This window comes from Pecten maximus, chromosome 3 (assembly GCF_902652985.1).
Source record: "Pecten maximus chromosome 3, xPecMax1.1, whole genome shotgun sequence".
In the NCBI taxonomy this organism is placed as follows: Eukaryota; Metazoa; Mollusca; class Bivalvia; order Pectinida; family Pectinidae; genus Pecten; species Pecten maximus.
Window position 1 is genome coordinate 7,341,741 of NC_047017.1, and position 72,089 is coordinate 7,413,829.

At 34.5% G+C, this 72,089-nt stretch overlaps 6 protein-coding genes across 7 annotated transcripts; all 6 read right to left on the reverse strand.

Annotated features, from left to right (window-relative positions):
- Window positions 1–6,048: 6,048 nt before the first annotated feature.
- Window positions 6,049–11,092, reverse strand: LOC117324664 (calmodulin-like). Its single transcript, XM_033880599.1, has 5 exons — window positions 10,926–11,092; window positions 10,577–10,607; window positions 8,050–8,193; window positions 7,244–7,486; window positions 6,049–6,282 (listed from the first exon to the last, which is right to left on the reverse strand). The coding sequence occupies exons 1-5, from the start codon at window positions 10,926–10,928 to the stop codon at window positions 6,254–6,256; spliced, it is 450 nt and encodes a 149-aa protein (XP_033736490.1). The 5' UTR covers window positions 10,929–11,092; the 3' UTR covers window positions 6,049–6,253.
- Window positions 11,093–16,230: 5,138 nt separating this feature from the next.
- Window positions 16,231–18,293, reverse strand: LOC117324674 (calmodulin-like). Its single transcript, XM_033880612.1, has 3 exons — window positions 18,149–18,293; window positions 17,496–17,741; window positions 16,231–16,813 (listed from the first exon to the last, which is right to left on the reverse strand). Exons 1-3 carry the CDS (start codon window positions 18,216–18,218, stop codon window positions 16,785–16,787), a joined length of 345 nt encoding a protein of 114 aa, XP_033736503.1. The 5' UTR covers window positions 18,219–18,293; the 3' UTR covers window positions 16,231–16,784.
- Window positions 18,294–22,398: 4,105 nt separating this feature from the next.
- LOC117324590 (calmodulin-like protein 12) lies at window positions 22,399–40,444 on the reverse strand. Its single transcript, XM_033880510.1, is given in 14 exon segments — window positions 22,399–23,467; window positions 23,805–23,989; window positions 23,991–24,045; window positions 24,381–24,524; window positions 25,002–25,032; window positions 28,158–28,171; window positions 28,332–28,574; window positions 29,520–29,663; window positions 31,116–31,215; window positions 31,408–31,487; window positions 34,374–34,616; window positions 35,003–35,146; window positions 35,762–35,792; window positions 37,102–40,444. Coding segments are annotated over 14 exon segments (1,446 nt in total). The 5' UTR covers window positions 37,105–40,444; the 3' UTR covers window positions 22,399–23,438.
- Window positions 40,445–41,409: 965 nt separating this feature from the next.
- On the reverse strand, window positions 41,410–59,160 carry LOC117324675 (calmodulin-alpha-like). The gene is made up of 7 exons (XM_033880613.1): window positions 59,104–59,160; window positions 56,757–56,787; window positions 55,662–55,805; window positions 54,771–55,013; window positions 43,246–43,389; window positions 42,344–42,586; window positions 41,410–41,637 (listed from the first exon to the last, which is right to left on the reverse strand). The coding sequence occupies exons 1-7, from the start codon at window positions 59,104–59,106 to the stop codon at window positions 41,609–41,611; spliced, it is 837 nt and encodes a 278-aa protein (XP_033736504.1). The 5' UTR covers window positions 59,107–59,160; the 3' UTR covers window positions 41,410–41,608.
- Window positions 47,004–54,056, reverse strand: LOC117324646 (calmodulin-like). 2 transcript variants are annotated; one of them, XM_033880574.1, is made up of 5 exons: window positions 52,620–54,056; window positions 50,808–50,838; window positions 49,994–50,137; window positions 48,632–48,887; window positions 47,004–48,137 (listed from the first exon to the last, which is right to left on the reverse strand). In XM_033880574.1, the coding sequence occupies exons 1-5, from the start codon at window positions 52,620–52,622 to the stop codon at window positions 48,035–48,037; spliced, it is 537 nt and encodes a 178-aa protein (XP_033736465.1). In that variant the 5' UTR covers window positions 52,623–54,056; the 3' UTR covers window positions 47,004–48,034. The 2 variants fall into 2 exon arrangements, with proteins under 2 accessions (XP_033736465.1, XP_033736466.1); XM_033880575.1 differs by having other exon boundaries at window positions 47,785–48,137; window positions 48,636–48,887; window positions 52,620–53,209.
- A 4,726-nt stretch (window positions 59,161–63,886) lies between the features above and the next one.
- On the reverse strand, window positions 63,887–64,831 carry LOC117324591 (nitrile-specifier protein 5-like). The gene has a single exon (XM_033880511.1). The coding sequence runs from the start codon at window positions 64,775–64,777 to the stop codon at window positions 63,887–63,889; it is 891 nt and encodes a 296-aa protein (XP_033736402.1). The 5' UTR covers window positions 64,778–64,831.
- Between the last annotated feature and the right edge of the window lie 7,258 nt (window positions 64,832–72,089).

The window sequence follows — 72,089 nt, forward strand, 5'->3', positions numbered from 1 at the left end:
TCTATATATATACCGTACGTGTATATATTTACACATATCAAAATTGGAATGACACAAGAGATTTGCAAGTTTAAGTTCACCATCAGTCATGGGAGGTTTAGGTAAAATGTTATATTTACCGCGGTAATTAGTAATTTTGAGAATATATTTATGAAGCTCTATTCTGTACTTTCTACCAGTGCTTATATTGGAGAATGGACACAATTATATGTTCTCCAATGTCAACATTAATCATATGTAAAATATTAGGGGTTTATTTGACCGAGACGTATTTAAAATTTTTGTAATCATTCGCCATTCGAGGCCTGATTGCCGTCATAGTTGAATTACCAAAATGGACCTGAAATCAATATTTTTAAAAGAGAATGATCTGTGACTTGAATATTTCATAAAAATAATTTAATACATTTGTTTATTAACTTCATTCAGATCTTCAGACGCCACATAATTTGTGAAGTCATATATAGAAATATATGAACCATTTTGTTATTGATTTATAGTTCACACAAGTAAGCACTAGATGTAAGCAGTAAGTATATGTACCGCTATCTACTGGCATGACCTTGAGTACAGTAGACTACACTCGCTTTGTGGATATTGACAGGATAACATATATTTACATACTAATTCAATTTTAGAATTGTAACTGAAATCTTGTAACAGCATGGCACAAATAGTCATCTGAACATTTGTTGTATATTGAAAAAATATTTAAGGTAAATATTAACTCATTTTCTTGACTTCAATTTTCAGTTTATCAATTCATTGATTACTCCGTGTTTGAAGTATGGTGTAGTGAGAATTTCAAGTCTTGATCATGACTTGATGAAAATTCTAAATTAACAAATTATTAAAATGAATTTGTTTGTAAAATAACACAAGTTCCACAGCAATATTATATAGAGTATCAATCACAATATATCAGAAGTTATAAAACTACAGATAACAATTAACGGCTGAATATCAAATTAAGTGAATATCACAAGTATTTTTGCATTTGTTTTTAGATAATCCGGATTTCCGTCTTTAAAAAAAATTACCTAGTAGACGTAGTGCATAGTAAACGTAGCCATGTAACAGCTGATCTTAACACCGTCTCAGTAGTTCGTCACAATCGAAAATTTGGTCGTGAATTCGGTATTTTGCAAATTATTTCAAAATACTTGCAGGTAAATGAAAAAAAAACTCTCGTAAAAATATCGATTTTGGGTCGACTATCGGCCATTTTGGTAATTCAACTCTAACGACAATCGGGCCGCGATTCGCAAATGCATAATTAATTTAAAATTCGGTCAAATAAACCTCTAATATTTTATATAGGATACAATTAGGCATTGAAGAACATATATTTTGGTCAATCCTCTGAAAATAATGCCAATTTATATTATAATTAAGCCCCATTTTTCTTCGTTTCGGTATTTCCAAGTCCGCTTCACTTATGGTCCGTTTCAGTAAATATTCTCATCTGTGCCGAAATAAAAACAAGCTATATAATTGTTCATTTTAAACATGACAACAACTGCCAACCACACATATCCAAAAATGTTATTGTTGATATCATCTGAATATTGCCGTAGTTATCTGTCACTTCGATTGTAAACCCCCTGCCAAAGTCATGGAAGAATCGACCAATCAAATTGGTTTAACTTTTGATTTCCGTAATCTTGCAATTACCTCCCTTACAACAGTAAATACGTTCCAAGTATCGCCTACAACAAGCAATCCCGTGCACATAACAAAATATTATCATTTGCATTTGATTTATTGGTCATTTTCGTCAAACGAAATTGGTATATGGAAATCGATGACAACGTTAACGCTATGACCAGTCACCCTGACCACAAATGCCACCTAAATGTAAGTCTATACATACACTTTGTATGTACAGTTCTTTCTCGCAAACACCGTTAACACGTACAGTAACCTACATGTATAGTATGATGGTATGATACAATGTATCGTCTCGTATGCCGTTATTGATATATTTCTTTCTCTAAATTATAGAAATACACACCTAGTTGATAATGATGTAACATTCTAGAATATACATATACATATTACACATTTAAGTAAATCGCGGACATATTTGCAGACCTATGCTATAATGTCAGCCGTTTTGGAATGAACACGGAAGAGCAAAACTTTCTAAACATCCGGAGACGAATGCGCCTGCGCAATAGTTGTTTACATAAATATATTGACCTGGAGTTATTCGCAAAGTTCAGGTTCATTTAGTCTTAACATTTCGCTAGCGTTATGCATTTCTCAAATCGTATGCATCTTGAAAACATCTACTGAATATATTTCAACATTTTCGGTAAAACTACTATATAAAACGAAGATGTTTTTGCAGGTAAATTATTTGAAGCGTAAGGCAATGGGGGCAGCCATACGAGTATTTCATTGAAACAGACAGTAGATGGCGTATTGGTGAATGTGGTTACCAAATATGGTCATATTTCTCAGTCCAGTTCTTGATTGCAATAACCGAACATTAATGTTCGTTTAAAAACTGGGGATACGTTTTGTGATGACAAAAAAGTATATCCGAATACTTAATGTTAGGATTGTGAATATACTAATATCAGGGGGTCTAACGTGTTAGGTATGATGAGCGCGTATTTTGGTATGAGAAGATCAATATGGCTGACAAACACCGCTTCAGACCCCACCGGTGAGTACAAAATCCTTGATATTTCGTTAACATAGAAAGGACAGATTAATTGAGATCGCGTTTCGGTGACAAAATGTTTGCAGTTTCCAATCATGTATGATATATTTGCTGACAGTATATGGTTTAGAAGTTATTGAGCAGTTAACGCGATATTTTGAGACAAAAATCAACACCTCGCACCTATTTTCCACTAGATTGATACTTTCAAGTCGAGTTGAATAGCATTGTAGCACATATAATCAACTACTATCACTATCGAACCATAATCAAGCCAAATTTGACTCGCTATAATGCCATATATTCCCATTACCGATCAGTTTAGTTTGGTGTACGCAATCATTGGTATGTGTCGCCATGTATACGACCAGATTTGGTATGATGCGTTTTTGTAGTTCGTCCATGCAATGATGCCCAAACTGGCTTGTTCAAAATGCTCCTTTTTATTTTCAGGTGATTAACAATGTAACAGGTTGTCTAGAATACCCCCATATGTCATAGCAACTTTACTCTCATACCATGGGATTTTAAGAGTCAGAATTATCCAAGCTTTATATATAGGATGATTATTATCATTGTACTCGTTGCTTTTCAACAGAAACAGTAGTATATAGCTAAACATCAAACTGATAGGTCTTATCATAATGTTAACATGAAATCATTGAAAAAAAAACAAAGACCTTAAAATCCAGGCCCTGAATTTGAAAATAATTTCACCTGTTTATTTCCTTTAAATAAAACAGTTAGTTACATGTACATTTATTTTTTAGGAACCACATCTTTGATGTGATTGGACAAAAGCCTGAGAAACAAGGGAAAATTGCGGGCTTGTATGATCTACCAAGAGGTGTGAGGCCTGTTCGTCATCACTACAGAATCGACGAATCAAGAACGCCTTGGATTGACTAATGAACAATTTCAAGAATGATTAGTGAAAATTACAATTGGATTATTTTCTATTGTTATTTTTAGATATACAATGTATATGTGTAAGGATAAAACACAACATAAAACATTTGTATGTAAAAACTTATGTTTATTACTCAAGGATTTTGTTTCTCATCCTAGCTTGTTTCAATGTAGTCTTGTCCTGTATTCATCAATTGATTGATTGATATAAGTACGGGTGAAATCATCTTGTAAAATAGAATAAAACGTACATGTTGTTTACAGCAGCTGATACATAGTGTAATGATGATATACATTAATATAAATGAAGACAATCAAAGAATGAAACATAGAATTCCAATACATACCCTATTAAAACGTATGTTAAAAATGTTAACACGCAAATAAAAACAATAGAAATACTTGTTCCTTATAATAATATTTCTATACTTTTATTGTTGTTAGTATACTCACTTCATAGTATCGAGATCGAAGTAAAAGAGAGAGCTCGGAAATATGAAATACTTGTTTATAACAATATTGCAACCAATTTATATACAGGTGTAAAGTGTACAAGATTTGTTCATTTCTTTAATATTCATTTTTCAATTGTGCCCATGACTCGGTCCAGGACGGGCGTACAGTTTTGGCTCAAACAATGCCGTTTTATTCCCCTTCACGTTAGTACATCGCAAATTAAAGTCTAAAAAATAGACACATATTCATAAACTGTACCATGTCCATTGCTATTACAATTCTGTTTTAATTAATGGAGCGATTTAAAATAACTAAATAAATAATTGATACTTGTTTCAGTTACCAGATATTTGACTTATCAACTACCCTATGACCTGTTACACATAGAGTGCGGAAAGCGACCGTATTACTGGACATGAGTATACGTTATAACAGGCCTAACGGGCAGCTGTAAATCGTGTTTACACTAGCTGTGCGGCATGAATATTTGCCTGTGAAATCAAAAGATGTTATTTTCAAAATGATGACGATTGATTTTTGTATCCCTTTCACGTGTAAAGACGATTTTTGAAAAAAACCCGCATCATACCAAATCTGGTCGTATACATGGCGACACATACCAATGATTGCGTACACCAAACTAAACTGATCGGTAATGGAAATATATGGCGTTATAGCGAGTCAAATTTGACTTGATTATGGTTCGATAGTGATAGTAGTTGATTATATGTGCTACAATGCTATTCAACTCGACTTGAAAGTATCAATCTAGTGGAAAATAGGTGCGAGGTGTTGATTTTTGTCTCAAAATATCGCGTTAACTGCTCAATAACTTCTAAACCATATACTGTCAGCAAATATATCATACATGATTGGAAACTGCAAACATTTTGTCACCGAAACGCAATCTCCATTAATCTGTCATATTCTATGTTAACGAAATATCAAGGATTTTGTACTCACCGGTGGGGTCTGAAGCGGTGTTTGTCAGCCATATTGATCTTCTCATACCAAAATACGCGCTCATCATACCAAACACGTTAGACCCCCTGAATATGGTATGGAACCGGTTTGTAAACAGGTCCAAGGGAAGGGTTCATTCCTTTATACCAGGGGGTGGATAGGAGGACAGCGTGACTTTAAATGGGTCATTCCTTTATACCAGGGGGTGGATGGGAGGACAGCGTGACTTTAAATGGGTCATTCCTTTATACCAGGGGGTGGATAGGAGGACAGCGCGACTTTAAATGGGTCATTCCTTTATACCAGGGGGTGGATGGGAGGACAGCGTGACTTTAAATGGGTCATTCCTTTATACCAGGGGGTGGATAGGACGACAGCGTGACTTTAAATGGACATTCCGTCGTTGAAATGAGTTTATGCTATAAAAGCAAAAGTAAACGGGAATCTTGTATTTATTCTCAACTAGTAAAAACTATAAACTTCACAGTAATGCAACACCCAAAGCCCGAAGATAACCCAAATTCTTAAAAATAAAAGTTTTTGAAAATGTCACTTCGACCCGAAGTGCGGAAATTAATCGCCGCCAACGACTAATAATACGAGCATGCGCAGACAAGTTAACGAACATAAACAAAAATGGCGTAGGCCCAGCATGGCTCCCGGAGTTAGCGATCCCTAGAGTGTACGAGATTTTATCCATCATAATTTTAATGACTTAATACATATCCTTTTTCGATTTTTTTTCTCCAAAAATGCTAAAGGAATTAGAACTTCAAATAAGGCCAATCATGTATAAATAAGATATTTCAGTTTAATTGATAATCTATTTCGAAGTAAAATAAACAGGATAACAAAAAAAAAGAAGAAGAAATAAATGAAATAAAAACTTGTTTTACGTACGTGAAACTGGAAACGAACTTCACACGTAATTGAGATTACCAAGAACCATATGTCTGGCATTCCAGCTAGGCCTCTTGATTCTTCATATTATTTCAGTAGTAACGAAAGATTTTAAATACAAAATTCATAAAAATAACCCATATTTCGGACCAATAAAAACAATTTAATATTAACAATAGTTTCTTTTTTTAAACATCAATTGCATTGTACCAACGGGAGGTAACTCCATTTTAAAGTCAAGGACCAATGAGCAATTCCTTGTCTCACTCAATACATGGCAAGCTGGGAAATTGGAATCAGCTTGAGGAGAGAATATGTCAGATAGCCGATCAGTTCATTTCCACGGGGTCAAGTCTATTTCGACATCATCATTTTCACGAACTCTGAAAAATAGATTATCATCAAGCATAAGGACTATTTCAAAGTTTAAACTCTACAGTTTAAACATATTTTATTGTATCATAAATATACAAAGGGATCGGGCACACGTTTTCCAACTTGTATAAAGCTCTTTCCCAAAAACAATATACAACACAAATATTTACGCAAGACGACATTAGAATCTACATCAAGTGATTTTATATTTTTAAAAATGCGAGTTTAAGAAGAGTAGAGATAGGATGATAATTAGGGGGAAATGAAGGGAGAGAAAGTCTTCTTCATTTACAATTTATTTTACAAGTTTTGAAGAATAATTAGAATCTTTTTGACAAGTGAGTTTTGAAGTATTATTTTTAGACACAGCTAGGGAGTGATCTTACTGAACTCAGCTGACATTTGTTAACATTGCGCGATAGAGATAACGTAACTGAGCTATATTAACAATAAACTGGAAATTCCAAATAAACTGAAGATTAATGTAGAATTCATATTGGTAGATGATGTTCCTTAAACAGTTATGCAGCTACATATATCATTAATACGGAAGCCGAACAGGATCAATGAAAACAATAAACTTAGTTGGTATCATTAAAAAATAAATCAAAAAAATCTCGTATTATCTCGTATATACTAGAAAGAAACTCGTATATACTAGAAAGAAACTCGTATATACGAGAAAGAAACTCGTATATACGGGATTTTTTAATTATTTTTTAATAATACAAACTAAGTTTATTGTTTGTATTGGCTTTCCTCCACCTCCAAAACCTGGCACGTCCTTAAATGACCCTGGCTGTTAATAGGACGTTAAACAAAACAAACCAAACCATGTATTGGTCCTATTCGGCTTCCGTACATTCCTGACAGAAGGATTTATAAATACCTAATAATAACTTTACTATTATCGATATTGTTATAATTTATGATTATTCGTTTGATTGTCCACACTTAAAAAACACACACCTTCGTAGTTGACCTGTCCATCACCATCGACGTCAGCTTCTCGGATCATTTCATCTACTTCCTCGTCTGTTAGTTTTTCTCCTAAATTTGTCATTACGTGTCGTAATTCAGCTGCACTGATAAAGCCATTTCCATCTTTATCAAATACTTTAAAGGCTTCTTCCAATTCTTGTTCACTATCACCTTCTTTCATCTTTCGTGCCATCATTGTCAGGAATTCCGGAAAATCAATTGTACCGTTTCCTACAATAGTAGAGATTACAATGATAGTCCCTGCCAGTTCCTCGATTCAAGATTTCTATCCTTCGGACAAGCGGATTTTATATTAAATCATTTAAATCTTTGTTATATTAAAGGGAACTTATTTACAGGATCTAAAAGGATTTTTTATTTGATTTAATATGACATTTTATGAAACGAGAACTAAAACTATCACTTTTGTAAGTCTTGCCGAGCACACTTCGAGACAAGTTTTATAAAATCATATTATATTATTATATAAAATATGCAATTAAAACAAATAATAAACAGTTTATATCACACAACTTATAAAATCTTCATTTTGATCAGATATCAAGTCAAACTGGAAGGTTTAAACAAACGGGTACTATTAATGACGTCATAAAAAATTAAAAGATAGAAGATAGATGCATTGCTGCTGTCTATCGTCCGGCCTTTGCTGTGTCTTATTTTAAAAAAAAATGCTTTCTGCGTATTAACGCTCCATATTTGTTCCCATGGAAACATACAAAAAGTATATCTTGTCAAAGACCCATGAGAAAATTTGATCTGAAGAAATTACTTACCATCAGCGTCCACCTCGTTGATCATGTCCTGTAACTCAGCCTCCGTCGGGTTCTGACCTAGTGACCTCATCACTGTCCCCAACTCTTTGGTTGTTATGGTACCGTCGCCATCTTTGTCGAACAGACTGAATGCTTCTTTGAACTCTATAATGCACAATATGATACGTGTGAACAATATAAATGATAGCTTTATACTCAAACAAAGCAATTAACAGACATCTATTTAAGTCACATTTAAAAAAAAAATTGGGAATTTTTCACTCTTCTCAATTTGAAAATTATTTAATTTGAACAATTAATCTAATATCACATATATTAGCATTATACTTAAACACCTATCTTATAACCTGTCTCTGTCCTACATTTTTTCCTTCCTCTCTGAGATATGTTCTGCCACTATCTCCTCTTCCTAGATATATCCTACCACTACATCTCTCCTCCTAGATATGTCATACCACTTTACCTCTCCTCCTAGACATGTCCTACCACTACATATCTCCTCCTCCTAGATATATCCTACCACTACATCTCTCCTCCTCGTAGATATGTCCTACCACTACATCTCTCCTCCTCGTAGATATATCCTACCACTGCATCTCTCCTCCTCCTAGATATATCCTACCACTGCATCTCTCCTCCTCCTAGATATATCCTACCACTGCATCTCTCCTCCTCGTAGATATGTCCTACCACTACATCTCTCCTCCTCCTAGATATGTCCTACCACTACATCTCTCCTCCTCCTAGATATATCCTACCACTGCATCGCTCCTCCTAGATATGTCCTACCACTACATCTCTCCTCCTAGATATGTCCTACCACTACATCTCTCCTCCTCCTAGATATATCCTACCACTGCATCTCTCCTCCTCCTAGATATAACCTACCACTACATCTCTCCTCCTCCTAGATATAACCTACCACTACATCTCTCCTCCTCCTAGATATAACCTACCACTTAACCTCTCATCCTCCTAGATATGTCCTACCACTTTACCTCTCATCCTCCTAGATATGTCCTACCACTTTACCTCTCCCCCTCTTAGATATGTCCTACCACTTTACCTCTCCCCCTCTTAGATATGTCCTACCACTTTACCTCTCCCCCTCTTAGATATGTCCTACCACTTTACCTCTCATCCTCCTAGATATGTCCTACCACTTTACCTCTCATCCTCCTACATATGTCCTACCACTTTACCTCTCCCCCTCTTAGATATGTCCTACCACTACATCTCTACCCCTAGATATGTCCTACCACTTTACCTCTCATCCTCCTAGATATGTCCTACCACTACATATCTCCTCCTCCTAGATATATCCTACCACTACATCTCTCCTCCTAGATATGTCCTACCACTACATCTCTCCTCCTCCTAGATATGTCCTACCACTACATCTCTCCTCCTAGATATGTCCTACCACTACATCTCTCCTCCTCCTAGATATGTCCTACCACTACATCTCTCCTCCTAGATATATCCTACCACTACATCTCTCCGCCTCCTAGATATGTCCTACCACTACATTTCTCATCCTAGATATGTCCTACCACTACATCTCTCCTCCTAGATATGTCCTACCACTACATCTCTCCTCCTCATAAATATATCCTACCACTACATCTCTCCTCCACATAGATATGTCCTACCACTTTACCTCTCCTCCTAGATATGTCCTACCACACCACTTTTACTCCTCCTAGATATATCCTACCACTACATCTCTCCTCCTCCTAGATATGTCCTACCACTACATCTCTCCTCCTCCTAGATATATCCTACCACTACATCTCTCCTCCTCCTAGATATATCCTACCACTACATCTCTCCTCCACCTAGATATGTCCTACCAGTTTACCTCTCCTCCTCCTCCTGGATATGTCCTACCACTACATATCTCCTCCTAGATATATCCTACCACTACATCTCTCCTCCACCTAGATATGTCCTACCAGTTTACATCTCCTCCTCCTCCTGGATATGTCCTACCACTACATATCTCCTCCTAGATATATCCTACCACTATATCTCTCCGCCTCCTAGATATGTCCTACCACTAAATCTCTCCTCCTCCTAGATATGTCCTACCAGTACATCTCTCCTCCACATAGATATGTCCTACCACTTTACCTCTCCTCCTAGATATATCCTACCACACCACTTTTACTCCTCCTAGATATATCCTACCACTATATCTCTCCTCCTACTCCTTATGTCCTTCTCCTTTGTATATCTCGTTCCTTAAGTCCTACTCCTACATCCACCCTCTTTCATTTAAAATTCTCCTGTATGGGTATACCACAATAATTACCTACATTATACATACACAATGCCTTTTTAATTGTCTGAACTACACTTTCATTCTAGACCACGTCATTTGGTAAAGCGAAATGTATTTGTAATCATCCGAATTGAAAAGTCTGTCTCATGTTTAGAGATTAGGACTTCATTATAAAATATATTCACATATATATCTTGATAACGTCGATCGAGACTGTACCGTCTCCTTGCCAACACAACTTACCTGCGATTTGTTCCTCAGTCAGTTGATCGGCCTGGAAGGTAAACCGATATAAATGTCATTGTTTTTCATAAATCTGTAACTTGTATTATTGATAGAGTTTTAGATGTCTTATTAGTCACATCTATTCAACAGAGTATTTGTATAAACAAGAAACAGTAGGACAATAAATCATAGAAGATACGACTATATTTTATTAATCTACTTTCATATCTACTTTAACTTGGCTTAAGTAATCATATATTAGTGTTATTTGATTATTACTTGTTAATCTTGAATCATGAGTGTAAAACAATTGTAAAACAATTATAGAAAAGTTAAGATAATATACCCACAGTAAAGCAATACTTACCATGTTGTCCTGGGGAAAGTTTATATTATACCCGTGTAGCGAATGGCGGTTAGATCGGATGTCGCGTCAGTGAAGTGACACGATGTATGTATAGATGGACGGGTTAGGCCTAGGTAACGCACACAATCCTTTATATTTGTGCACACGTACCTTTTATATTTAAAGGGAATGTGGTGAAAATATGTGTACCTCAATGTCGCATTGCGGCATATCACCAGAACGAATTTCAAGCTCTATTTGAGTAGATAAAGGGAGTATCTGAATAGACATACACCCATTTCCCTCTCGCAAATAAATCAATATCAGAGGGGTGTTTAAATTTCATACTATAACATAATTGAACTACAGAGGTACACTGTATCATGGGTTACTTTCTTTTTCATAATGTACGCCATTCGTAAATATGTGTAGCCTGGTGCACTAATAACAGGCTGTATAATCAGTAAACAACTTTAATATTTGTCAAAAATACATTAATAAATGAAATATGTTGCTTTAAAAGTGATTCTTCTTTCTTTTCTTTAACGTTTTATGTTGTTTGTATATTCTGCATTCATAAAAAAAACATGTCTATTTTCCTATGTTTGAATGTAAAGTATGGATATTTTGTTGATATATATATACGTATATAGATTTTTTTCTTATAGAAGTGTCTTAGATATACCCATACGTGATACAGAAAAAGGTCTGATAATTTCCTTTTGGCAAATCGCTCGATAACTATGTAGAGTTATGTTTTAAAAGTCACTCTCAGAAATGATCTTGATAATGTATAAAGGAAGTATACTAATATAAAATGATAATGAATTTCAATACACTTTTAAAGACTTGAAAATATGTCTCTTTCATTATAAGATTTCAACTCCATGCATTTGGCACCAATCTGTTTTATATTTCTAAACGAAACTAGAATCTCGACCGTGTCACGACAAAATACACTACTTAATTCAGTTAAATTATTGTTTCATACACTGTGGTTGAAACTTGTTTTTTTTTTTTTTTATTATTTTGGAAGGGGGGGGTGAGTGGGGTTGGTCATCATTTCCCGTCAAATTAAAGAAACAAAGGCAGCCGCAACAGTCGTCATAATACTGTTCATTTAGAACCCTGACGAAACTCTGACAATACATGTATGCTTCAAAAATCATGTATCTATCAAAATGAGATTTGGTCACATGATACGGAATTTATTATTACACATAATAAAAGAATTTATAATGCCTATCCTTTTTAAACACAAAACTTTACGTGAGCTCTTTGTATGTTCAATATGACTGATTAAATGATGAGCTCCCTAAAAAGTATGCTACTCACTAACAAATATTTGGAAGTAAGAAAGCATGTCAATTTCATTAAAATCCCTGTTATATTGCTCTGCGAGTAGATGGATCAACCCTGATGTATTGGCATGAACGATATTGGAGTATGCAAACTGTGTCACAGGTGAAATCACTCTGCATTCATCACATTCAAGTGAATATAAAGAAAGTCAGCATGATTTAAACTTCTGTACAATGGGGTCAACGCTTTTAAAGCAGACGAAACCCAATAACTTTTTTTAAAGGTCTAGACATCAGTAGATTATAATTCATGCACAATTATGTTTACAAGAGTATTTATAAAATTGATTTAATAATGTCGATCATGCTTACTAATAAATATTTTGAATTTAAAATTGTATGTATACATCTCTTATAAAAATATAAAAGAGTGATTGTAAAATTAATTAAATACTCTGGCCTCTCATGCTTGCCACTGGATATCTTGAACTTTGAATTTGATGAACAAATTATTTTATAAAATATCCCTCTTCGAGCAGTAAATGTCAAGGGTAACCTGCTAGTTACTTGCATTATTTATTTTGATTGTCAATCCAACATGACGTACCTTTGATATCCAGCCTTCTATCTCCATTGGTGATTGATTCTATCATCATTTAATGAACGTGGGCCTCTGTTGGCCTTTCTCCAAAATTTGTGAGAATATGTAGCATATTAGGTTAATGACATTGTCAAATGTCTCTTGCATGTCTTCTTCGGCATCATCCCCTTTCATCTCACGCGCCATTATTGTATATAAGTCGGGAAATTTAATTCTAACGTTTCCTACAATAAAAGTAGTCACAGGCCAGATCTCAGGGAGATATCGGTTGTTCTGGTAAAATCTTAACTTTGAAATTTCAAAACTTCGATTATACATTATAAATTTGATTGTATTAGTTTGGTTTGTTTTGTTTAACGTCCCATTAACAGCCATCGTCATTTAAGGACGTGCCAGGTTTTGGAGGTGGAGGAAAGCCGGAGTACCCAGAGAAAAAACAACGGTCTACGGTCAGTACCTGGCAACTGTCCCACGTAGGTTTGTAATAGACATCCTTTTTGATTACTGTAACAATGATTTACATGTATATGCTAGACATGTTTTACACTTCCTCCGGTGCATAAGTACAAGTAATATACCTAAGCACGCGAACGGATAGATATTAGATAAATAAAACAAAAACCAAGATTTATCGCAAGGCCTTTCTGTCATCTTCGGTTTAAGGAAGAAGCTGTTTTAATGTTTTTTGTGTTGTTGTTTTTTCCATTGTGTACATTGCCGAAATGTGCTTTTGATCCTCATCAGTGTATGGCCAGTGTATTATGCAAATGGAATTAATTGCCTGTATATATTGGGGGTTGATTCCAATATCACTAAATACATATTACCAACACCTTATCTTATATGAATTGTGTATTATTGTGTAGTATCATTCACTGATTACAAAAAAGTTTTGTAAGAACTTCAAATTACGTACCCTAGTTGAAGGGTTACTACTAAAGTATCTCAAAGAACCTCGAATAAGACTGTTTACTTCAAGGGCTTACTTCCCTTTAAATCAATCTATCATACCAATGTGTATATATGGATTGAATGTTTACTACTTAGGTAGCTGTGTACAGTAAAAATGCCAAATTCTGAAAAATATGGCACATGTTTTAGATATTTAAACATTGCCAGTTAACCTTACATATAACCTCTAATAAAGTATATATATTTGAAATCTGTACAACATTTGCAATTTTAATAGAGCTCTGAAGGATAAGCAAATTGATATTTTCTTTAGAGCTGTGAATACCATGGTAACAGCTTAAAAAATTCTCAGAAATTGCAAAATATTATGATATTTGACCCAAAATGGCACAATTCTTTTTTTTTTCTGAAACCTATTTAAAATTAAATATCTCTATCCCAAAGACAGAATTAATCTTGTTTGGACATATGTTGTAAATTAAGTTTTTCCGCTATCTTACCTTTTCTGTGGGCTTCCATTTTGCGCTGTAGGCAAAACTAAATTTCCTGTGTAAACACACGTTCGGAAAATCCGGATATTTAAAATCCGGAACCAATTTATTGATTTTTGTTTTAATAAATGTGAAGCCTGTATGTACTACTTCATACTGAATATACCAATTATAGTGTACATTTATTTTTTCATTTTTTACGCATATCATAATACAGGAGTTATTTGCTTAACAAAAAAATTGCCATGGCCAGGCTGTCTTACTGTGGTGTGCTACCTTATTGTCACTTTAAGTAGAAGACAACTTTATGACTCCTGCCTTCACTGGGCTTCGAACTCAATATACTGCCTAGCCAGGAATACAGGCTACTTATACCATTTCGCCACATCAAAGGTATTGAAAAGAACGTTTCATATGCGCAGTGATGGTCGGACCGAAGCCTTGACATGATCACAGTGATGGTCGGACCGATACCCTGACATGATCACAATGATGGTCGGTCCGATACCCTGACATGATCACAGTGATGGTCGGCCCGATACCCTGACATGATCACAGTGATGGTCGGCCCAAAGCCCTTACATGATCACAGTGATGGTCGGCCCGATACCCTGACATGATCACAGTGATGGTCGGCCCGAAGCCCTTACATGATCACAGTGATGGTCGGCCCGATACCCTGACATGATCACAGTGATGGTCGGCCCGATACCCTGATATGATCACAGTGATGGTCGGCCCGAAGCCCTTACATGATCACAGTGATGGTCGGCCCGATACCCTGACATGATCACAGTGATGGTCGGCCCGAAGCCCTTACATGATCACAGTGATGGTCGGCCCGATACCCTGACATGATCACAGTGATGGTCGGCCCGATACCCTGACATGATCACAGTGATGGTCGGCCCGAAGCCCTTACATGATCACAGTGATGGTCGGCCCGATACCCTGACATGATCACAGTGATGGTCGGACCAAAGCCCTGACATGATCGTTCTGAATGCTGACTGTCCTATGTCGAGCTGGCTCAACATTCTTATTCTGAATGTCGAATGTCAAATGTCAATTGCTGAGCAACCTCACAGCTGAGGAAAACAACATTTCTTTTTTGTCCTTATCAAACAAACAAAAATCACAGACCTTAACAGATGTTAAAATGATAGTGAGCAATTATGACAATAGCGATATGTACCACGAATATTGTGTAACGAAAGTGATTCAGAACAATTAAAACAGAAATGATGGTTTTATCAGAGCAAAGAATCATCTGACACACACTTTCCTTAAACTTAGCCATGATACCACGATCGATTATTGGAGACATAACTGGTGGTAGTTTCATATCGCGCCGTCAACGTCAATATCACAGGAAAAGTCCATCGCTGAAAGTCATGTACAGATATGCCGTTTACAACCTCTCAAACGTGTTTCACTGCTATTTCTAAGTCCAGGAACGGGTCGCACAGTCAGAGCTGTACATGGAGTTAACAACCTGCTGTTCCGATGCAACGCATTTTGTGCAACATCATCCAGAATTCTCCAATTTGCTGTCTTTTTAAAACTCATTAAAGAAGCTTTCAAGGCTATCTGTATGTGTGTCTATTTCTTGAGGCTGACGAATTTCCAGAGTTGTTGCTAAATTGTAATTAGCCTAATCACCTTTTAAACAACTGGGCCTTGGAGATTAAAAAATACATTTACAACTTTTTTTTTGTATGAATTTTAAAGTTTAAAATACATAAACAAGTTTCATGAATTTTGTTTCAAGTCTGTTTCCTTTGTAAGGAACAACTTCATCAAGGGGGATTCAATTTTGCTTGAAGCTGTGTTGATATATTCTTTCCTGGCAACATCAGTTTTTCTTTGGAAATTAATTGGTGTTAGAAGCATAACAACGCTTCCAACACATTGATTCCAGAAATGTGCCGAACATGCCAGCCATTTTGTTTTCTCTTACGAAAGACGTTCATTTTACAGTAATGTAATTTGTATATATAATTCGAACAGCAATGTAAGAAAAAAATAAGTTCTTTAATAAAAAATAGTTATTCTTAAAATATTTGTAACAATATTAAGATATAGAATATAACAATAACATTTGTGGGGCGATATCGTTGTGGGCAAGACCGAATGAAATTCATGGAGCGATGTAATCGAGGGCAAGATCAAATGAAATTCGTTGAGCGATTTCGACGTGGGCAAAATCCAATCAAATTCGTAGAGCGATATCGTCGTGGGCAAAATCCAATCAAATCGTTGTCATTGCAATAAATTCTTCCTGTTGTGCCTTTCTTAATTCCTTTAAGCATGGACATTTACGTGGCGTGTAATTGTACGCGTTATACGCGTGGAAGTATTATTTTGTTATCTATATGTTTTAATGAAACAGATGATTGACGAAAACAATGCGGAATTAACCCCTACATGTATAATTTACCTATGGAAATCGCGAAATTATATCCCCACCGAGATCGCGTTTACAGCATCGTAAGTCAGCGGTAATTGGATCACCACCAGAGGATGACACAAACGATTATCACGTGACGATAAGATTGACGCAATGTCATGAACTTCACACTGACGTCATCATTTTCACGTATTCTGAAAAAAAAAGAATATTAAAAAAATTGTATGCACACTTTACGGTGATTTCCTACATAGAATGTATATACATTTATATATACACTGTATTGATACATATTTATACATTGTATATAGAGTATAATACATATGTTTATATATAGAGAGTATAACATACATGTTAATATAGAGAGTATACATACATGTTTATGTACATGTATAGAGTATACACTTATACTTATACATACAGTATAACATACATAGAGTATAGCATGCACATTCATATATATAGAGTATACATATTTATATATAGCGTAATTAAATAGAAAAGTCATAACCTTTTTATCAGTGTAAAAATAATGAGAAATGGCGCCAATGCTATAGTATTGAAGTGATACTCCATATTTGCAGTCATTTCGTCTCGCTAACGAGAATGAAACTTATATATACTTAAGCATTGAACGGCTTCCAGTTGGCATTCATATTGACTATGAATGCCAACTGAAAGCCGTTCAATGCTTATATTTACCATCTGCGATTTTTTATTTGTCGTGCGATTTTTGTTTGAAATTTTCAAATTCAAATTTCAGTTGGCAGTTCATAAGTTGGTGAACTCGCAACTGAATTGGTAGGGCTATATAGTGGCAGTGCCATACAATGGTAAATATATCTATGTATACGTGTGTGAATAAATAAATTATACCTTTGTAATCTATTTGTCCATCACCGTCTATATCCGCTTCTCGTATCATTTCCTCTGCTTCAGCCAGTGATAATTTTTCGCCTAAATTCAGCATTACGTGTCTTAATTCGTCTGCGGTAAGGAAGCCGTTTCCATCTTGATCAAATACATTAAAGGCTTTTCGTAAGTCCTCCTCGGGATCCTCACTTTTTAGCCCCTTTTTGGACATCATGGTGAGGAATTCGGGAAATTCGATGCAACCGCTGCCTGTTATGATAATGTTTATTATTTCGTCATGTCTTTATCAGCTCATTCGTTTATTGAGACCATTTTTACTTCATCTACAATACATATTGTGATTTCTTTCGAGCTATCGATTTCATGTATATCAGATTTTTTTTCTGGAAAGAGGCAGTCACTTGATTGAAAGACGTATTTAAGAATAAAAGAAAGGAATCGCTCAAAACGAAATTAAAAACTGTAATACATTCACTCAAGAGTCACAGTTTCTGTTTTGACATTTGAAAAACATTTTATAGTCGGAACGACACGCGTGGTAAACTTCTGTGAATTTTTTTTTTTGTTCAGATCTGAGGTCAATCCGTACATTATGAACAAATATGAGGATTGGTAATTTCCCAAGAAAGTGTTTTTGATTTTGAAATATATTTTACCATCAGCGTCCGCTTCGTTGATCATGTCCTGTAACTCAGCTTCCGTCGGGTTCTGACCTAGTGCCCTCATCACTGTCCCCAACTCTTTGATTGTTATAGTACCGTCGCCATCTTTGTCGAACGTGCCAAAAGCCTCTCTGTAATCTGCAAACCGGATATATATGCATAGCTGACGAACATTAAAAAATTGCGAATATATTGTGATTTTTTCCCCCTTTTTTTAAAATGACACAACAATAGTTGACAGCAATTTGTTGACATTTAAATCATATGAATATATATTTATACGATCAAAGTTGTTGTTTTTTATATTTTGTGTTTAAACACTACATAAATTAATGTTTTGATTTACTTGATGTGCATGTGTAAATACTAAATTTAGACATTAAACATCAACATGCTCTACTCCTAAACTTACACATTTAATCCCTGTCTTATTCGATACCTCTTTTACGGAAGCCCATTGGTGCCAAATGTTATATGTAAAAAACAAATTTATTGCGTTTAAACGCAATACTTTTGCGAATAAACGCAATACGTTTGCGAATAAACGCAATACTTTTGCGAATAAACGCAATACTTTTGCGAATAAACGCAATACTGTTTGCGAAAAAAGTATTGCGTTTATTCGCAAAAGTATTGCGTACCCCTGCCTTACTCTCTACCTGTTCCCTTATTTCTACATCTGTTCGTTGTTCCATATCTTACCCCTCCCTTACCCTCTACATGTTCTCTAATTTTAACTTCCCTGCGCTTTCACTGCCATCTTTCCATTGGCTTCGTACCATTTTACAGCCCCTGTCGTACTCCATACCTTTCATTCGTCCCTTCTACTATCCTGTACTGCAAACTGTCTCCCTCTTTATTCGTTTTGGCTGTCCCCTTTACTGCACCCCCCCCCCCCTCTCTCTCTCTCTCTCTCTCTCTCTCCTACTTCATACCTGCCCCACTCCAGCCCTCGTTATTCTATCCCGTCTCTTTAAACCATTGTACTGCCGCCCTTCCAACTTCATACAATTGTACGCCCTCCCTTCCCCATTCAATACCAACCATTATACGCCCTCTCTGCCCTATTCCATACCAACTATCATACCCCTTCCCTGTCCTACCCCATACCTGCGTACTGCCTTTTATTCAGACCACTTAAATCAAACAACAACACCCACCCACCACTAATAGCGAACTCTAGATAGATAATAAACAATAACTTACCAGCGATTTGTTGCGCAGTCATTTGATCGGTCTGAGGAATAAACCAAGATACATGATACAGTGAGGCGATACTTAGACATGAATGATAATAATTTAATAATAATTAGTAATGCTACACAGTGGTGTTCACATCGTAGGTCTGTTTCACTGTTTAAATGAGAAATCGTAATTCATACGGACAGATTCCTCATTGTCTTGGTTTCAAATTTTGATACACTTTACTATACATGATGCGAAATGGAAAATTAACATAATACTTATAATTAAGTTTTAATGTTCAAAGATTTAGTGTTGTTTTTGTGACGTCAAAGATTGCTCACTGTTCTGTCACAATCGGTATTGTGATACATGTGGTATTTAGACTGCTCTAATGTATGATTTGCATAATTTAGAGAATCATTGATAATGGTTATGATAAATTAATGTTTAATGGATATTTTTTAACAATAAGTATCACAAACCATATTTTAAGGGACAGCACAGATTTAAATGCTCATAATGATCTGCTTCTTTCTGCTATTTTTGAAATGAAATCCGCATGAGATATTTTACATATATATGTTATGTGTTCATGAGTAATGCAACATGCAATATTAGAATTATTTGTATGTATGTATATACATGTTATATAATCATGAGTAATTAAACAAGCCATACTAGTATTATTTGTATGTATGTTTGTATGTATGTATATACATGTTATATTACCTTGAGAAATGAAATAAGACATACTAGTATTATTTGTAGGTATGTATGTATATACATGTTTAACTACCTTGAGAAATGAAATAAGACATATTAGTATTATTTGTAATAGTTTTTCAATCGATGTGGATTCAATTATAAATCAAATCCCGATGTGGTTGTGATAATTATATCGCTAATCAATCATTAATATACTTAACTGTAAATAATCAATATGTTTCAAAAGTATGTTAAAAGCACAAGAAAAGCATGATAAAAGCCTGTGCTCACAGCATAAAAATACATACCATATTGCTGTGAGAGAAATGGCGTGTACACTGGTTAGTTGGAAACGACTAAAATAATGAGTGTTGTCTGTCTAAATTGAATTAGTACAGCTATGGAATTAATACCAGTATTGATAACAATACTTGATAATATATTTTCGAATTCAAAGGTATTATCGCGTAGATATGTGTACCTGAATGCCGCATTGCGGCACATCGCCAAGACAAAGTGCAGATAAAAAGATAATTGTGAGTCGTTCTTAATAGATCTAAAAATAAACCGGTACTACAATTACATTTTGAACTGAGTATGACGTATAAGGAATAAATCTCATGCTTGATACGTGTCCTTTAACTGATTGTTTTCTTCCTTCGGGGATTTTCGTAACGTGTGGTTCTTAAAGTGGACACGAACTGTAGACAGTGGGATAACACATTGAACGGTACATATGGAAATATAATTAACTGTTTAAAGTATTATTTTTACTTAATTATTTAATTTTGATTGAATTATGATAGCTTAAATTTTAGCTAAACAGTACCTTCAATTCAATCTTTTGTAATTGTGTAACGCCTTTTAGTTTGTGCTTATAACATTATAAATCAATAAAAACATTCCTCATATTATTTTTTTGCACGAATCACTGGTATCAGTATGACCATATCTGAATATTTTGGTTGTTCGCCTTTTGTTTCGTTGGGTAAATACAAATAATGATGAGATTCACTCGTATAAACATGCTTTTCAGAAAACCTCTTAAATGTCGTATTTCCGCTTAAACTTAACCAGTATTAAGTGGATTTCAAATAAAAAGGGTGCGATTGTTTCAATGATTTGACAAGGATTTCACGGTTAACAGTCATGAGCCATAAGAGAAGATAACAAGCATAACAACTATCTGTATATTCAAATATAAATTGTTTCATTCTCATGTCAGTATTCCTGGACATTTTTGCATCGCATTCATGATCGGCTGTGATTTCTCTACTGAAATTCTGTTGATCTAAATTGGAGGATTTTCAGTACCTAAACACAGAAGACCGGCTGTGATTTCTCTACTGAAATCCTGTTGATTTAGAATGGAGCATCAGTACCTACACACCGATGACCGCTGTGACTTTTCTACTGAAATCCTGGTGATCTAAAATTGAGGCTTTTTCAAAACCTGTACACTAATGACTGGCTGTCATTTCTCTACTGATCAAGAATGGAGACATCATTACCTACACACCGATAACCGCTGTGATTTTTCTACTGAAATCCTGGTGATCTAAAATGGAGTATTTTTTTTCAAAATCTGCACACTAATGACTGGCTGTCATTTCTCTACTGATCTAGAATGGAGACATCAGTACCTACACACCGATGACCGCTGTGATGTTTTCTTCTGAAATCCTGGTGATCTGAAATTGAGGCTTTTTTAAAACCTGTACACTAATGACTGGCTGTCATTTCTCTACTGATCTAGAATGGATGCATCAGTATCTATACACTGTGATTTTTCAACTGAAATCCTTGTGATCTAAATGGGAATTTTTTTCACTACCTTCTCACAGAAAACCGGCTGTAATGCCTCTACCGAAATCTTATTGATCTAAATTTCGAGGCTGATGGGTGATGTGTCCCGTTTATAAGCTCTGTCATCTGTGAATGCCCCAGTCCAGTCCAGACCAGTCCAGTAGTGGAGTCGAATTAATGAGGTTATCTTTGTGATACCGTACTTTGTATTAATGGGGTATTTTCAACGTTAATTAACGAATTAATGAGGTTATCGTTGTGATATCGTACTACGTATTTTCAACGTTTGATACCACTGACGTCTTCCTTCAATAGACGTGTTTACATTAACTTACAGGGAAAAGTTTAACTTGTATGATACAAATATGTCAAAATTATTGTTTTCAGAAAAAAAATGATTTAATATGATTTCGTTACAATAAGTGTAAAGTAAACAGATTATCCTCTTCCAGAGCACAATGCTAACACCTTAGCAACAATAAGCACATTACACGTCACCTCATAGATCTGACAGGAGACTTCTTTAAATTTAAATATCGTCAAATAAATAAAATAAATGAGAAATTTAATACCAACAAAAGGAATAAAGAATGCCTTGGTAAATTGCATTTACCCGTGGCTATTACTTAGTACTGTACAGATTTTATACTAGTACAAATCCTAATTACCACATCTTATGTTATTAGATTTGACATTGACCTAGATTTGACCTTTATTCGCATGATGGGTGCAGTCGATGACCCAGAGGACGCGTAGTCATTTGGAACACCTGGTCGTTCTATCTTTATACTTTTTCTCTATGCAAGTATATTTTACGTATTTTGTTAAATGATTTTATCGAATGAATAAAGCATGACGAGTGAGAGCCCTCTTGTATGAGGACATTTTTGTATTAAAAACTGAAAAAAAAAACAATAATTACGAAAATACAGAAAGAGTGAACATTCCGATTTGTAACATTGCCAGTACAATATAATATAGGCAATTTTGTGTTATGTTAAAAGAATATATATATATATCGACTTCGAGTTAGAATCAGGTTTTTGTTATTGTGATAATATATTTGATGTTATTATGTCAATTTGATCGCTCTATACTATAAACGGGTTCTTTTTCTTTTCTTTTTCTTTATTTGGATGATGTCAACAGCACTATGATCACAAACAAGTTAAATCAAGAAACGCCTCATGTACTAGTTAATCATCTAAATTATGTAATTACAAATTACAAATATGCAACTGTCAAGACAATTGCATTGATCTTTGACACATATATACATGCAGCTGACATTGATATGATTCATGAACAAAATACCGACATCAAATATTTGGGGTAAATGATTTATCATACAGCTAATTACACGCATTGTGTCCAACTGTTTATAATTATACACAGGAATAGCACGTGCTGGCTGTTTAGAGCTTTGTCCTCCTGATGCAAAACATTGTTCAATTTTTATTTCTTCAACTTTTTCTTGGATACCGCCTCGGTACCTAAGTTCTGGTCCGCATTAAGTGGATTACCCCACTATACCAGTGGTGATAATGTCAAGGCGTCGGGCGGTATGCAGGAAGCGTTATTGTTGAATCTACTTGTCCGACATAATTTTCGCAAATTCTACAAAAAAAAACAAAAAAAATGCATATTTATTTTTTGGAAAGGTATTATCTACTTCAGTCATGCGTTTTTTATCAGGACATTACTATGATTACTTGTTTATTAGGTGATGTTACATTTAAGATTACTTATATATATAAGTATTATACATATATAATATAAACAACGTCTGAACGTCTAAAAAATGATAAGCGTGGTTCTATATTCATGTTTGTCGATAAATATCTTAAATTATTAAAAAATTAATTTTAGCGATGCGTATCTTTGCATTACCATGTCAGATGAGCAATCAATTTACATGTTTATATTATTTTCTGTCCTGACAAATAATATTTACCTTCATAATTAATTTTTTTATCACCATCGGTGTCAGCCTCTTGCATCATATCATCAACTTCTTCCTCTGTAAGTTTTTCTCCTAAACTTACCATCACGTGTCGTAATTCAGTTTTATCTATAAAACCACTTTTATCTTTATCAAACACGTTAAAAGCATTCCGTAAATCTTCCTCGGGATCTTTTCTTCATGTTTTTGACCATCATTGTGATGAATTCGGGAAATTCAATTGTTCTGTTTCCTGCGAAAATAATAATCATTTACACATTACAATGTAGTTCATAGGTATATAAATATCGTTTTTGACCAAGAGATAGTTTCAATACATACATAACAGAATCATAAATGATACTTTATATTTTCAATTGAATAAAAATATAAAGTTTTGATAAAACTCCTTCCCAAATGCTTATACGTATATTGTACATATAGTTTGATTTTTTTATTATTAATTGTGATGTCATTTTTAAATTTGTTTTAAAGTGAAAAAAAAATAAGTCAAAGCATTTAACATGACTTATCAAGGATGATGTGTGAAAAAGCCAGGTACTTTTTTATTTTCTAAATTAGATTTACCATCTGTGTCCACTTCTTTGATCATGTCCTGGACCTCAGCCTCCGTCGGGTTCTGACCTAGTGACCTCATCACTGTCCCAAGCTCTACGCTTGATATGCTACCATCGCCATTTTTATCGAACAAATTGAAAGCACTTTTGAACTCTACAATTTGAAAAAAATAAAATGATAAGAAGACGTTTTTACCGAAAACAATACATTTGTAATACTTCAACATATTTCAATACTACATATGGTCATATCTCACACTTAAAATATTGAATCATTTAGATAATTTGGGACTCTATCATATAACATGTACCATACCATCGGAATCTACCAAAAACCTCTGAACAGTCAGTCTTAGTTCGCATTAGTTGCTACTAGAGGCTACAACGAATAAGCATAATGCTCGGCTTCGCTCAAAGAAAATTCACAATTTTCGTTTGCCCGAACTTAAGACTTAAGACTTAAGATAACCGTTCTATTATGCAGTTATTATCATACCCCAGAATACTAATGGGGCTTGTTCAATGACGTTTCGGCTATGATAGACTTAACATGAATATCACTCAGCTTCATCATCTGATATAGTCTAATAACGTTCACAGTAAGCCAAAGACAAATATGATCACAACTTACCGGCGATCTGTTCCTCGGTCAGTTGTTCTGCCTGAATTTAAAGAAAATTTAAAATCAACTGATTATAAGATCACCTCGGTAAGACATGCATTTGAATGTGTACCTTTCGTAGCTGATTTCTATCCCTTGTTGACAAGTTTAACCTATAAATATGCTTAATGTTCCGTATCATGATGAACACAGTTGGTATGTTCATGTTTATGTACATATGTACCTTTTGTTACATACGTTATTGTGTCAGTGTGCTATGAATAAAACCTTGAAACCTTGAAACAATATGCTTGATTTAACACTCATAGACTTACCTATCCCTACACTGTATATTTCTTAAATTGTAATTACTATTGCTCGGTCGTCCCATTAGGACCTAGTTACCGAATATATGATTTCGCGCAACCAAGCCTTGTAATACATGTAATTCTGTAATGTATACAGCATATTCCCTGGATATTTATTTTCGCGCTATGTTTAATGACCACTAATGTAACGAAATTAAATCCCCGCAAATATTAGTAACGAAACAGTATAATAATGTTTAATCTTATTATGATCATGACATTACCAAATATGACGTCAGTTGGCATTGTTTGATAATAATCAGCATAAGACAGATACTTATGCACTGAATCTAAAGCACTTCTCATGGAATAATTGGATTAAACAAATATCAGAAATGATATTACTGGTCGCGAATCAAATTCATTATTAAATTACGTTTTATACTCCCGTCTCTTACAAAAAAACGTCACAGAACATAGCTACATATATATAATGGATCACTATGAAAAATCACATCGGACCTCCGTAGGATTTTCATGTCTTTTTCTGAAATCACTGTTAACCTACATAGACTATTCTGTGAATAGATAAACAAAAAACAAATTGAAAAATGTATTAAAAGTGTTTAATACATACCATATCGTCCTGTAGACTATAGTTAGTTTATAACCATGGGGTAGAGTCCTATATACGTTGTTGTTTGTATGTCTCGTGTCGGTAGTGAGGAAACACAGCGATAGAATGTATACCGGTAGTCGTCATTCAATATACGCCTGGCATTCATATTTAAAGGTAATGCTATGAAAACATGTTAGCACCAATGTCGCATTGCGGCATATCACCCTGATCCAATACGGGGCCAATCTGACAAGACAAGTGGAAGTATTTCTACATGTAAATAGATCTACCCAACAACTGTTTCATATCAGGGGCATGTTTAAATGAAATCGTCAGAATAACATGAATAAGATGAATATCATAATTTCATTAATATGTTAAATGTCAAATAATAGTTGTCGTATGAGAGCAAAGGCATTCTTGTGGAACGGTGTATCTACGTTTATTTATAATATAAGGTTTCGTATACAAATAAATGCTCACTGGGAGATTGTTGTCAGATTGTTTCGTATATTGGTTGACTCGGTTGGTAAATGGTATACAAGGTTTAAATGGATATTTCATATTCTTACATATATTTCGAAACCTTATAGACATCAAATCTTTCTCATTCGACATGACTTCTAATATCTGCTGACATTTCTTGACCATTATTTTTGCTTCCTAAATCTACTTAAATATAATAAACGCTTTTATTTACTGCTTGAAGACAACTTTTTATTCAACACTTCAGTTTTCTTTGGAAAATACGTTCGGAATATTGATATACTTCTGTGAAAACATAAAATAGACTAAACGTCCAGACCAAAAAAAGAAGAATAAAACCGATGAAAAAATGAGTTGGTTATAAATAATGTTCTGCAATAAAGATATAAACTAGTTCATTTTTCTCTATAATTTCGTTTATCTTAAAATATTCATGAAAAGATAATACACAAAGCTTTGCGACTGAAAATATGATTTTAAATACCTTATATTATACAATGACATAGAAATCTAAAAGCATAATACAAAAGCCGTAAGCAAATTTTATTATAGGGAACGTTTTTTAATCATAATGAACGTGAATGATGTTTTTCTTCTTTTTTTTCAGTTATCAGCTCGGTTCCATGATTTGTAATTGTTTGCTATTTTCTCTTTGTGTTTACCTACTAACTGGTCAGTTTGTGTCTTCATTACCTATTGACAATGTATTATGATTGAGCTAATATTTGTAAATATGTATATGACGGTTTGATATTGACTCCGGATTTCTATACGCCGGAACCAAAGGTTAGGCATGTCAGCTCCACAGCTGAATACCTTTTGTTGCTTGTTGAATAGAGTGTTGACTGCCGGTAGCAATACCAAGTTTGGTCGAGATCTTGAAATGTTGTTTACTTTAACGAAATACAATAACCACGTGTTGTTCAAGGTCAGGTACAGGTTTTAACACAAACATAAATATCGGAAAGGATACTTAGCACGCCAAGTCAGTGTTTGAGTGTTTGGTATTCCAGTGCCAACTGAACCCTGCAAGTTTCGACCACTGATCCAAATATACCTTATGCAGATATATTAAGCTGCTAACCCATTAAACAGACATATTTATAATATCCTTTACGTCATCCTTTATATGAATAAATTAATAATTAATCATGGGAGAAGTCTATTTAAAAGTTTTGTTTAACATTTTAGTCGATGGAATTAGTTGGATTAGCCGGTGAGAAAGGATGACGATAATACGAGCTGGATTTAAAAATTCTAAACACAGCATCACAACACTGGTTAAGATGGTACCTAGTGTGAAATTAACTGATTATAGAATTGATATATGATCATATACTGGACTGGCGGTGATTCTTCTAAAACGTTTCTGGTTGATCATTGGCGACTTGCTTGGGGGAGGGCGTCTTTTCCATTATATGTAAACAGATGCAATAGCTTGATTATCGAGAGATATATAGACCACTTAAACATGCAAGATTTAATACCAATATCGCTTTCTGTAAAACAGCATTTATTAAAAACATGTTAGCCTTTATTCAAATATCAAAAACGGTGTATATATATCATATGCTGATGTTTGTTTGGCGAATTGTCGTCCTGACGAGGAACCACTGCGAAATTGAATGAACATAATGATTGTTGAATAGTTTCATAGACACTTTAGTCCGATGGAGGAAGATGGGTGTCAACAACGAGGAGAAAATGGCTAAGAAAGGGCCATGATCGAAGTATCGGTAGATAGCATCATAAGTAAGTCTACTTCTCCGTCACCATTTTAACGAATTCTGAAAAAAAGCAATACAGACAATATTAAAATCTATTCGTGTAAATTAGAAAAATATGCAATGAAAATATTGACATGATTACTTCTCTTTATATTTGCATCATTGAATAATTCGGCTTGATTAGCTTTAAAAAAGTAAAAAAAAAAAAAAGGCAACTGACCTTCGTAGTTGACCTGTCCATCACCATCAATATCAGCTTCTCCAATCATTTCATCAACTTCCTCGTCTGTTAAGTTTATTCCTAAATTTGTCATTACGTGTCGTAATTCTGCTGCACTGATAAAGCCATTTCCATCTTTATCAAATACTTTAAATAGTTCACGCAACTCTTCATCACTTTCAACCGAAGGTGAGTGATTGTTCATCATTTTTAAGAAGTCAGGGAGAACAATTGTGCCTTTATCTAGAAGAGCAATAGTAATTAAACATGTATCAAAAAACGACATCAGTAATTATCGATTTCAGTTGTTGATATCAATAAGATATTTTGGTAATAATTTTCAGTTCTCGTGTCTGTTTTCGAGGTCAGGTACATACAAATTTTAATTGGCCACTCTGATATTTTATTTTAGGTACAATAATTAAATCTTTTTATTGGCCAGTCTAATATTTTATTTCAGGTACATTAATTAAATCTTTTGATTTGCAAGTCTGATATTTCATTTCGAATGCATTAATTAAATCTTTTGATTGGCCAATCTGATATTTTATTTGAGGTACAATAATTAGATCTTTTGATTTGCCAGTGTGATATTTCATTTCATGTACACTAATTAAATTTTTTGATTGGTCAGTGTGATATTTTATTTCAGGTGCATAAATTAAATCTTTTTGATTGGCCAGTGTGATATTTCATTTCAGGTACAGTAATTAAATTTTTTGATTGGTCAGTCTAGCAGTTTATTTTTGATAACATCAGAACGTTAAAATGTTGCTGAGATTTTTACAAATATAATGCTATGAATATAATTAATAGTTTGATATACAGATTAAAATTCAAAATATGATAATGCATGTCATTGGCAACACCAGTTGTCATAGGGAAACTATCCAAAATCATAGGATATGCACAACAATAGTTTCCGATTACAAATAATTATTAATGGAATGTTCCTAGATTAGAAATATTCAGTCAATGGATTCTTATATTGAAATTTATTTAAATCACTTATGATGAAAATATTCTTGTAATCCTCGCTACCATGGTCGAAAATGTTTTCTTGATATTTAGACTGAATTGAAATAATATGTGTTTGCCGGAGAACAAATACTGATTATTCTCAATTAACTGAAATCAATTGAGTTGTTACAAACTTCATATTATTTATAATCTCGAAACCTGGTTTACCATAAGGGTCAGCCTCGTTGATCATGATCCGTAACACATCATCTGTCGGACACCGACCTAGTGTTCTCATCACTTTGGCCAATTCAGCAGTTTTGATGCTACCTTCTCCGTGTACATCTGTCTGATTGAACGCCTCTTTATACTCTACAATTAGGAAAATGGTCAACTCTACGCTATGATAGCTATACCTATAATTTCATGAATGTGTTAGGAAGAGGAATATTATGATATCTTACTAATTTCATGTGTGAATACATTATGAGATGCCAAGGCAAGATCTTATTTTTTACTTCTTCTTATAGTTCTACTCTACCATCGTCCTTCATCCTGTCCTGTCCTATTACATACCTCTGTTTTACATCCCAATTTTGTCGTACTATCTCTGTTTACTCCAAACTAGTGTCTTACTACATAGTCCTGTCCTTCAAACTTCTTCTGTCCTACTCCTTACCTCTGCCTTGTAACTTATGTCTATCCTATACCATTTGTATATTTACACCTTACAATTTACCTTAAGCTGTCTTACTTCCACACTACACTATATCTCCGTATTACTCCCTATCTCTTTCTCACCCCTTAATCCTGTCCTACATCTTACTTTTCAACGTCCTACTTCTACCATACACCCTACCTCACTCCAACTACTCCCTACCTCTGTCTTAATCCCTACATTGCCCTACATCCAGCCTCTAAGCAGCATCCTGCCTCTACTGTACATCCTTACTCTGCCCTAATCCCTACCTCTGTCCAACTCTCTGCCCCTGTCCTACACTACCTCTGTCCTACTCTACCTCTATCCTACTCCCTACCTCTGTCCTATTCCCTACCTCTGCCCTACTCCCTACATCTGTCCTACTCTCTACCTCTGACCTACTCCCTACCTCTGTCCTACTTCCTACCTCTGTCCTACTCCCTACCTCTGTCCTACTTCCTACCTCTGCCCTACTCCCTACCTCTGTCCTACTTCCTACCTCTGTCCTACTCCCTACCTCTGTCCTACTTCCTACCTCTGCCCTACTCCCTACATCTGTCCTACTCTCTACCTCTATCCTACTCCCTACCTTTGTCCTTCTCCCTACCCCTGTCCTACTTCCTACCCCTGTCCTACTCCATACCTCTGCCCTACTCCCTACCTCTGCCCTACCTCTGTCCTACTCCCTACCTCTGTCCTACTATACCTCTGTCTTACTCTTAACTCTGTCCTACTCTAGCTCTGTCCTACTCCCTACCTCTGTCCTACTCCCTACCTCTGTCCTACTCCCTACCTCTGTCCTACTCCCTACCTCTGTCCTATTATACCTCTGTCTTACTCTTAACTCTGTCCTACTCTAGCTCTGTCCTACTCCTTACCTCTGTCCTACTCCCTACCTCTGTTCTACTCCCTACCCCTTGTCCTACTCTACCTCTGTCCTACTGTAACTCTGTCCTACTCCACCTCTGCCCATCTCCCTACTTATGTCCTGCTCTACCTCTGTCCTACTCCCTCAACCTACTACTGGCTATCCCCTACCTTTGTTTTGCTTCCTACATCTTTACATCATAATTTGTTTGCCTAACTGCCCAGTGTTCCTTTTCCCTCTTCCATCACCATCTCACCAGCATAATATATCTCTTTTATAACCTTGTCTGCCCATCTCTCTATCTCTTCTCTCCCCAATCTGCTGAACACCCTCTCTTCGTTCTCCCTTTGTTTTTCCTAAACGTAAAAAGACACTTTATAGCAAAATTATTATAACCATAATGTGTCTGTTTTTTTTTTCAATATTACCCTGAACAAGAATTTCATTATAACATGATATGGTATATCTATTTAAATGAGAATAACATTATGTTGATCTACTAGCATTGGCCCATGCTATAAATACATATCAATTCTATCACAACTTACCAGCGATAAGTTCGGTATCCATTCTGGCTGCCTAGGAGGTAAATCAAAACATAAAACGTACCATTGTATAAAGCACCGTTCTTAACGTCCTTCTTTATTTATATGTTAACGTGTGGTATGATATGGGCCAGTTCTCTTACTATACCGGTTATTTAAACCCTGGTTGTGCTTGTACCGAGTGTTCCAAAGGTTAATGAGAGAGGTCAAGGTAGAATAACTGTTCATAATACTTTTTAGGCATTGTCCTTTGATTCCACAAGCCTTCGCCATGCATCGCTCAGGGTCTGTATGGGTTCAATGCGATGCACATGTGTGCCATTGTTTTAGGAAAGCACAAGACAGAGGCTATTTGCATTCAAAGAGCATTATAGGTAAAGTTTACATTACATTGACGCCCGCTCATTGTGAAATGGACAGACGCAAATTTAAAACAACATTCTATAAATAATGAGTTAGAAATTGAACAAAACAAAGGTACATGTTTAATTTCCTCTCAGATTTATGTATTAACACATATATTCACCAGAAAACGTACATACCATATTATGAGCAGAACGTTTTTCTATAACCCTGTTTTGGAGACCTCTATAATACATTGCATTGTTTGTGTGTTGCGCTAGTGTATAGAAGTATTGAACCGGTTGGATTCATACCAGTAAACATCGCAGGAGCAGGCGTTCATAATACAATGAATCGACACGTGTAGCAAAATGTTGATACTCGATCAGGAACTGACGAGTTTAATTTGATGTCAAAAGATTTAAACAATACCTCTTTGACGTCATCATCTAATTGCATTTTACCAGTGAAATATTTAGAGGTGTGTTTTGGTGAGTGTGAAGGGACAAACGTGACGAGTCTTGTCGAGCCACCTTTGTCTCTCTGTCTCGAGCAAAAATACAGGTAATATTTTAAGACACTGACCAGGTATTATATCTATCCTGCAAGAGTCTTCAAAAATAAACCTTTTAAAGTAAAATATTATCAACAATGTTCCAAATGTGATTGCCTTTTAAAAGTTGTAGAAGTAGGTCAGTCGAATTGTTGCAAGTGCTAACATTCTAAAATACAGCTGTCACTGCCGGGAAAAAATACATATGATAAATGTATTCCGACAGTGGCAGAATGAAAACAAATACTGACCTGAAAAGACATGTATCATCACTGTTTATATCAGAGTGTTTATATCACTCTGCTGATATAAGAATTCAAGTTTTGTTTTGACCAATCAGAACGGTACGTTATCTTTAACGCATTGAAACCGATTTTCTGTTCAAATCCAGACGAGGCGAAGATAAAATGAGTGGTTATTTTACTTCATGTTTATAACATATAGTGTAGTCCTTATTAAAGTACTCATTTGACAATATTAACGGAAGCCTTACTTACCACGCATGAGCATAGCATTCAAAATGGCGCTGTCATGTTGTTTTTCATCTTTTATGTTCCACTACCTCTGCTTTATTTATTTTAAAAATCGAATATGACGTCATGATATTGACAATAACGTGTCGTCATGAATTATGGAAAACGCCCCTTCATTTGATTAAGTCATCCACGTTTTGATTTTAAACCCTGTCAAACGTTATGTGTGCTATGCAATGAAATATATCAGAAAATCTTCATTAATGAAAGTCGTCTCAGAATTTCTACTTTTGCTCGCTAAGGATCGTGAAAAATAAAAACATCTGGGGCTTGTTTAATGAAAAATACATATGAAATGGAAAGCATGAAATGGTTGTATATAATATAGAAACATAATTACAACTGTAATAGAAAATGTTAAGCTTTCCTTTTTGACGTCAAACCCCAACTTGAAGAAGATGAACACTTAAAAATATTGATGTGCAATCCAATATTTCACAGGCCTTAATTTGTAATTCTCAAATTCATATATTATTCAGTTGTTCATTAAAACTATTTTAATCGATTACCTATTATTAAGACCAATATCTGGAAAATATTTTTGATTTTGGCCCGACACTTTATCGAAATCAATGAGAGGCAGTTGGCTAGTGCTGAGCGTAGGCCGATAGTAATTCTTCGGGTACTCCGACTTTCCACCACCTCCGAAGCCGCCTGCTATGCCCTTAAATAACAGTGGTTGTTTATAGGATGTTAAACAAAACAAACCACACCGAATTGTTATTTAATTTGATTATCTATATATATAGATAAATAATCATTTTTATTGACATGGCACGTATATACCAAATGTTATTTGTTTGGAGTTTAATAGCACGTAAGCAGATCCAATCCAAAATACAACAACCGAGAAGTGGTATCTTGCCCCGCTATACACCGTGGTTTTAAGTGTCATTGGATCCCACTGCGACAGGTAGATGGCGATGGAATAAGCAAACAATGAGTTTAGTCCCAACGCGTTTACTTCGACATTATCATATGCGCGAATTCTGAAATACAAAAAGGAGGTACCATTGAAAATCATTTCGTAATTTCAAATTGCAGATCTCATATAACTCTCCCGTTTAAGAGAAACAAACCTGTTTTCCCCCACCCCCTTGGATTTGTTGTTGTTGTTGTTGTTGTTGTTGTTGTTGTCGTCGTCGTTTTTGTTTTCGTTTGTTTTTTTTTTTTTTGTTTTTTGTTGTTTTTTTTTGTTGTTTTTTTTGTTGTTGTTGTTTTGTTGGGTTTTTTTTTCGATTTTTTTTCAATTTCGTGTATAGGTTAACTGATATTCAGTAAGTATTATTCTAAACATAATATAGTACCATCCAAACTTTCATATCATTTGAATTTACGCAGCAGTAAAAGCAATAAGTTATTTTTTTACAATTAACAATAAAAGAGACACTAGTTTCCTTAATTAATTTACTGTATCATTAATTTTTACACTTTTTTATATCTTTATATTTTCTTGTATTCTTAATAACATCGAGAACGTACCAACGAAACGATAATGGATACCTATTATTTTTTTGGTCAATTGTTACAACAGTTCCTACCCTCATAATTGATAAACCCGTCGCCATCAATGTCAGCCTCCCGTACCATTTCATCATATTCCTCGTCTGTTAGTTTTTCCCCTAAATTTGTCATCACGTGTCTTAATTCCTGGGAACTGATAACGCCATTTCCATCTTTATCAAACACTTTAAACGCTTCTTGTAATTCCACATCGCTATCATTTTCCTTCAGTTTTAATGCCATCCTTTCGAGATATTCAGGAAAATCAATTGTTCCACTACCTAAAATACATAACATGTCATTATAACCAAGCATATCAAGATTTTTTGTTAGTTGAATATTTCTTAAATTAACAACTACATCTACAAAAATGATCTCTTTAAAACATCTTCAGTATCAACCGGTACATTTATTTCAGAATGACACTTGATTTTGAGATTTTGCTATACTTTTTGTAGAGCTAGCGATATGAAAGGTGTTCTGTTTCGAAATGATTTAGTTCAGTATAAGATAAATTAAAAGCATCTCCAGCTGATTTGATCATCTCAAGGTCGACACTGGTTTTTGCTGTTTGAATTCTCGTTTTTAAAATACGGGAAAACAAAAAGTTGACAATCTTATCCGAATATTACATGTATATTACATTTTTTTCCCAAATAAAATTTACCATCTCTGTCCGACTCGCTGATCATGTCCTGTAATTCAGCTTCCGTTGGGTTTGCACCTTGTGCCCTCATCACTGTTCCCAACTCGCTGCATTCTATGGTACCGTCGCCATTTTTGTCGAATAAGCTGAACGCCTCTTTGAATTCTACATTTAGGAAATACATAAACAATTTGCACTCAAATCACGCAATATTGACAGCTTAACATGTTTTATGTATACGATTTTTTTATGATGTATAAATACTGTATCTGCATGATAAATGAAAGTGCAGTTGCTCTTTACCTATTATTTGAAATTATATTTTTTTCCAAAACCATGACAGATCTGCTTTCAAATCCTTATGACACTATCCGTGTAGCATTGTTTACAAACAACAACCGAGGTAAACAATGTTTAAAAACCCGTAAACAAATGTCTAAAGAGTATCTGAGGCTGTAGTGCTATAGCTTAATCCCATTTCATTATTCATAACACTGAATCGCCGTTTAATGATTATGGAACCTACAGTTATGGTCCCAAGACAATGTTGGAGGGGCCTGTTACTCTACACTAAATTTCAGAAGAGAAAATGTGGGAGTGAAGCATACAGGTAATCATTTGCTAGGTACCATAAACAATAATCATTATCTTATGTTTCTGTAGTTTTTAATTGTTCAATTGAGTATCACATAATGCGATATATTTAAACAGTCTTATTGTAATAATGATCAGCTGAGATTTTTAATTGACCCTATTTCTGTATATTAAACTACAACTTACCGGCGATCTGTTCTTCTGTCAGTTGGTCTGTCTGAGAAGAAAAAACAATCGAAACGTTTTAAATGATATTTGTTCACATATAGACATTACTTGATTTAACATGAATCACGTTTATTTATTTGCATATGTGGTAATTTTTTATTTTTTTTTTTTTTATGGAAATTTTTTATTTTCTTCCATACATATGCATACATGTAGCAATACATAATATTGGTGTATATTTAATTGCAGCAATTACTTTTTTTCATATGCTTAATAAAAATTCGCTTATCGATACATGAAGTATACCTCAGATGCAGTTTCGTCACAATACATTAAATCTTGCAACTTATTAGAGTGTCGCATAAAATGAATGTGTTCATCACGATTTCATATTATTTCATTGTGGAATGTGGCTGATAGAACATGCTCTTTTATATTTGTTTTATTGTGTTGCTATAGCGATTTGTGGTATACTTCAGGTAAGGATATTGCCATATTAATTCAGAAGAAAACTTTTTATACATGTAGATATACAAAAAAAAAAGACATACATAAAGACTTCTTTCATACACGCACAGACTCGTACTTTAACAGTAGTAGAGTTCTAAAAGTAACAATATCAAGTTTTCCTTTTTTTGATTTGTTACGTTATAAGGGCTTTCAAATCAACCCATCGTTTTTCAAATTTTTGGACAGTCATATTTTTCCTATGAATGTACTGTTCATTTTTGTAATGTTTTTCTAGTTCCATTTTGAATATAAGTAGAGCAGGCAGATGATTTTTATACTTTTGCTTGTATATGTGTAATTTCGTGGTACTTAATACATATACTATGATAATGACTCAAACTTACATTAGATATGTTCATACATATGTACATTGTAGAGTTTCGTATGTGTACAATGATTAACAGTATACCAGTCTGGACAATATATAATAGCATGGTCTATTGTTTAAGCACGGTTCATTATACAGCATTCACGACGGGTGTAGATAAAAATAGACTAATATTTAACAATGTACTTGTATATATTGTCTCTATAGTATATATTGAATGTAATCAAACATATTAGTAATATTGTTTTTCAAATAATGCTTATTTATTCGTTTATATCTAAAATGATTAAAATTTAAAAGTATTTTAATGAACCCTAACATTATTATTCACACAAATAAATTTGAAAATGAAACAAACACCTGGATACGTATGTATGTTTCTATATACAAAGCATGTTACAGTATGATATTGTACTGTCGATATGAATAATAGTTGTCATAATCACCACTAATACACCAATAATTATTATAGCTAAAATATATCATAGACGCTACAAATACCCCAAAAATGTATACATACCATATTTTCACTAAGAAAATACCACGTGTTCCCCTGATTTGCCCTCCACTGTACAGACTTGTTTGTATGACGCACCAATTGTCATGAGTCGAGATAGCTAGTGATTGAATCGGGCTGGTTAACGTCACGAGAACACGGAATAACCATTGTTTATTAGAGACAATACGCAATTGTGTTTAATAAGTATTTAAAGAAAATGTGAAAATATGTACCACAATGTCGCATTGCGTCATGTCACTAAGACAAATATTGACTATAATTGACTTGATCAGAGTGATTAGCTTTAATAAGGCTTATCAATATGTTGTGTGTTTGTGTCACAATTAGATAACTGCGTAATTAAATAAATAAATATCTCTTAACATTAGATAACAGAAATACATATAAAGATAAATAGTATTATACATCAGATGATATATAAATGGATATGTGTAGATGGATTGTTTAAACAAATGAAACGCATCTTATGATATTTAAATGATAGTAAAAAGTATTCATATCCTACGCTCTAAATACATATATAAATATTTATACTGTATATAGAGGATATTAAATGGTTTCCCGTTTAATATAATATATATTTCACGGTTATGACAGAATATCGATATTTCCAAGAGTGCGAAATATTCTGTAATGCGAGTGAAATACATATTATATTAAACGGGAAACCATTCAATTTTTTATTGCATTTTATACACTTAAAATAAAATAAAAAAACATTGAAACATTAGTAGTTCAAAAAAGTGCGGAAATCAGTAGTCTGTGCAGGAATAGCTAACATCATGTGAGTACTTTTTCAAAATTTTTTAAGAATTACAGCAAAATAACGAAATTTACCTATCTTTGCTTCGACTGGAAAAATCAACAAGTTTCATTGAGGTTAGATTGGCTAATTATGAAAAACTTATATTTTCACTGCAAAACTTATATTTTTACTGCAAAATTATATATTTTCATTCCAAAATCTTATATTTTCACTGCTCATCGTCGTTGCTGTGAAATCATAAGTTTGATACATTTCTTTATTGTACTGGTAGAAATACAATAAACAGACATAAGATTTTGAAATGAAAATTATGAAACAAAACAGGCAAAGGGAGATTACTCATTCATATATCTTAATTACATTTAAAATCAAACATCGCAATCAAACGTAATGCACACATAATACAATTACAGCAATTATTTGATTATCATGAACATATTATATAAACACAACATGCCACTCAGATGTTGACAGACATTGACCAAAAGTTCATATAGCATATAGCTGCACGGGTCATAGCTGACAATACTGTTAAGTTACAAATTTTATTGAAAAATGTTTATATATATATACTTCAATTGACAAAATGTATGCTGTACATGAAAAATGATTGCACAAAGTACTAAACAAACGTGCTAAACGAAAGACTTTCAATATATCCTTATATCCATGAATGTGAGACGGTTTCATATTCAAAAGAGCAGACACAATATGGATTGTTTCTTAGATTATCATTAAATAAATCAAAATTTTAATTACAACAATAATTTTTAATTTGACAAAGAATAATATAATATTGTACACCCTTCTGTTTTGAAAACAAATTGTGCTGATTCAATATCAGTAATGGCATTTCTATTTGATGTTTAATTACAACAGGAATTTTTAATTTGACAAAGAATAATATCAGCCCTTGTGTTTCAAAATGTGTGTTGATACGATTTCAATACTGACATATGTATTTGGCGTTGTAAAAATTAAAAGAGTAGGGAGTTAAAGATGCCATTATCAGAGGTGCTAATCGTGCGACACAAAAGATTTGACAGTGGATTTGATATTCTCGTTTGTCTGTGGGAATAGAGGTTGTTGTAATCATTGTCAGCAAAAGAATTTAGGATACTTTGTAAGTACTAAGGTGAAAGCCCATGCTTTATTTTATAAATCATTGTTTGTGTTTATCTCTTCTTACTGACAGTGTTTTCGTGTTTTCCCGCCAAGTCCATTATATAGTATATTGTGTGATGTTCCAGATCTAAGTCCTGTTATAATTCTAGCTGCTTCGTTTTGTAAAGATTGTAATTATGACATATTATGTCGGCATATTCTAAAATTGGTCTAATAAATGTTGTGAAAATTTCTTCTCAAAGCTTTTTTCATGTATATTTAGAATACAATTCTTCAAAGTTGTATCTTTCTAAAGTGTTAATTACCGAGAGTTTGTGTTCTGTTGTATCAATGATTTCATTGTTTTGGAAATTTATTGGGGTGTGAGTTTTGTTGTGTTTTCTAGAAAATAGTACTAGTTTGGTTTTGTTAGGATTAAACTTGCCCATACACCAATATTAGAGTGATGTTAGCGCTTGGGCTGCTTGTGCTGGGTGTTCATATATAATTACGTATGTGGAGGGGTGGTCTGCAAAATATAAAACATTTTCAGTGGTGTCATTAATATAGAAGAGAAAAAGAAGAGGCTCAAAACCATATCCCTTGGGTGCCCCTGCATTAATAGCATTTAACTTTGGATGATAGCCTTCAGTGGTCACTCTTTGAAATATATAGGAAATTATCAAACAACAGGGGCAAAATTTTCATTAATTCCATACAATCTAAGCTTTTGCAAAAGACCTTCGTACCATAACTTGTCGAAGGTTTTGCTGGCATCACAAAACTAAACCTAAGATCATTTCCCTGGTTCATATTACTAACGATTTCATCTAAAATCAAGAATAATTTATTAACAGTAGAATCATCAGATATAAAACTAGACTGATGCTTGGTTAGGATCGAATTTTCAACTAAGTAGTTGTTTATACTATACTGAAGCTTGAGATCATTGAGATTGGGCTGTAATTCAGGACATCATCAGATGAATCACTTCCTTTTATATTGAATTAATTTGTTTGTTTCCATCCATAGGGTAATATACCAGAGTCAAGTGTTTTATTAAGTATAAGGCTGAGGGGAAACATTAGTGAATTGGTCAATTTTTACAACTTTAAAAACAATACCATCAGGACCAGGGGGTCATATTTATATGCAGTTTTTTTTAAAGATGTCTGTTTGATGTATAATAAAATAGCCATGATAGACTAAAATCTATAACATTAAATGAATAACGTCATTTATTATGCAGACCCGTTAAGTTTAAAACGGACCTCTGTCGGCGGACAATATACCAGCTTATTTTCGCGGTGACTTAATGGAGCGTCTTCGTGTCTTAACGACTCCTTCGCGGTAATTCTTGATCAATTTCGCGATTAAAACTCCTGAAAGACAGCAGGTCTTTTAGGAGTGTAAATCGCGAATATGTGATTGAAACAATATCGCGGCGGAGAAAATTAAACGTTTGTTTACATGTAACCCTGGTAAATACTAGCCGCAATATACCGCTCGGCTAGAGAGATCTTCTCTTTAGCTCGATCGGTTGAGCGTAAGACTAGTAAGCCAGAGGTCCCGGGTTCGATCCCTAGCGGAGGCAGTGATTTAAATTTAATTAATCCTGCAATCTGTTACATTGGCGCCCATGTAGGGACTCGGGAATGATACTCATCGCTGCTTGCGAAAGCATCGCTGTTACCCCTGGAAACTCGAGGACGAGTTCTTTCCTGGAGGGGGAGTATGTAACCCTGGTAAATACTAGCCGCAATATACCGCTCGGCTAGAGAGATCTTCTCTTTAGCTCGATCGGTTGAGCGTAAGACTAGTAAGCCAGAGGTCCCGGGTACGATCCCTAGCGGAGGCAGTGATTTAAATTTAATTAATACTGCAATCTGTTACACAGTGTTTTCTACCGTATACAGTAATATATGGTTCTGTGTATCTATTGTAACTTTATCACAATGAACTCATGAATGATAAAAGGCTTACCTTTTATCAATAGATTTATTTGTATATTTACTTATTTATTTATCTTAATTGTATTGCTTCTTTCAATTAACAAAATTTGTATTCATCATGAGATCGGAATCAAACTTTCATGATTATTTGATTTAATGACTCAGCATTATATACTACAGGAACGCTTTAAAATGAAAAATACATTTCCTACTTCATATATTTATACATGAATAATTGTAATGTGTAACTGCAATATATTTCAAAATTTGGTTACCAATCACTTTATCATGGTATAAGTGTATTTGCTATAGGAACTGTATATAACATATGAAATATATTTTCGATAAAAAAATGCTTCAATCAGTATCTGTTATAGAGTTTCAACTTGTTAACAAAACCCGAAACTCAGAAAAAAGTAAGTCCTTCAAGCACCATTAGAAATGAAATGTGGTGTTTCAAGTGGAATAAATCACAATGATGCCAAACATGGAAAAATATATTTTAATATAAAAAATGCGATTGTTTCATACATAAATAACAATGTAATATTTCAGTGGTGTGTTAATATCTTGAGAAAACCTCAGTTGCTGCATGGTTTGATGGAAGCGGATTATTGCACCAAGAGGAAATGAGGATGACGTCAGAAATGGTACGAGGACTGGGTAATATGGGCAGAATTCCTGCCTACTTCGCTATCATCATATTCACGAATTCTGAAAAGACGAAACATCATTAAAATTGTATGTGAGTATGTACATGTATATGTAAAGTTCAATCTGCAAATTCTAAGAATACACTGTGTCTATAAACTGCTGGAAATAGTTCTATAATACATTTGCTTTTTATAAGGAAAGCTTTAGTTAACAACTTCTCTTCATCCGTAATACATATGCTTATTACACTCGTATCTGCTTGTAGAGGACAACTAAACATATAGCTTTAGTTATGAATATATATTTGAGCATTAACAATATAATGATAATCTTATAATTTGATTTATGTAAAATTTTATTTCTTAAATAAGACTTCCGTCCCTTGAGTCTGATTCGGGATTGCGGAATTCATGCATGAAGTGAATAGTGTAGGGAGCCATTTCCAACGAACTACTTGACTGTCTGTCAGATAAATTTAATTGTGGCATGATATTGTCGCATCATATATATACACATAGAGATAATTCACATTAATATTCCTATTGACGACCTACTACCATACATACTGTACTCGATAAGTATCTGATTAATTGAATCTTTCACATATTGTCAACCTCTTTTATGACGGCATTTTATTCACTAATTTTCTCAAGTTATTTCCTATTTTTTGTTTTTAAGTGTGATATTATAGACTGCAATTGATTTCATCTTAGAGTATAATAACACGGATAAGAAATGTTTAAGAATAACACAGAATAAGACTCGCCTTCGTAGTTGACTTGTCCATCACCATCGATGTCAGCTTCTCGGATCATTTCATCAACTTCCTCGTCTGTTAGTTTTTCTCCTAAATTTGTCATGACATGTCGTAATTCAGCTGCACTGATAAAACCATTTCCGTCTTTATCAAACACTTTAAACGCCTCTCTCAGTTCATCTTCACTATCACTGTCCTTCATCTTTCGTGCCATCATTGTTAGAAATTCGGGAAAGTCAATTGTGCCGTTTCCTGTAATAAATTTTGTCATGTATAAAAATAGGTATCCAAATCGTTCGTTTATCTATTGGTAACAAGATTGTCCAAAAATCTTCGTTTTGCCAATTTTAACAAAGACTCATGCCTACAGATTTATAAGCAATATTTTCCACTCCTTGTCTGGTGACTATTGCCCAGCATACATATCCACATCCAACTTATATCCCCAGAAAAAAAGTTAGATGATATAAAAAAGAATTTCATATTAGTATTGCATTTAATCTTGTTTTGAATGTAATATCGCATTTTCACATACATTTGAGTTTCGTTGTAATTCCCGAGTTCAATATCACTATTCACTATACACATTTTTTTAATTAGAACATTATTTAGGTCATTGTATCAGCAGCATAATATTTAAGATGTTTATGATGCTGTTTAATTACTATCTAATTGATCAACTTTTGTGATCTATCATAACTCAAATCGAGATGGTTTTTTTTTCGCTACAATGCTGTAAGAACCAGATGTCATGGTGATATTTATTAAAAGTTGCCATACGAGTAAAAATATAATAAGTATTTAATGAGGTCATCATGAGATGTGATTTCAATAGAGCTCGATTATAATAAAAAAAAATGTCATTCTTCATATACACAATGGAATAAATATGAATAAATATTCCCAATTACCATCAGCGTCCACCTCGTTGATCATGTCCTGTAACTCAGCTTCCGTCGGGTTCTGACCTAGTGACCTCATCACTGTCCCCAACTCTTTGGTTGTTATGGTACCGTCGCCATCTTTGTCGAAAAGGCTGAATGCCTCTTTGAACTCTGAAAAATTATTGAAATTATAATTAATATGAACTCAAAGGAAGCAATGATTATGACACAATGCTACAAATATTTATATTTTCGCTCTCTTTCCTATTCGTATTGTAATCCTCTTAGATTACCACGAGTGCATGAAAACGGATGGTGTCGTAGAGTGCATTTCCATTCATTATTCGATATATAGAGGATAACTAACAGTGTCTTCAGTAATACCAAATATATTTCACGAGTGGGGCTAATATTTTGATATTTTTCACGAGTGCGCAGCACGAGAGAAAAATATCAAAATATTAGCTACACGAGTGAAATATATTTGGTATTACTGAAGACACTGTTATATATTCTGTTTATTACATTTTTTATCAACGAAAAACCTACCCCGTATGCTAACTAGGCCTACAGCGAAAGTTTGCATACGTTTACCGCTGTTCCCCCTGTCCAGGTGCTGACATCTATGTCGGGCTTTCTGATTGGTCAATTATTTTGGTATTTTCTAATCATTAATTTGATTGGTCAAATCAGCAAAAGTGATAATATCACTTTTATAGAATGAATAATTTTTTTATATTTCACTGGTAAAAATGTAATAAATAATCATTATGTGATTTCTTTAAATTCATATATGTTATCTATACGTGTCTGTCGTACGCTATCTCCGTTAACAATATATAATATAATCATCAATTTTTTTCAAAGTCAAAATTAAACCCAAGAAGTCATTATTTTTGCAGTTAAACTTCTAAATTTTATCCTGAATATTATATTTAAAAGTTATCAACCAGTGTCCTCTATCGTGAGCCGCATATCATTATGCTATTTTGTGTTCTTATCATGGTTTGTATATCTTTCCCTAATCATGGTTTGTTTGTCTTTCAGAATGCCTGACCTACGCTGAGTGATACTAGTGTTTGGCTAAGAGGATTGACTTTCGCCTAATCAAAGTGAGTATGGGACCACAACTTACCGGCGATTTGTTCTTCTGTCAGTTTGTCGGCCTGAGGATTATAACATGGAATGCATTAGTGCATTCATCTTAGAAGTAAACATCAAGTGAAGGTACAGGTATATTAATTACACGTAATAAAAACAAATGGAAAAGGTAGTCATAAGCATAAATCATTAAAAGAAATGTATAGTACTGTAGTAAAGATATTATATTTCTTGATTTGAATAACTTTGTAATATCTTTTCAAAGAATGCGCCCACATGAAGCAGTAAACATTACTGGTATAATGACATAACACCAAAAAACAGTTCAAAATCTATAATAATCAATATGATATACCAGGATCAACATGAACAGTACATCAGGTTGAATGCTAACTATATTGGAATCAACATTGAGAGTACATCAGGTTTTAATGATAACTATGTCAGGATCAACATGGACAGTACAGCAGGCTTTGATGATAACTATATTAGGATCAACATGGACAGTACAACAGGCTTTGATGATAACTATATTAGGATCAACATGGACAGCACATAAGATATAATGATAACTTTATCAGGATCAACATTGAAAGTACATCAGGCTTTAATGATAACTAAATTAGGATCAACACTGACGGTACATCAGTCTTTAAAGAAAAATGATATACTACATGTAGCAGCGAACAAAAACATGGAAGGTTGTTTTTTGCTAATACATTAATCAAAATATTATTTACCATATACATTTGGAATTAATATTTAAAAAGTATATCGAACGAACACCTTGTGTATTCATAGTAACACAGAATAACATGCAATCGGATTTTCTAGAAAGTTCTACGATATTTGATTTTCTGTGATAATAACTCTCGTAACTTTAGCATATTCATCAAATCTAGTTTAAATTATAATAATTATTGTTATCAAACTGTTAATATTACACATTATAAGGTGCAAGGCATGTGTACAAACATGAAATAGATATGATTTATTAACATACATACCATAGTGACGCTTAGAGATTGTCTGTAGTACGGCCACGAAGTCTAATAACACTGTCAGTTGTTTGTCGTGTCACTAGTCATATGTAGTAGTATAAGTGTTTGGGTAAATACGGTCTTAGCTCCAAGGAAAACCAGCTCTTCTATTGTATTGGAAATAATGTAGCTTTCATGTTTAAAGGGAAGGTTATGAAAATACGTTGACTAGAATGTCGCATTGCGGCATATCACCAAGGAAGACAAGCCTTAATTGACTAGATAGAGGTTGAGATATTTAAAACTCTTCTGTTGATAATGAGAGCATTGCGGGATTTAAAGAAAGGTATATTTAGCAACACAAGTATTTGAGAAAGCAAAAATTACCTGGGCCAATTTTCACGAATAAGATATGTTATGTACTACTTGCAGGTAGTGGCACGTTGTTTTTAAAATTATTATTTCATGTTACTTTCCTTCCGACACCCAAAACATTGCATATAAAGATATGATGCTATCCTTATCAATTTTAAAACGTATCAGTATTTCGACATGTGTCCGTATGTAACGTCTGTAACCGCCAATTTGATTAAAATGGTCAGTTCGTGTTTAACTATCTGTACAACTATAACCGCCTATCCCTGTGTAACCGGTATGACCTCCTCATATGATATAACCGCCTATCCTTGTGTCTACGATATAACCGCATGTTCGCTTATAACCGCCTATCCCTGTGTAACCGGTATAACCTCCTCGTAGGATATAACCGCCTATCCCTTTGTAACCGGTATGACCACCTGTTCGTATATAACCGCTTATCCCTGTGTAACCGGAATGACCGCCTGTAAGGATGTTAACTGCTTGCCCCTTTGTAACCGTCTGTCCCTGCATGTGAAGGCGGTGCAACAGTTTGTCCGAATGTAACCGGTTGTCACCTCTTAGCAGTCAATTGGTATGTGCCCATCTCTCTGTGTTTTACCAGCGTGACCTCCTGTCCGGGTGTAACCATGTATCCGGGTGTAACCGCGTGTCCGGGTTAAACCACCTCCCCGGGTGTAACCATGTGTCCGGGTGTAACCGCGTTTCCTGATGTAACCATGTGTCCGGGTGTAACCATGTGTCCGGGTGTAACCATGTGTCCGGGTGTAACCACGTGTCCGGGTGTAACCATGTGTCCTGGTGTAAACACAAGTCCGGGTGTAACCATGTGTCCGGGTGTAACCACCTCTCCGGGTGTAACCACGTGTCCGGGTGTAACCATGTGTCCGGGTGTAACCATGTGTCCGGGTGTAACCATGTGTCCGGGTGTAACCACGTGTCCTGGTGTAAACACAAGTCCGGGTGTAACCACCTCTCCGGGTGTAACCACGTGTCCGGATGTAATTCCCTTTTCTAATATAACCACCTTCTGGGTTAAATAACTTCCCCTGGTGTAACCACCTGTCCGGGTGTAACCACCTGTCCATCGTCTGCCGATACGCATCATGTTTGATGCCCTAATATATTCTTTTTTTTGTAATAGTTGCGAATTGGTTTCTCTTTTGAAGTTCATTAAGCAAATAAGTAATCGACTTAACTCTACGTATGTAGTGCCATTGTTATATAGTTTCATGTATGTAATTATCTACACTATGAATTTATGACAATAAAATCCTTCAGTATGCATATTTAAATCTTCATGTACGTCAATGAACGCAATACAAAGAGATATACGTCTTTTATTAATAGAAAATAATTTGATGACAGTCCCAACATAACAATATAATTCAACGCTAACAAAATATATCACATCAAATGATTATTTAATCTGAACAATTTTAACTGAAAATCTATGAACTATTAACTATTGTTGATGACTTTAATTAGCCATCAGGAACGCACTCTCGACAAAAATAAAATAGTATTGTATTTCATTGATAATCACAGTTTGGAATCAGAACTGTAGTTGCAGAATATTTCTAATTAAATTCAAACCTCCAAATATTTGAAATGATAGTGACTATATATCTTTTCAAATAAAATAGTTAATGAAGAAAAGAATTTCAGAATAGTATATTCCTTTTCAAATCTATTAGAATTATTCAAATGGATATGGTGTAATAATGCGAAATTGAACATATCTCAGTTTGACTGAGAAAAAAATGCGGAAACCTGTGTGGACGGACTAACAGACAGACAGAACGGAAACTTATAGTTCCCCCGGTCTCACCGGTAAGGGGACTAATAACTGAAACACTGCAAGAAATCAGCTCGCAAATATTTTCTGATTTTAACTTAGCATCGCCACTGTTACACTAGGTATCATACTGTAGATCTACATATTTTAGCTGTGATATTATTTTAGCAATTTCCAGCATATTGCGCCACATTACTGTTTCTCTTACGGTAAAATTCGACAATGCGATAAAATATATGTACGCTAAAACAAGAATATTTGCAGTATTTTCATGAATTATAACTTACTAATGAAAAGACAATGAATATTCTAAGGCATAATGATTCTCTACAGAAATACATTACTACCCTTACTATGGAGTTTATATAAAAGCATAAATCCTGACATGAAAGGTGGTATAGAATAGAATAGAACTGTTTCAGACCTTTCTGAAAGCCGCTACAGCTTGAGCCCTCAAAAATACATTTATGGAATAAAGATATCACATTACAGTCAATTCGATGTACAGTTAATAAAGATGAGGCATATTGTTAATGTTACACAAGTCCGGTTGGGAGAACTAATGGCACAAGTAGGCGTAAAAATAAAACTTTCTCTGGTTCCGCTCACGGATTTTCCAAAATGATGCACCTAAGGTGGTCCAATCATCATTTCCACGAACTCTGGTAAATAAGACATAAAATGTATATTAGAAAATATGGAATCTTACATGAATAACTTGCCAGTTAGCATTTAAAATATATCTTTAAAATTCATATAAACATAAACTTTTGATCCAAGTTTGTCAATGGCTGTTTTTGAAAGTGCAAAAAATATACACACCAAAATCATGTATATTAGTTTCAATATACTCTAACTAATAAACATGAATGTACATGCACGTATACTTGTGTGTGTATAAGTTGTGTGAGACGCACCCATCTAGAGTTACTTCCCCTTAGCCTTGTATTAATTTGAGTTGTTTTGTGTTATTTACGAAACAACGTATTTGAAAGTTAATTGTCGTGAAAAAAATCTTCGGGGTATCCAGAGTATTCTTGTTATCTGAGTATATTTATACAATGCTTTTACTGTTGAAACTGAATTTTTACTTCGAGTAAAGAAAGTTCTTTGAGTGACACGAGTTCGAGTTAAGGAGGTCTGACTGTATTCATACATACTCTTATAAGTCAGACGACCTTCAACTTGTATTTCCCCTTCCTTGATAAGCTTCTCAAAATCCTTGTCTGTGAAAGAATCGTTCCCTAAGTCTTGTAAAATATGCCTTAGTTCTTCTATTGTTAAATAGCCTTGTTTGTTTTTATCAAATAACTGAAAACACTTTTTGAGTTCCTCTTCTTCTGGCGTCATCTCGGGTTCCGACATTTTCTTCAACGTAGCTAGAAATTCATGGAATTCAATTGTACCGTCATCTGAAAATTAAAAAAAAAACTTAGTAGAAAGGAGAAAACAGGGGTGTAAAAATGGAAATAATGAAAAAAAGGGGGGCATATTAGTATGTTCCGATTTTGAGAATGAGACTTAACTAAGATTTGACCTAGATTAACGTGACCGGTGTCGTCGATGAAACAAAAGACGCTCACTCTTCCGGAGCGCTTGATCCTATTCTTCCTTTATAGTCTCCATGTAAATTAATATGTTTTGTTCATATGCTGGCCTTGTTACATCTCTCCTCCTCCCCCCCCCCCCCCCCCCCCCCCCCCCCTTTTTTTTTCTCTCTTATCTGACATATCTACTTCACGATAACTTGATTATTGAATAGAATTGGCATGAGAAAAACTAATAATGATATATCAAAATAACGATAAAGTTATGGCGAGAATAAAAAACAAAATCAACTGATCAAGATACAGTAGTTTGAAGGGCTATTTTTTTTTCTTTTTTATGATTTGATGATGGAGTAAAGTCAATGTCATTCCTTTCACAAAAGACTATAAATCAATCCCGTCACACATGAATCATTTTACCGACAGCCCAGATGCATTTCCATCCAAAACACATATTCTTTAACACTATAGGCATATTACTTATATCAAATGTACAATATACTGTTTAGTGAACCTAATACATGTATAACAATATATTGCTTTCCTACACATGGTTGATAGCATTCACGGAAATTTAATTTAGCTATATTTGCGGTAATTTGATATAGCACGGAAAACAAATACCCAGCGAATAGAAGTGTTTTCTGTACAATGTTTACAAGATGTGGTTCCGCATAAATGAATAACCGCGAACTTTCGAAATATTAGCCCCGTCAAATTTAACAACTATACAGTATATGTATGGTAGCTTGCTGTATATTTTCTAATTTTCTATAAGTATACCAATAGAAATTGGGCAAAGTTTATAAGCTGTATTATACATGAACATCTGGGTCAAGGGAATAAACTACTTTCTAATGGATGAAGGGTGTTTGCCAATCAGCAATCACCAATATAATACATCTTTGGCGTGATGTAACGGTGTCAATCTCCGAGAAACAAATCACCACCTTAATGTAAACATAACTTACTGTTTGTGTCCATGGCTTCTAGTTCCGCCTTCAGCTCCTCCTCAGATGTACCTTGCCCTAATTCTTGCATCACCGTTATCATTTCTTTGATAGTTATACTGCCACTGCCATCCTGATCAAACATGTCGAACGCTTCTCTGTATTCTACAAAGAAAAATATTTCTGTAAGGAAACCAGGCCCTGGACTCATGAAGCAAACTTAAGTCTGCGACTAAACTTGAACTTAAGACTGTTTCATGATCCTGGAGCCAGATAGTATGCTATATTTGAAAGTTCTGTAAAAGGACAACCATGTAATGTTAAACGGGAATAAATGTTTCAATATCATTTAATATATAAAAATAAATGTTCATAATTAAGACTATATTACAATAAATAGTATTTCTTATGCACTTCTACGAATGTTTTGTTATGGGTCTACGATACAGCACTGATTTTTTTTACATATCACCCTATGTTGACGCAATGGTTCTACGTAATAAAGATGTCATTGTAATCACACAGTGATTATATTGCGATCAAACAAGTTTAACATGCGGTTTGATAAGATTAGACATAACACCTTGAATTTGAAATATATTAATGAAGCTGTTTGAGTACTTTTCTTTAATCAAACAACCAGATATAACTAGATCTTACGTAAGGTTTGTTTGTCTCTTTGCTTGTCTACTGCAAGTGTCATTTTAAGGTGGAGGGGGGGGGGGGGGGGGGGGGTTCCTTGTAGTAATTGGTAACTACCATATATACTATATACATATATATTTACTATATTATTCTCGGAGTCAGTATTTAAAGATTTAAAGTATACACTCACCTGCTAGCTGTTCTTCGGTGAAATCGTCTGCCTGTAAATTTGAAATGATTTGACAAATTGTAAGATATCCAATACATTAGTGTTTTCATATCCGTCTAATACCAGTAACCCTTACACACTGTACCTAAATTGTGTGTTCCTTCTATTGTGTCACCCTTACACACTATACCTATATTACGTGCTCCTTCTTTGTGTCATCCTTACACATTATACCCATATTTTGTTTTTGCTCCTCTGCGGCATAATATTCCTTGTTTTGTGTTCTTCTTTTGTGCAACTCGGTAACTAGATAATTATCGAATTTACACTGATAAATATAGTCAACCTCGATGATTCGAACTTCGTTGATTTGAATTTCTCGCTGTATCGAACTACATGTATAACGCTACTAACGAACCTATGTATGATTCGAACTATTACAAATCGATTTTTTCGATGTATCGAACTTTTTTCATGGTCCCGTTAGCTATGATATTACACGTAATTGACATTTCATGATTCGAACAAAAAATTACCTGTACTGACCACCGGGCAGGTGTTTGTCGTGACCCCACGCGTCAGCAACAAAACAAAAAACAAAAACAAAACAACAAATAAACAATAAATGAATAGCAGCGTCCTCAAAATGATAGCTTATAAGACTGAAAAATATCTGCCAAATATAGAGACGCGGAAGGATATAAATTTTGCTGGATGTAATTAATTACAGATTTGAAATGGTTAAAAGAGAACATCAAATGCAGGGGTTATAATAGCGTAAATTACGTAGCTTTTGATAGTATATAACAATACAACAATTAGTGTATTACACCCGTGTTGAAGGTGGAGTTACCTCCCTTTTACAATGTATGCTACCTAACAAACAATCCTTCTGTTTTGCGATGGAATTGTCACCCTACGCATGCTTTATTGACACCTATCGATATTGTCATCAATAATTAGTGATTAATAGAGTGAATGAATGAAATATCACTATATTTTCAACGCACTGTAGGACAGGAAATTATAGCCCACCTATAACTAATCATATCGCTAAGTAAGGAGGCATATATCCGTGAGACGTACAATGGGTCGGTAATTATGATATATTGGAAGTATTGATTAAAAAACCGTGTCGTATACTGTTTCGATTTCAATCAATAACAGATTCAATAGTAACAATAAAATAAACTCACTTCAAAGGAAAAACTGATCTTGGACCTTCATACACAGCGTAGCTGAATGCCAATATTGGCTCAGTACTAAATAATACATTGTATATGCTTACTATTTAAACATTTATTCTTTTATATAGCTCTAGCATCGTAATGATATCATATATACTAAAACACAGGCTGATCTATAGAAAAAAATATTAGCCCCTATTCTTATTTGTAAAGAGAAGGAGTTGGGGCTAATATTTTTTTTGTTACTACTAACCAGAATCAGATGTCTGTGACTGAAAGTACATCATTTCACACAGTTCAATATTACAACAGGAATTATAACATAATAACACAAATGACGAAGGAAGGACATTTTACAGCTTGATGTCCTGACCGGGCCTCGAACTCAGGATTCTCTAATCTCCTAGTCGGACATACTTGAAGCTCATATTTCTGATACTATTAAATTTATATATACTGTAGCAAACCTATGTCAGATACGTATGTGCGTAAATATTCTCATCAGTTTGACCACAGATTAAGTGGCAGACACATATAAACAATTACATCAGATGTACATAGAAATATGTTGATTATCAAAATGGCACCATGATCCCTAACACTACCTTCAGGGATTACAGCAGAACCTAAGCAAGGCGATACGTACCATTTCTGTTGGTAATTATTCCTCCAATGTATTCGCGTTCTGTTGCACCAGTTTTCCTAACTGTCTTTGTCTCGTACACTGCTGTTTACCTATCGGATATGCGTCAATAATCACGTCAATAAATCATCACTGTTGATCAGAATTGTTGACACAATGTGACGTTGCTTCGCGGTGGAGATGGAAGCTGAAGCTATGACAACTGCTATGACTCCTTGCGTTAATGGGATATATCGGTGCCAGGTTAAGCCTGGGCAAGCACACTTCCCTCTGACGAGCCTAATACATTATTGACTGGCGTGAAAAGGCCGTATAGTACAGTAAAGTTCTATAGTACAATATAGATCTATGCCTTGCAAACAAAAGACGAGTGTGTATAACCTTGCACTATTACATAACTATTCATGAAATTGATATTTCTCTTAGACTGGTAATGATCACACTTCCCAATGTACAAGTGCGTGGCAAATATATCTGAAGCAATTTGCTTTAATTACATGTATCAATCTGTTATGTATTAACCAGGTATGACGTCACCTCTGTTCCAGTGGATTTTGTGTCAGTGATTAAGTCTTTTCCCATCTCCATTTTTCAAAACCACAATCAGAAATGTCATGTCCAAGCATTTATGCAGTTGCTGAAAGTCTAGCCTTTTAGTGATTCATGTTTTCGACTTGATTTAAATGAACAGTAAAAACAGTTTCCAAACAAATGGTCAATCGACAGGAATGACATTAAGGACAAGTGTACTGGTTGATCGATAAAATATAAATATATTTCATCAACGCCCTATCGGGATTTTCCTATGCAGACATTTGTGGCTACATTTTACTTAATTACACAATTTCGTACCTAGCTCGTGTCAGCTGAATATCGACAGAATATGTCGATACCTCTTACAGCATGTCATTAGAAAGTAATTGATTGAAAGGTCCCAGCAAACTGTTTGTTTGATCAATAAAATACGTGTATTAAACAAGTAAAGGGACATCCATTTTGGATTTGAACATGAGATAAGTGTTTTTTTGTACCACTTGCAAAATCATTATTAACCAGATAACTTCCTAATGGTTTGATCTTGTACCGGAGATACTGTCATAAATATTTAGAATGGTGTTAGATTATTTCGGCATTTTTGACTCTGTACTTGAGATTATAAGGGCGTTACTGATAACCTTTTAGTCCTAGTTTATGTCTCGGTTATCATTACTTTGTTGATATGTTGTCTCTTTACTTATTTCTATTCTGAACAAATTTGTGACACTCTGTCAATATTCCGTCATATGATTTTGCCTGATTTCGATACCTGAAGATATGCTACCCTTTCGTCACACTATATTGCCTGATTGCTATACTTAAAGACGAATGGGACGATATGGAGTATAAATTGTAACTATTTCCTCAAACTAGTTTGCACTCTGCAATACTTAAAGAAAATGGGACGATATGGAGTATTAATGATGCCATTACGTCATACTATTTTGCCCTATTGCGATACTTGGTGCGATGACTCGTATCACAATACACGTGTATCTATTGTTGTTTATATATATGTTACAGATCCCATTCCTTTGATGGATTTCCTGGTTTCTTTTGGAATATCTTTTTGTTATTCAATAACGATCGTTTATTTCTGTTTTGTCAATATTACCCTCTTTCTTCCAAATATTTCTTCGTCAATTTTGCTGCTTACTACATTGTATTATTGTGGAACATTTCGTTAATTTTTAAATGAAGTCAACGTGGTTTTAACTTCAACCAACAAGATTTATAGACTTTAATTCATTTTAATAAAGAGGAAATGACAATGACATAATATTTATAAAAAATGCATATGTGAAATATTTGATTAATATGTCCGTTTTTGTAGGTTATAACTTGTCCATTATTTCTTCTCCATCATCATGGTGACGAATTCTGAAATAGTAACAAAACCACATAAAAAGTGCAATATCTATCTTTTTTCACGCAATTAATAAAAAAAAGAATGATGCAAAGTTCACTCAACCATTCACACGGCGAGGTCTTTTAAATCGTTTTGAAATTAATCATGTAAAATATTTGAGTAATTTATTTTGGCTGAAAATACCTTCTATATTTTTCTAGTACTTTTCCGGTTTTTTTTTTTTTTTTTTTGTTATTGGGTACACATACCTTCGTAATTCACCTGACCATCGCCATCAATGTCTGCTTCTCGGATCATCTCGTCAACTTCCGTATCCGTAAGCTTTTCGCCGAGATTTGTCATCACATGTCGTAATTCCGCCGCGCTGATGCAGCCATTTCCATCTTTGTCGAACACTCGAAATGCCTCTCGTATCTCTTCGTTTGACTCGGTATTTTTCATCTTCCGTGCCATCATCAAAAGAAACTCCGGAAAATCTATTGTACCGTTTCCTTTAAAATTTAATTGGGATATTAATTCAATTGTATTGTCATTCGTCATACATTTGGTGATTTTTGTAACATTTGTGAGTGGCTGTAATTTGTTTATTTAGGTATATATGGTAACAATTAAACCATTTGTTTGATTTAGTAATGACTTGGTAATGATACCTTGGCCTATCACGGTACCCTCTACTAATACTGGATATATACAATAAAGGTTTTGTAATATATTTCAAATAGTGAATTAACACTCCAATTCCAATTTAGTATGATAATGGAATTAATTTCTAATTAAAACGCCCATGAAATGAAAATCAAAGTATCAGAGAGTATGCGCAAAATAGATAACTATCCACAAAACAATATTTGAACAATAATTCAATATAATCAAAATTAATTAACTGTACATACCGTTCACAAGTTAGCCATTTCTGTAAAGTATTATCATATCTCTATGTATACATTACAAGGCAAAGGTAAAACCTTCAAACCCTTTATTTAAATGTATACCTGCCACATAGAACATAGAATAAATATACATAGAATCAATTATGGTTTGTGATCTTACGAAAATGGTATACGTTCGATACACATCCTATGTAAGTAAAAATTAAAGAAACAGCTTGGGGTATAACTCAGTTATTTTTTTGTACATACCATCTGTGTCCACCTCGTTGATCATGTCCTGTACCTCAGCCTCCGTTGGGTTCTGACCTAGTGACCTCATCACTGTCCCCAACTCTTTGGTCGTAATGATTCCATCACAGTCTTTGTCAAACAGGCTGAACGCCTCTTTAAACTCTGACAGATAAAATGACAAAACATTCAAAGAGAATATTTTGTGAAAATAGTTTTTGTCCTTTTTGATGTTCTTACCCATTACCAAAGGCACATCTCGTTAGACTGGAATTTTGATTTCTTTAGGAAAAGCTCGGATATGGACTTTCCGTATTAAAGATGCATAGCATTAATAAACCAGAGTAGCTATCGAATTAACGTATGGATTATACATATGTAATTCAATGACGAAAACCGTGTTTAAATTGGTCAAGGCACAGTTTAATGGATCTTTAACATAGCAAGAATTTTTTTCTGAATATTGAAATTATACTCAGAGATTACATTTAAAAAGGCTTAAAGCTGAATCAATATAAATTAAGTCATTTCTTTTCCTAATATATCCTTTACACAAGGACAATTCGCATAACGTGTGACGGTTATTTATATTAATATATGTCTAAGCATCGTTTGCTCTTTTCTATATTCAATAGGCCTTTTTATAAATTAATGATTATCAACTCGAGTTAGACAATAAAATACTCAACCAACATGAGTCTGGGAAGATGTATATGTTGAAAAGATTATTAACAAAATCAGTTACGTATACCAATCAGTGGGGCTAACACAAATATACAAAGATATCGAACATTAAATAAAAACCATAATGTTATTCATCCAAAGCGCCACTTATGCAAGCATTTTAGAATAAAACAACAGTGAGCAAATTCGTTTGAAAAATGGAAGATTCTTGGGTATTATACAAGTACTTATATATTATTATCTAACTATACATTTCACATATTTAGTTTACGTGTTATGTTGGTACCATAATATAGTAAGCTATGTATCTGTGTGTTGAACAATTTAAACCCGGTTTCATTAGTGAAGGGAGATAATTCATTTCTGTTCGTAGATTTCCCTAAAGCTGATATGCAATGGTAACTGCTAAACATATTATGAACACACACATACCTGCTATTTGTTCTTCTGTCAACTGGTCAGACTGCAAGGAAGAAACGGTTTGTTGTTGAGAATTGAAAACACATATCAAACAAATAATTTAATGTCAAACTGTCAATATTCTGAATCAGCAGGAGTTTTTGTTGTATCAATAAAATCAATATATCCTCGTTTAATTTTTTTTTTTTTTTGTCGATTAACGTATATTAATAATGTTATCTTTAAAATAATAACAAAACAAGATTATAACAGGGGGTAAGTGAAACCGTATTTCTAATTGAAAGTCGATATACTGATGCAAAAATGAACAGACGAATGTTTTAAATGGAACATTTTAATAAAAAAAAACCACAAGAAATAAGACTTGGTGTTATAGGCTGGTCAGTGTTTTCTGATTCATCACCGACATCCACTGTCAATCAAGGATAAGCCCAAAATGAGAAGGAAGTTTTAGGTAAAGAACCACAAAGCTGCGTTTAATCACCAGCAACATGCTACCTCCCATTTCACGAGAGCATTACCCTACTACGATCCATGGAAACGAACAAAAACACTTCATTGTAGTTTGTATCTTCAGTGTTTCAATATTAATACATTACAAATTAACTCGTTGGTTTACATAATTTCCAACAACTTTTAAAGTTAATAAATGCTCCGCAGAACAAATACAAAATGTATATTCGTGAGTTTAACCCAAACAGGTTGATGAAGAAATATAACTTTTTATAATAATAATAAGTTTAATTCAAATCATGAATCTTAAAACTTTATCACATATGATACTGTATACATATGATAGATACTGTATAACACATACTTGATAAGGTATCGCCTACCTCTAATTAATAACTTCATGTATTACTTTGATATCATTTCATTTCTCTCGTTATGGTTTGTTATCGATATTGATTATGTGTTACTTCATACTATTCATTAATGAATGCAGTATGGCTATCATGCTTCACGTCGAGGTCATACATTGACGCCGCGTTCCAGTGTATTGGTATGGACTTACGTTTAATATGCATGACAGGATTGCTATCATTTACATGATTACTAAACACACCTGTATAAAACTTATACTACTTAAATTTATAATGCAAATCCTATCACGAAATTTAGCGACATGTTTTCCCCATGTCATAACGCTAAATACAAAAATATTGTTATTTTCCACAAGGGAATTTGTAATGTGATATTAACTAAATCGATTGAAATGTGCCAAAACAGAAAATGTTTGAATGTTTAAATTATGAATTGGTTTCAATGTTACTCATGCAATAAACCAACCAGAAGCATCGCAAACGAATAGATGGAATTCTCATCCGACAGGTAAACCGAGTCCCAACTGACGATTATTTTTTTAATAATGTATCTTTGTCGTCAACACATATTGAAATAGCTCAACCGGAACAACTTGTTTATGACAATGAAAGGATATTTTACTAATTCGACATTCGGGTGCAAATTATTATGCAATTAGTTTGATCTCGTACTTTTTTTCAACAAATCAATTGACATTTTTAATATCTGACAATTACGTAGTGTTCTGACAAGGAGAAGCTATAAATTGTCATTGTATTCATAAGAAATCATGCATATAGTCATTGTGGCTATGTATGTTAAAATCGAAATATACCAACATTCGAAGGCCATCGTAACGCCAAATCGATAACATAATAACAAAGAAAGAACGGAATATATATAAAGCGACCCATGGAAATTAGAAACTAGAATAAATTAAGCACATCGGCAATGTAAAATGGTGATGTACATATTATCACTTTTACTGTATGAAAATATAGATATAAACGGGTAACATTTATCATAAAACAAAACCATACATATCCAAATTCGGAAAATTTGATTTTTGATGTGATATCGGTGTCGCCACGCTGAAGTATGAAATTTTTTTAACGAAGTAAAAATTTAATTTTCGCTCAAACATCTTTATCAGTATCTTTGGTAATAGGTATAGTAACTAGGTAGTTCATGAACAATTGTTCGTTAGGAAACAGTCTATGTATTTTAAGCAAGTATTTAGAATAATATCGCAAACCTCTGAAATTCACTTCATATCCTAACGATGGTATAGTATGAATACACAGTTTCTACTAATTAATGACAGTATGTGTTGGCCATTATGGTAAGCAATATCATTCTAATAAAAACTTTCTTTGAATGCTATATAGCGATAAAACATTACGAAGAACAAATCTGAATACGAACAATATTCAACATAATACAATTTTCCAAAATGGACAATAATATAAAGAAATATATTTCGTAAAAATTATTCAAATCATGCAACGACATAAAGTAATTATGACAGTCTAGAACTTATTGTTCATGTACTCACCATTGTTATTGATGGCGATGTGGACCTTCCAATCTGGCTCTGCTATTCGGAATGAGGCGTTTTATTAATGATGAACTGGTTGTGTGTAAGTATTAATTATTTAGAACTAATAATCAACAAAATGGCGGGATAATATGGTATTTGATATATATTTCAATGAGTCAACATCGGCTCTGTTGGGCTGCACAATGGAATGCGATTACATCGCTAGTTACAGCTGGCAACAGCGTTAACGCCATTATAGATTAATATCACTCATTAAATCTCTTAAAGCTATTATTTATCACGCGCTCCCCATGAAATCTACGTCCTAATAAAAATAACACAAATAGGTAATGGTTTTCAGGTATTTTTGTGAAAAAATACAATATATTAATAATATCTTTAAAAAAAGATTTTGTTTTACTGATGATTTCTATAAAAAAAAAATTATTCGTATTCATGTTTACAAATGGAATCGTTACGAAACGATCGGGTGTGGCGTGGGACACCTAATATCTATACTAATATATAAATCACCTAGATGTCGCATTGCGACAAATATTTCTAATAAAAGATGACATCACTACCTGACCAACCACTCTCGCTAACACAGGTGGTATTGTCATAATTTGCACTGTGTTCTGACAGGTAGATTTGCCGCAACTGCTTTTATACGTTCTACATTCAACCGCACTTTTTAAAGTACCCAATATCCTAAAGTTTACTGAAGTGAAATTCACTAATTGGTTAATTAAGGAATAAATGCAGTTCACCTTTTACATGTAACATATGGTTTACACTTTTTTTCATTTGCCTAACTCTGATTCTAATGTTTCTAATATGGTTTCCATCCAAGTTACAATTTGCTGTATACCTAATCAGGGCCAACCTGGCAAAATTGCATTTAGTTTGTATTTTTTGTTTTCAATGGTATTGTGGGATGCATTTGTAAATACAGTTTTAGAAGATACCTGAAAGTCGAACTCGTATATATATATATATATATATATATATATTCATATGTAAATTGATAATATTGTAATTTTTAACGCATTGTGTCGCAGGAGGCACGTGTCAAATCTCATTATAGATTTCACAACTGAGAATAACTGTGTCGAACACAAGTAGCATGTGAGTAGAAAGAACCGGAAGTTATTTAGAAATCGTGGCCTAAACTCTCATGCATTACGCCAAAAGGATGAAGAAATAGTGTCTCGCTTCCGATGACGATGGGTGTATTTATAGTACAACTGAACAACATTTGAATGGGAATTTTTTGCATTTCTAATAGCCCTAAGTGCTTGTATCGTTATGAGGATATAGTTTAAACATAAACAACATACATAGCTTTACATGTTTATGTAAAGAAAAAGGATGTATCTTGAGTTGTAAATTGACTTTGTTAAGGTACTAGTCTCACTAGTTGAGTAATAACTATCAGCTTACCAATATCCACCATTTGAAGTTTAAAGTCTAAAAATAATTTCATTAGCAACGGTAAAGCTTATACATGTATATATATAATTACTAAGTGACTCATCAAATAGTGTAGGATCGGGAGATCAGATATTCCAAAATCAAGCTGTTAACGGGGCGATAAACCCACTTAACAAACAAAATCTCTACATTTGCAATTAATTAATACAGTTTGGAGTAACTGCGTACTCGCGTGATTTGTTGCAAAACAAACACTAGTTGTATACAATACATACACTAGATGTATAACATAATATCCAAAATGATATTTTAGTCAGGTATACACTGCGTCGCATTTAATACAGGGTGGACGGTTAAGAAGACACGGATGTCAAATTAACTGTTTGGTTCGCGTGTTCTTGCTTATCCACTTTTCCATAAAATTCGTTAGGCTAACGTTATGTAACCGCCATCGTACCACAGTTAAGCATATGCATGATATAATTATGTGCATGTGTCAAATTCCCTTGAATTTAACTGGTGAAATTACCAACTATCTGCAACCCAAATGCTAGAACGAAAGTCAACATTCCCAAACTTTGTATTTTTTTTATCAGATATCTCAAATGCATCAATAAGCTAACGCCATAAGCTAGCATAGAGGCATAGGCACTTGTTTTCGGTAATTTACATCCAGGGTTAAAATTATCCTCGATATGTAGTATACACAGAGGATAATTGTAACGCAGGTGTTAATTACCATGTTCAGGTGTCTCTGGTACAGGTAAGGAAATCTCCTTACAAAAATATACGTTCGATCTAGCAAGTTGATGCTATATAGAATGATGTTAATTTCATCCATTACTGCTGGTTTGCCTGTGAGACAGGGTATTCAGTGTTTCTAGATGTAGGTCGGTCGTGATTATTATCTGTGAAGGTGAAGGGTAAGTTGACTTCAACTTGACATTGAAGCTTTCTGGTTGGGCTGTTAACTATTTGAGCTATTTTAACGTTTACATCTTTTTAACTTTGTAGATAGTTAGCATTCATCCTGCCAAAGTATGTCCGAGAAAACGATGATTTTAAAAGGAGTCAAAAAATACCTTAACGAGCTAGAAATGGAGGAACAGAGGAGGGGGTTATTTATAATAATATATAAGACCCAAAATGTGTGTGTCTGTTTTGAGAGAGTGAGGGGGGGGGGGGGGGGGGGGGGGGAGGGAGGGAGGGGGTATAAATGTAAAAACCGTTCTTATTGTTCACGAAATCTCGTTTTATGGACCTATGGTCATCAATGGTAAAGGAAAGATCTGTATATAGACGTTTAAAAACCCAAATCACTTGAGAGACTATCATTTATTAGCCAATGAACGCTTTCATAAGCAGCTATAGGGTATATATGGATGCGGAAGTAACGTCATATAGTACCAGATGTTGTGAAATAAAAGGTGTCTTAGATGGAAGTGACGTGACAAAGGTTATTACGTTGGTGCTCATAGGTACTTATGGGAAATGAGGTAAGTTTTTTTTCCCGAGAATGGTTCATACTACAATAGTCCGAATACTACTAAGAATTTAAATGGGTCTTTTGGCTATATTTCCCTTAGTAGCTCTTCCCGTCCAATAGCCTTCGTTTATTCAAGATTAGTTTTCCTTTACTCAATAACCCTCGGCTTGCTCCATCAACGAAATCAAGCATATAGATCCTAGTGATTATACGTTTTCAAAGAGAAACTTGGCAGTGACAGTGAATCCATGTTGCACAGAATACTTATAGTATCAATGATATCAAAAATTCTTAATATTTCACAGGGAGATGGAATCTCTTGTGGTTAGTGCGATTGCCCAAAGCTCTAGAGATTCAGACTGGCTATTTTCACATTTGGTCTCTACAACTTCACCAGCACATCAACATATTGTGCAGGTTAGTCCTAAGAATATTTATAATATTTTCAAAATATCCTTCCATACCTTCCTAAATGTTATACGTGTAATGGCATGGGGCTGCGGTAGCTCAATCGGTTACAGCGCCGACCACGTATCATCAGGTGAAGATCTGATGTACTTGATTGAACTTTCCTTCCAACTGTCGGTTTGTGGCTTTCGGGAAACTGAGAAACAGACCGGTTCGTGCTGCTGTGTTAGTGTCTTTTGACACTTTACCCTAATTGCTCTTAATGACATACGACGGGCATCCCGTATGTTGTTTAATGAGGTAGTCACCAACTACTACAAGGAGATTCCGCCTCAAAATGACCCTGATTGTTCAAGGGGCGATAAACCCAACAAACAACCAATCGTTAAGACATATAATGATATGGCCCCTTGCCATTTCGACGACCCATTCGGAAAATAGATATGATGCCAAAATTTAAATACTTTAATCTTGGATTGAAAATATAAATTCATATAAATACTTGATAATGTCATGTAAGATTGGCGTTAACTATCACAATATCAAAACTACTCAAGTTTATAAATTGGTGTTTGCATTTGTATCAAAACCTTTGGAAACGCTAGTTTCGAAGCTGGTTTTCCTACATAAGACATCGTTTCGATGCCCTAAGGTTGAACAAACAATATTTTTCTTTCGCGGTTTCTTTCGAATGAAACATCTAAACACTTTGAGTACACATATTTATTTATAATCTTGGATAAGGTCTAAGACATAGCTAGGTCCCTGGTTAAACATGTAGTACAGATATATCTTTGTCTTCATAATTTTCAATGTAGAGACATCCACACTGCCTCTTAAGTAGATATTAGCAATGCTGTGTCGTATAGCAAGATACATAGTGAACCGCGTGTAGACATAATCAACTAATGATCACGTGTAAGATGTGGTTTTCATACAATAAGTACAGTAACTTGTGGGCTATTAGTTTCCCCATGGTTGGAAATCCTAGAAGCTCTTGTCGATTGACTCAGAGCGGAGTCTCGCGGGTTTCTGAAAAATGGTTTTCCAAGATTTCAGGAATGAAGAACTGGTACAAAGCTATAGATTCAAGCATTGAAATGTCAAAGATGCATTAGTTATCATAAAACCTCCATATCCTCATCCTCGCTCCGCGGCGACAATCACAAATTTACAATTGTGTTACATTCGTTAAAGGATTAGTCGCGATAAACAGAACAATAACTGCTGAAAGTTTGCATTGTTTGGCCAAACACGATTGACAAGATCTTCCTTTCGCTTCCATTTCAAGTGAAACATACGTGTGTCATTAATTCAATATAAAAAGAATATATTTATATATGTTAACGAATTTATGTAGGTCTGCTGCATAATTAATTAGTACATGATTTTTAATTCGTGTTTACTGATTCAATATATTGTTCCCGTTTTCCATGATTGCAGCTCCAAACCTAAACAATCTGGAAAGTTTCATAACTTTATAGAAAGGTAATGACAATCATTTAACCTTTTTTTGTCAAAGTTGGTGCCTCCAAATAAAAATACGCCGTCCATGTCATTTAACTGACATGGTGCTATTGGCATCCATCCTCTCGCTTCTGGTGTTTCTCCCGAACACGACATCAATTCCCATCCGGCTTTGCTACATGTGTCCATTATATAGCCATCTTGGGAAAACCCTCCTAAATGTCCTTTGCCGGACGGATCTACTTCACCGAACCAAACAATGATAAAAGTAGACATTGATGAGATTCCAAAGACGGACCTTGGAGGAAGTTCTTTGTCAAGCGTCAGTTTTGACCATGTTTTGGAGTCTGTGTCGTATTTATAGACATCATTCAACTCTCTTCCTGTAAAACCTGCTACGACGAACAAGTCTTTTCCAACTGCAATTAGACCCGCCCCACCTCGTCTTTCGATGTCCTCATTGGTTGGCTGTTGTTCCCATGTGTTGGTGGCAATATCATAAGAATGGAGATCGTTCAAACGGTCTTCTTCTACACATCCGCCAAACACGTAAAGGCGATTGGCAACTACCGCCATGGCGTGAAAGCTTCTAGGGGAAGGAGCAACCCCAGACGGTTTCAAAAGAGTCCAAACATTGTCTCTGGTGTCAAAAGCATACAGGTCATTGAAGTTTCCCTCGCCCATATTGATTCCCGTTCTTCCGCCAAATATGTACATCACGTGACCCACTGCGGCGGCGCTGTCGGCGAAACGTGGTACAGGGACGTCACCAGTGGTGCTCAGTTCCGACCAGGTGCATGTGTCCATATCAAGACAGTGGACAATGTTACTGAACGGTACCCTTGGAATATTTTCCCCGCCAAATATGAAAGTCTTTCTGCCAATCACCACCATTGAATGACAGCTTCTACCAATAGGTACCTCTCCGTTCGTTTTAAGTCTGATCCATTCGAACTGTCAAACATAACACAGAAATAGAAGTCATGCACGTGCGTTTACTATGTAAAGATAAAGGTACTGAATACATATTTATAAATCAGCAATATCCATGAAACTGCCCCGATTGTTTTTAGTATTAATGTTTTTGTAGTCTGCTAAAAGTGGTTTAAAAATAAATGTTAATTTATAATTAGTGGCAAGTTTCAAAATCTCAAGCTACAATTTCTGAACAAGGTCAAACATGCATGTATAATGCATTGAGAATCTATAATAATTTGTCCCTCAATGCAGAATCTAAACTGATTGATTTTGCTGTCTTTATTTCTTCAATTCTTAATTATGGTTGCGAAACGTGAAGTTTTCATTCTACAGACAAAGTAGAAAAAGTGTATGTTGAGCTTTTTAAAAAAAAAAAAAAAAATCCTGAATGTAACGAAAAGTACGCCTTCATTGATGCTAAACTCGGATTAGGGCAAATGTCTTTGTATATTATTAGGAAACGTCGAATTGTCAAACATTAGTTGAAACTAATTAAATATGATAATTGTGTTGTTAAAGCAGTTTATGATGACATGGATGAGTGTAATCACAGAAATTGTAATTGGCGTTGTCAAGTTAGAAACTTATTAATGGCGTCTAGCTTTAGCAATGTTTGGTATACACTCTATGTTGATAATTAAACTGCATTTTAGATTGTTTTAGCTGCGATTGATTTAAATGGTATTTGTATAGATTCCTGATTGATAGCTTAACGTTACAGATTTACTTAAAGTCTATACCTGACGTGCATCTTAAATTAATTTCTAAATTTCGACTTTCATCCCATCAGTTATGTTTAGTAGGTCGGTATCGTAATATACCTAGAGTAAATAGGATTTGTCATGTTTGCAACCAAAACCAAGTAGAGGAGGAGTTCCATTTTAGTTTGATATGTCCACGCTATGAAGAAAATCGTAAGAGATGAATATAAAAAAAATGTATTACTTGAAGCGACCTCCTCACTCAAACTTGTTCAGCTGCTATCTACACAACAATAAAGATCTTTGCAAACTAGGAAAGTATTTGCAATCAAGCTTGATAGCACGGTCAGGATTCTAACCTTAATTTATTTTGTTTTCAATTACTTCGTATTTTTTTTTTTTTTTTTTTACATATATGCGTAAACTTATTGTCGTTTCCAGGTTTACAGATATACCCTGTTGTAGTCCGTCCCCTGACTGCTCCACCAGATACAGTTTCGGTATTATTTATACTTTATTGAACCTCAAATTTTCAGAGATATTTCCAACTCATTTATTATTATAGTATATTTCCTTTCCACCCAGAGCCAAGAGGTCATGACTATCAGTCAAACAAAACTAGCTAAAGTCTTTAGTGATCTCGACTCTTCAATTCTTATAATTTATACAATACACTACATGTTTTATGCTTCATTGCTTACTTTTATTACTATTTCTTTTCGTACTCGCTTACATGCACCTACCTTCAAACATGCATGCATACAAACGTACATACAAACGTACACAAATGTTCATTCGACCGTTTGACGCCTATATATATACAGACGCAAAAAAAGACTCACTGACATACGATAAACAGACACTATGGCAGATACTGACCGACTTAAATCCTGTCCCTGTTAGATATAAAGACAAGCACTCGATTCACTGATAAAAAAAACCCACACCATCTGTCAGATACACATATAAAAAACGTTTATACTTAAGATCCATTCAATTACCGACAAGGTATACAATGCCAATTTAATTCTGCCAATCATACACAAAGACTTATATACATCTCAATTTAGAGTCAACATAAACACACAGTCATACAGATACTCATAGAAAGATAGTTACACTTAAGATCCACGCAGTTACAGACAAGATTTACCGTGCAAACTCGGTCAAACATACACACAAAACAGACAGACTCATAGACATATAGACATATCCAGTTTCACACTTAAACTCATATATACGTGTACGATAATAAGTTTTGCAATTTATGTCAATATGTTCTCTTTTTTGTCACATAGTGCTTAAACATCTTTCTTTTATTGTTCATCCATGCTGTATTCTTATCCATTGTATTATAATATTGTTTGAGACAAACTGGGTAATTCAGATTTAATATACAAAAGCTGACTATCTTGGGCTGTTGTTTTTTTTTTTTTTTTTTTTTTTTTTGCTGTTTTATTTATATGTTGTTTTTGTACAAATGTATTTTTGAATATTTAACGACTTTTACGATGAACAAGATCATGTTTTGCAATGGTGATATAATTATGTAGTATGTATTATCATTGACTATTGTTTGTATGTTGTTATACTTGTATGCTTATGTGCATTAAGGCTTCATGTCAAATAAACATGGAACATAAGTTATCGAAACACTATCAGTATACATTTGGAGGGCCGCGATAGTTTTTTTTTCACTTTTTCACCTTAGCAGAAAATCCAAGGTTCGTAGTTCGATACGCCCTACCCATGTCGGTTTGTGCTTTCCGGGCAGCTGCGAAAACGGCCGGACTGTGCTGTCGTGGTTATGTTCTTTGGTAAGAATCTTTACTCTAATTGCTTAAGATGGCATGCGACGGGCATCTCGTATGTTTTTCAGTGAGGTAGTCACCAACTATTAAAAGGAGACCCTGCCTCAGAATTACCCTGGCTGTTCATGGGGCGATAAACCCACCAAACAAACCAAACCTCTAAATTTGCAATCAATTTATTCAGTTTCGAGTAACTACGTAAGCGCGTTGTTTGTTACCAAACAATATATATACTACATGTATATCATGTTGTCCAAAATGATATTTTAGGCAAGTATACACTGTGCGTTTGTTTAGGCGTCGCGTTTAATACATGATCCACTTTTTCATACAAATATTTTTAAAACAACTCTAAGCTATCGTTATATAACCGCCATCTTACCACGGTTAAGCACATGTGTGTCATATTAACTGGTGTCAAATTCCCTTGAATTTAACTAGTGTAGTTTCCAACTATCTGCAAACTAAATTCTAGAACACAGGTCAACATTCTCTAACACTGTAAATACCTCACATGCATCAAAAAGCTTACGCCATCAGCTAGCTTACAGACATAAGCACTTGTATATGGTAATTAACACCCAGGGTTAAAATTATCCTCGATATGTACAATACATGGAGGATAATTGCAACGCAGGGTGTTAATTACCAGGTACAAGTGTCTCTGATACAGGTAAAAAAAACATTTCTTTACAAAAGTATATGATAGATCACACAAGTTGATGCTATATATTATGTATTTAGTTACCTCCATTACTGCTGGTTTGCCGATGAGACAGGGTACACGGTGTTTCTAGATGGAGGTCGTTGGTGAATATTATCTGTGAAGGCTGAGGGTACGGTTAATTCAATTTGACAACGAGGCTTTCTGATTGACCTGTTTCCTATTTACGTCATTTAAACGTTTTCATCCATTTTTGCATTTGTAGATCGTTAATATTCATACTGCTGAAGTAGGTGTCCTAAATAATAAATTTTAAAATGTGTCAAAATACACCTCAAGATGCTGGAATCAGAACAAAAAAAAGAGGGGGAGATTTTCCTATCTATGACCCGAAATGTGTGTTCGTGTGTACGTGTGTGGATGAAGGGGGTTGGGGGTATAAAACTGTAACATCGTTCTAATCGTTCATGAACTCCCGTTTTATGGATTTTCAGTGGTCAATGGTAGAGGAGATATATGTATATAGACATTTAAAAACCTAAAACGTTTGACAGATTGTCATGAGTATAGCCGAAACCGCTTTCATTTAAGGATTGATTGTCAATTTTGTTGCTTGCATGGACTGATGAAGGGAAGTGAACCTCGTGCAAATGAAGTGAACTGCAAAGAGGTTCACCTCCCTTCATCAGTCCATGCAAGCAACAAAATTGACAATCAATCCTTATATTTACGTTAACCAAATTTAAAACTTCGCCACCAGATTGCAAAATTCGGTCGCAACAGTGTGACGTAAGTGCGTCACTTTGTAACATTGTTATTCGCATCGTACATGTGTGCACAGTAGTGGAACAGCAGACAGTCAACTATTCTCGTCGCCAAGGCAACACAAAATATAGTGCCATACACGTTTTGATTATTAACGATGTTGATACACATAGATACGATATTTTCAAGGTAAAATATTCATTGATAACAAATATTTATGATATTGTATAATAAAAACTTAGCAATACCCATATTAATACGAATTTAAAGTACAGTACGTGTTGACAGTATAGTATGTGTGTGATTTGGTCACTCGAGACACAGGGACTCGGTTAAAAAAAATGATGTGATGCAGTCTAATAGCCGGGATATTCAGAGCTCGAGAAAAAGTGTAACAATGTGGATTTTAGTCGCAGGTTAGCTGGTGATATACATGGTCTTCTTGAAATATTGGATTTCATTGTCGCATTGGCGTTTTGGGATGTAAATTCTGATAATAATAAGTAAAGAAACATTGATTTGAAAATTGGCTGTATTCGATGGCCGGAAACTTGTGTCCTCCATGTTTAGATTGAGTCAAATTACGACAATAATGTGTCCCTGTTCTCGATATAGCATACTTCTGCTACGTTTTGTGTTGTTAAATAGTGTTTAAATTGAGCTTTATTTTCTGTGACCACTGAAATGGTATTAAGCATGGCATTCGAGATACAGCTAACGTTAGACCTACTGCGCTACGTAGGTCATGAGCTCTGTGCTATCGATAGTGTCAGTGCTCTGTCAGATCCTGTTTTCTAAACTGTCTGCATTATACTGGCATTTTTATTAGCACATAAAGCGGCTATTCCACTTGTGTTCATATACGTTTATAACAATGCTACACAATTCACAAAGTGAAAGTGCATTCAAGTCTGAGGCGGTACAGAACTCGATCGCCATTGTAAACTGAGTGAATGTATTCACACGCCGGCAAGAAAGTGATTCGTCTATCAGAACAGAAGCACGCGACCCAAAATCTTCAACGGGAAATGAAGTGATCTGAGTTTACTATGTTCATTGAGGCGGAGCGAAGTGAAAATGTAAATATTAGCAGCTATAGGGTACAAATGAAGGCGGAAGTGACGTCATGTAGTATCGGAAGCTGTGCACTATTTTTTTTCGTAGATGGTGGAAGTAGGGGTTGGAGGGGTATAGAAATGTAACATCGTTCTAATCGTTCATGAACTCCCGTTTTATTGATTTTCAGTGGTCAATGGTAGAGGAGATATATGTATATAGGCATTTAAAAACCTAAAACGTTTGACAGATTATCATGAATATAGCCGAAACGCTTTCATTAGCAGCTATAGGGTACAAATGAAGGCGGAAGTGACGTTATGTAGTACCGGAAGCTGTGCAATATTTATTTTCGTAGATGGTGGAAGTGAAATTGCACAGGTGATTACGTGGGGGCTCGTAGGTACCTATGGAAATTGAAGGAAGAATTTCGCTGGTACCTATGAGAATATGTCAGAATTTCGTAGGTATGTTTGATCATTGAACAATTTGTATGGTAGTCACTATCCCTATATCATCATTTGCAAGATACCTCTGACATATTTGTTGGTAAAGTTCAAATGAGTTCATCGGTACCAGTGAAAACGTACAGAAAATTGTGACCTCATTTAGTGTATACATGTATAGACAAGATAGGTATACACAAAACGTCTCGCTCCAATTCATATAGACATTTCATGTATATCATGTTGTCCAATATGATATTTTAGCCAAGTATACACTGTGCGTTTGTTTAGGCGTCGCGTTTAATACATGATAGACGTTTTAGAAAACGCAGGTGTCAAAGTAACTTTATCGTTGACGTGTACTTGCTGAGCCACTTTTTCATACAAATATTTTTAAAACAACTCTAAGCTATCGTTATATAACCGCCATCTTACCACGATTAAGCACATGTGTGTCATATTTACTGGTGTCAAATTCCCTTGAATTTAACTAGTGTAGTTTCCAACTATCTGCAAACTAAATTCTAGAACAAAGGTCAATATTCTCTAACACTGTAAATAACTCACATACATCAAAAAGCTTACGCCATCAGCTAGCTTACAGAAATAAGCACTTGTATATGGTAATTAACACCCAGGGTTAAAATTATCCTCGATATGTACAATACATGGAGGATAATTGCAACGCAGGGTGTTAATTACCAGGTACAAGTGTCTCTGATACAGGTAAAAAAACATTTCTTTACAAAAGTATATGCTAGATCACACAAGTTGATGCTATATATTATGCATTTAGTTACCTCCATTACTGCTGGTTTGCCGATGAGACAGGGTACACGGTGTTTGTGTGGATAAAGGGGGTTGGGGGGGTATAGAAATGTAACATCGTTCTTATCGTTCATGAACTCCCGTTTTATGGATTTTCAGTGGTCAATGGTATAGCCGAAACCGCTTTCATTAGCAGCTATAGGGTACAAATGAAGGCGGAAGTGACGTCATGTAGTACCGGAAGCTGTGCAATAATTTTTCTCGTAGATGGTGGAAGTAGGGGTTTGAGGGATATAAAAATATAACATCGTTCTAATCGTTCATGAACTCCCGTTTTATGGATTTTCAGTGGTCAATGGTAGAGGAGATATATGTATATAGACATTTAAAAACCTAAAACGTTTGACAGATTATCATGAATATAGCCGAAACGCTTTCATTAGCAGCTATAGGTACAAATGAAGGCGGAAGTGACGTTATGTAGTACCGGAAGATGTGCAATGTTCTTTTCGTAGATGGTGGAAGTGAAATTGCACAGGTGATTACGTGGGGGCTCATAGGTACCTATGGAAATTGAAGGAAGAATTTCGCAGATACCTATGAGAATATGTCAGAATTTCGAAGGTATGTTTGATCATTGAACAATTTTTATGGTAGTCACTATCCCTATATCATCATTTGCAAGATACCTCTGACATATTTGTTGGTAAAGTTCAAATGAGTTCATCGGTACCAGTGAATACGTACAGAGAATTGTGACCTCATTTAGTGTATACATGTATAGACAAGATAGGTATACACAAAACGTCTCGCTCCAATTCATATAGACATTTCACCTGTATAAAAAATTGTGTTAAGTTGCACCAAAACCACGAATTTTCTTTTTGCAGAACATAATATACAGTATAGATTTCACCCGACGTATGACAGTTTGACATATTTATGGTACATCTTCAGGATGTATATGACTACTGCAATTGTTTTTTAGATAGAAAGTTCCATTTGTTCTGTCAGTTT

Excerpts from the sequence above, each read along its gene's own strand:
- LOC117324674 (XM_033880612.1), bottom strand. The coding sequence starts at position 18,218 with ATGAGGGCACTAGGTCAGAACCCGACGGAAGCTGAGTTACAGGACATG. Across the intron at positions 17,742-18,148 it reads CAACGAAGCGGACGCTGATG|GCAGCGGTTGCATCGAATTT; the intron begins GTAAAATATATT and ends TTATCATAACAG. Across the intron at positions 16,814-17,495 it reads TGGACAAATAGATTACAAAG|AATACGTGAAAATGATGACG; the intron begins GTATAATTTATT and ends TTTTTTTTTCAG.
- LOC117324675 (XM_033880613.1), bottom strand. Across the intron at positions 55,806-56,756 it reads GACAGAAGAACAAATAGCAG|AGTTTAAAGAGGCGTTCAGC; the intron begins GTATGTGTGTGT and ends TTTATCTGTCAG. Across the intron at positions 55,014-55,661 it reads CAACGAGGTGGACACAGATG|GAAACGGTACAATAGATTTT; the intron begins GTATGTACAAAA and ends TAAATTTTAAAG.
- LOC117324664 (XM_033880599.1), bottom strand. Across the intron at positions 8,194-10,576 it reads GACTGAGGAACAAATCGCAG|AGTTCAAAGAAGCATTCAGT; the intron begins GTAAGTTGTGTT and ends TGTGCATTATAG. Across the intron at positions 7,487-8,049 it reads CAACGAGGTGGACGCTGATG|GAAACGGTACAATTGATTTT; the intron begins GTAAGTAATTTC and ends CTACTATTGTAG.
- LOC117324591 (XM_033880511.1), bottom strand. The coding sequence starts at position 64,777 with ATGGTGGTGATTGGCAGAAAGACTTTCATATTTGGCGGGGAAAATATT.
- LOC117324646 (XM_033880574.1), bottom strand. Across the intron at positions 48,888-49,993 it reads AGAAGCCATGGACACAAACA|ATGACGGTACAATTGAATTC; the intron begins GTAAGTTATGTT and ends TTTAATTTTCAG. Across the intron at positions 48,138-48,631 it reads CGTCTGACTTATAAGAGTAT|AGTTCGTGGAAATGATGATT; the intron begins GTATGAATACAG and ends CTTATTTACCAG.